This window comes from Culex quinquefasciatus, chromosome 2, assembly GCF_015732765.1.
Source record: "Culex quinquefasciatus strain JHB chromosome 2, VPISU_Cqui_1.0_pri_paternal, whole genome shotgun sequence".
Classification (NCBI taxonomy): domain Eukaryota; kingdom Metazoa; phylum Arthropoda; class Insecta; order Diptera; family Culicidae; genus Culex; species Culex quinquefasciatus.
In genome coordinates this window covers 124,487,393-124,559,481 of record NC_051862.1, presented here as the reverse complement: position 1 = coordinate 124,559,481, position 72,089 = coordinate 124,487,393, and the positions used below count along the sequence as shown (strand labels likewise).

At 37.6% G+C, this 72,089-nt stretch overlaps 5 protein-coding genes across 5 annotated transcripts; 3 read left to right on the top strand and 2 right to left on the bottom strand.

The window, feature by feature from the left end:
• Window positions 1-29,819: 29,819 nt before the first annotated feature.
• On the top strand, window positions 29,820-30,716 carry LOC6050753 (general odorant-binding protein 45). The gene has a single exon (XM_001867270.2). The coding sequence runs from the start codon at window positions 29,820-29,822 to the stop codon at window positions 30,714-30,716; it is 897 nt and encodes a 298-aa protein (XP_001867305.2).
• Window positions 30,717-34,681: 3,965 nt separating this feature from the next.
• On the bottom strand, window positions 34,682-35,572 carry LOC6050751 (general odorant-binding protein 69). The gene has a single exon (XM_038250768.1). The coding sequence runs from the start codon at window positions 35,570-35,572 to the stop codon at window positions 34,682-34,684; it is 891 nt and encodes a 296-aa protein (XP_038106696.1).
• An 8,188-nt stretch (window positions 35,573-43,760) lies between these two features.
• Window positions 43,761-44,663, top strand: LOC6050752. The gene has a single exon (XM_001867272.2). The coding sequence runs from the start codon at window positions 43,761-43,763 to the stop codon at window positions 44,661-44,663; it is 903 nt and encodes a 300-aa protein (XP_001867307.2).
• Window positions 44,664-48,768: 4,105 nt separating this feature from the next.
• LOC6050754 (general odorant-binding protein 69) lies at window positions 48,769-49,659 on the bottom strand. The gene has a single exon (XM_001867273.2). The coding sequence runs from the start codon at window positions 49,657-49,659 to the stop codon at window positions 48,769-48,771; it is 891 nt and encodes a 296-aa protein (XP_001867308.2).
• A 498-nt stretch (window positions 49,660-50,157) lies between these two features.
• Window positions 50,158-51,321, top strand: LOC6050749 (general odorant-binding protein 69). The gene is made up of 2 exons (XM_038250766.1): window positions 50,158-50,980; window positions 51,314-51,321. The coding sequence occupies exons 1-2, from the start codon at window positions 50,158-50,160 to the stop codon at window positions 51,319-51,321; spliced, it is 831 nt and encodes a 276-aa protein (XP_038106694.1).
• The last annotated feature ends 20,768 nt before the right edge of the window (window positions 51,322-72,089 follow it).

Below are 72,089 nucleotides of genomic sequence, written 5' to 3'. Positions count from 1 at the left end.
CTTATTTACCCTCCTTAATAAAAAAAATATGGAATTCAACTTTTGAGTAGCTCTCAGCTGAAATATTCCGAAAATCTTTCAATTACAGTCAAACCTCGCATAAGAGCGCCTCGCATATGCAACTTTGCATATACGAGTCATTCCACCTGATTCGGTTTTGTCGCAAGAGTTGCATATGCGAAGTACAGGGCTTATGGGATTTTGGCTATATGGGAGACATGGCCTATATTGTTATAAAAAATCATCTTAACTATGCAAATTTATAGTGTTTTGGAATCGTTATGAAGTCAGCTATACAGCTGCACCAAATTTACAAGGTTTACGATGTTCTAGGCCATCCGAAACTTTCTCAAGTTAAGGCCTATGTGTTCACCGCCGTACAAGTATGAGGTAGGCGATTATGACATTGTTTTTTGACCTCAGGTCATATCCGGATAGCCTCAGGGAGGTTCAGGGACTAGACTACCGATATGTGGTGATGTTCTGGGTCTTCTGAGGAGTCCCGGGAGTTACAACCGATGGGTCTACCACTGTAACAAAATAGAGGTCAGTGATTTTTGACCTCAGATCATATCCGGATAGCCTCAGGGAGGTTCAGGGACTAGTCTACCGATATGTGGTGATGTTCTGGGTCTTCTGTAGAGTCCCGGGAGTTACGACCGATGGGTCTACCGCCGTAACAAGATAGAGGTCAGTGGTTTTTGACCTCAGATCATATCCAGATAGCCTCAGGGAGGTTCAGGGACTAGTCTACCGATATGTGGTGATGTTCTGGGTCTTCTGTAGAGTCCCGGGAGTTACGACCGATGGGTCTACCGCCGTAACAAGATAGAGGTCAATGGTTTTTGACCTCAGATCATATCCAGATAGCCTCAGGGAGGTTCAGGGACTAGTCTACCAATATGTGGTGATGTTCTGGGTCTCCTGTAGAGTCCCGGGAGTTACGGCCGATGGGTCTACCACCGTAACAAGATAGAGGTCGGAGGTTTTTGACCTCAGATTCGATTCGGATAGCTTCAAAGAGGTTCGGAGACTAGTAAACGTATATCTGAAGATGTTCTAGGTCATCTGTAGAGTTCCTGGAGTTACGGACACTAAGGCCGTAACTCCAGGGTCTCCAAAATTCCCTGAAGGTATCCAGATGAGCCTGTTATAAAACTAACGACCTTTGTCTTGTTACGGCGGTAAACTAATGGACCGTAACTCCTGGAATTCTTTAGAAGACCCCGATCATCACCACATTCTGGAAGACTAGTCCCTGAACTACCCTGAGGCTATCCGAATATGTTGTGAAGTCAAAAACTACCGACCTCTGCCTTTTAACGACGGTAGATCTTCCGGCCGTAACTTCTAGAACTCTACAGATGACTTAGAACCTCCAACCTCTATCTTGTTACGGCGGTAGACCCATCGGCCGTAACTCCCGGGACTCTACAGAATACGCAGAACATCACCACATCGATAGACTAGTCCCCGGACCTCCCTGAGGCTATCCAGATATGATCAGAGGTCAAAAATCACCGACCTCTATCTTGTTACGGCGGTAGACCCCTCGAACGTAACTCCCGGGATCTTAAAGAAGACCCAGAACATCACCACATATCGGTAGACAAGCCCCTGAACCTCCCTGAGGCTATCCGGATATGATCTGAGCTCAAAAACCATCGACCTCTATCTTGTTACGGCGGTAGACCCATCGGTCGTAACTCCCGGGACTCTACAGGAGACCTAGAACATCACCACATATCGGTAGACTAGCCCCTGAACCTCCCTGAGGCTATCCGGATATGATCTGAGCTCAAAAACCTCCGACCTCTATCTTGTTACGGCGGTAGACCCATCGGTCGTAACTCCCGGGACTCTTTAGAAGACCCAGAACATCACCACACATCGGTAGACTAGTCCCTGAACCTCCCTGAGGCTACATGGATATGATCTGAGGTCAAAAACCACAGTCACAATCGCTACCTCATACTTGTACGGCGGTGAACACATAGGCCTTAACTTGAGGAAGTTTCGGATGACCTAGAACATCGTAAACCTTGTAAATTTGGTGCAGCTGTATAGCTGACTTCATAACGATTCCAAATTACTATAAATTTGCATAGTTAAGATGAATTTTTATAACAACATAGGCCATGTCTCCCATATAGCCAAAATCCCATAAGCCCTGTACCTCGCATATGCGTGCTTCGTATAAGAAACCCCCATATGAGTTGCATATGCGAGGTTTAACTGTACAAAGTTAATATTGTGTAATTCTTGTAAACATAAATTGAATTAAAGAATATTTCAAAACAAAACAAACATTTTTTTCATCTTAGGTTAGGCCCATGCTTATTTTATCAGAAATTTGTCTGTCCACCCCCTCCGCCTCTTCAACATTAGCATTAGCATTAGCATTAGCATTTGGAGGACGCCCCACCACCGGAAGGCTCCACAACGCTTATCCCACTGTTTGGTGTGGTTGTGTTAGACCCTCATCCGCCTCTTCAATATTTCTCAGAAAATCAGAGGGCTTAAAGAAATCAAGCAACACCATGTGATAGTGCCAATGTATGTTTGTTAACAAAGAATTTAAGAATTTGCACATATAATAACGTTTGCTCAGTAGATGCTTACATTTTTTTTTTAATTCGGGCCTGAAAGGGTTAAAACAGAAACAGAAAAACAGTAATATGATTGTTGAACATTTGAGCCATTATGTTATAGGTACAATTTTTTTAGTTTTTAAAATTATGCTTGAAATTTGATTTTTAGTATTTTTTACTCGAACTCGACCAGGGCAGAAGGACAACAATTCATAGAACATTTATAATAGCCTTAGGGACCATTTAATTCTTTGAATTTTGGTTCTGTTGAATGTCAAAATCAAAATAGACTTTGGAAATTGATTTCATAAATCAAATAATATTTAATATATTTAAGAGTGAAACAAACTGGAAAACCTGTTTTTTAAGCATCGTGATTTTTTTCAATTAACGTTTGTTTCACCTTTGATTATGCTATCAATAATTCCGATAAACCATTAAAATGGACTTATTCAAACAAATAAATTTAAGCAAAGCTTTCTAAAACTTTAAAATATTTTACTATTGTTGTATGTATTTAAATAAAGTTGCTATTTTGAATGTAAAAAAATGTAAATTTTTCACTAAATACAGTTGTTTTAAAAAACATATTTCTATAAGGCCGAAAGCATTTTGCGATAATAAACATCGACAATTTTAAAAAATTCAAGAGATTTTTGAATAAACCCAAACATGCTTAAAATGATTCTAAATGCCCGGGAATACACTTTAAATTGATTTCAGCTGATTGCACTTCAGTTTCCATTGAAACTTTGAAGTTTTCTGAAAAAAAAAATTGGCCGCCTGATTTTTCGGACCAACTTTGAAGGGAGACATAAACTTTAAATAAAATTTGTTATTCAAATTTTACCACTTAACTATTCAAACCAATACAATTGCGTAAAAATGTGACAATTCTCGATGTGCGCTCTAGTGGCTACCTCGCTCCAGTCAGTCGATACACCTTATTCAAAAGTTTTGTAAAGTTTTGGGATAAAACGCAATTTTCGAAAAAAAAAACACGCTTTAGGCCAGTTCTGGGGACGCTGTATTGGATTATTTTTAATTCAAAATAAAAATGACAAAAATCATAATACAAAAAAGTGTAATGTATAAAATGCGAAAAGTGTAGACGCGACCAATAGATTCAACATTTCAGGGGGGTTGTTATGAGGCCCTAAATCCACCGAAACAATCTTGTTCTGGTTTGATTTAATCATTTAGAAGAAAGCACCATATAACGACGAGCCAGTCTGTTACATATTTTGAACTTTAAAGTATTTCTAGTTTTTTTTTATTTTAAATAAAAAAAAATGAGTTAAACAATTGAATAACAAAGCATAAAAATCCATGGAAAACATTGTCACAATTTGCGTAATTAAACATTGTTGACCGAAAACCGCCGAATCAACCGAACTAAACAGCAAACATTCATTAGACTAATTGGATAAATTGAACCAGATAAACGTGATTACCTGCCTGCAGTGCGGAAATTAATTCCTTTTTTCGCCAACATGCTAAATATCCGGCTGCAAATTAACATCATTGTCAACAGATCGCCAAAACAGCTGCTCCCGCTATGGTCACTGCGCTGCTTTTTGACATTGTGCTGTGTTGTGGGGTGAAAATGTTCATGTTGTAGCATTTGTTTTATCACTTAATTACCTGTCTATTGCGCTTTCCCACGTGTGTCCCTTTTAATGCTTGTTCTGCGGAAGCTTAAATATAATTCCGAGGGCTTTGCGGGACGCTTTTTGTAATGGAAATTGGCTTTTGGGAAAAAGCTGGTAATAATCTGATGTCACGCAACGGTTCCTTTCAAACCGGGTACATTCAACAATGTAGCAAAACTGAAAGTCGGTTTTGAACAATTTCAATTCATTTTTCTTTACAAGGACAACGAACGACGTAGTTGCCTTTAAAACAAAAGGTTCCAAGTTGTTTTATGTTTTATTGAACGTTCAATTGTGCCAATTGAAGTGTGTGTGATACCAAAAACCGCCTTCCTTCATTCATCGAACTTCCCCCTTTTCGCTTGGAATTGAGGAATGAGGAATGAGCAGACGACAGACGACGGCGAGGTTTTCAATGAAATCGTTTGCGGTCAGCCAGCATCAATTGAACTTCAATGGGAAAGTGACGCCGCTGGCCGTCGTCGTCGTTGACGTGGTCACTTGGCTGGGCCAAAAATTAATTAAACTGATCAATGGTGGGACTGGATCGTTTGAAGTTGAGCGATACAGCTTTGTTTGTGGGACGTAGAATTGGAGAACGATTTGGATACAATTTGAAAAGTTGGAAATTAGAACGGGTGAGATATGCTGAGAAAATTGAAAACTTCTTTTTTTTTAAGTTCAGTCAACTGATTTACAAATTTCAATAAATTCACAAAAACTTTGAAAAATATGTGTGATGGCCCAATATGTATTTGATTGCTGGTTTTTCTGTTTCGAAATGTTTGTAAACATTTTTTTTTGCCAGCAGCGAAAACAAAACTCAAAGCAAACAAACCAACCCCGAAGGTTACCACATCCAGGGCAGGTTTTCTGAATGAAAAAAGGAGAGAAAAAAAAACTTCGATAAGGCTGATAATGGTTTTTTGGCGATTTGCCTTTCTCTTTGTGTAAGTCGCAATACAAGGGTGAGAGCATTATCAGCGACAGACAAACATTGCTGCGTCTGCTCACTTCTCTTCTCTCTTCTTGCCATTCATTCCAAAGTTCTTATCGCACCAAACTTGGACCCATCACACACACAAACACACTCACGCTTAAAAATCATTTGATTGCTTATCGCGAAACGGAACCAAAGTGCGCAAACGACCCCCTCCCCCCTTCATCAATGATTTGGTTGTTGAAAAGTGTGTGTTGACAATCAGTTTTTTTGTGTTGCCTTCTTCTACTACACACTTTAGGCGGATCTGGTTGTGTGAAGTGGCGACGACGACGACAGCAGCTGTAATCCCGGGGAAGGCTGTGGTTGTGCTGCGCGAACGGTTCTGTGACGCAGCTACTGTTGAGGGGTGGAATAACGGGTTGCAAAAAATTAGAAAAATAAACTTTTAGTAAATAAATTTTGCAAATCCTGCAATTTTATCAAATTAAGATAAATGTTCATTTTATTTGTTATTTATTTGAGAATTATAATGAAGCTTAGGGCGTCCAATTTTCCCGGGTTTTGAATTTCCCGGGAAACGGGAAAAATATTTTTGGAATCCCGGGAATTCCCGGGATCCCGGGAAATTTTTGAATCAGTAATAAAATCTATGTTTCATTATATTTGTTATGTTTTCAAGCTTAAAATCATTGAATTAGCTTAATAATATCAAATGGTGATAATCCTCACTTCAATCTAAACAAAGACGACAGTTTTAAAATAGCATAAAAGAATTTTTTTTGTCTTTGTGGTGTTTTGGTTTTTATATCAACTACTATTTTTAATTCCAGTATGATTATTTTTTTTTTATTTGCGAATCAAATTACATAATTCTTGATTTTTTTTGAAAACGTCCAATAAGCTTTTGTCTTCCATATGTTTATAGGACCTATTAAAAAAAACTTTGGAATTCTTTTATATTTTTTTTTCTTTTATATATATTTTTATATGACATGACTAAAACAGCTTAAAAAAATGATTGTATATGTCTAAAAAACAAAAAAAAGACAATAAATAAAATGATACCAGTCAATGTAAAATTTTATACAGGTTTTGAATTCATTGTTTTATAAAAAAACATATTTTACAAATTATCTTCAAGTTACTACCGCCAACCGAGGGAAAATCAGAATTACAGTCTAAATAGGTACAGGAGATTTTAGAGCAATACATTTGGAAGTACAAATTGTTTTGTTCTGTTCCTGTTTTAACCGAAGTCATCCAAAACGTCATGCAATTATTTTTTGCTTTGATGCCGGTGTTTGATTATAAATAATTTGATATGAGATTGTTTTTTTTTTCAAATTTAAAATCAAAAATATACGTAAATATATCCAGTCTTTAAAAAAAAAAATAATAGAGAAAAAATTAAAGCACTAGGCATTTTGCGGACCTGTTATTTAAAATTATAATATTTTTTCCAAAAAAGCCAATTTCTTGCTGAGATTTGCTGAACACAAATTTTAATTCATTTTATTGTTCTACAATTTTCACAACCAAATCTGAATTTCCAGACCAAAATATGATTTTTTTTTCAATTTCGGGAATTCCCGGGACAAATTATAGAAAATCCCGGGATTTGGGAATTCCCGGTTTAGGAAAAATCCCGGGATTTTTGTCCCGGGAATTCCCGGGATGGACGCACTAATGAAGCTATTGTTTCAGATGTTTGATAATCTTGGTTTTATAAAACTATATTTCATTTCAAAATTATCAAAAAAAAAAAAATTATTGGTATTGCATTAGAGCACCTTTTAACTTTTTTAAAATCTAAAAGTGAACGATTTGATTGCAAATAAATTTATTTCCGAAAAAATATTTGAAAAAATTAAAAAGGCGTAAGGTAATTTTATTTTTTTCCTAATCCTGAATGCAGCCCCAGGAGAATTTATACAAGATTTACTTATTTTCGTGATTTGAATATTGAGAGTTTTCGATGAATTGAGCTCATAACGTGTTAGTTGTAAAATTTATCGAGTTTATGATTGTTTCATTGTTTCATTCGCGCCAGGTGGCGCGGGTCTCGCCCAAAATTTTCCAAGAGTGAGATTCTTGTAGGAAATTTAATTTCCTACAACTTTGTTCAAGGGTGCAAAACGATCCGAGTTGATCCTGATTTTTGATGATTTTTCTAGTAAAAAGTATTTTCTTATGTACTTTGTTTATACCCCTTATATTCTTTCAAGTATAAAAGCCAATTTCTTTTCATCGCATTGCTAATAACTCATCAGGATCAACTCGGATCTTCTTGCACCCTTCGACAAAGTTGCAGGAAATTAAATTTCCTACAAGAATCTCACTATTTTGGGCGAGACCTGCGCCACCTGCTGCCAAATCCTGAAGCGATGTTTTTCCCCATACATTTTAGCGATTTTCCCCATATAAACTTCAACGATAAATTGCGACCCCTTAGCCTTATCCGATTTGACTCAAAATTGGCACAGTAACTTATTATAGCCTAAAGAATCGATCCAGGGGGTATCTCTACAGATTTCCCAAAATTTTCATTTTTTCTTGTCACCCTACTGGAGATTCGTTTTTTTTAAAGATAAGGTTAATGCAAATCAAATGGGTTTTGCTCCTCCCGTTTCAAATTTTTACTAAAATTGAAAAAAATACAATCGTATGCTTCAAAACACTTTTCAACGATTATGTTTACAATTTTATTCAAATAGGAACTTATGGGCTTTTTACAAATTCTGAATTTGTGAACAATTGATTGGAAACAGACGTAACCAAGACGTAACACGTGAATCATAATAGTAGTTTATGCAACAAGTTGCAAAAAGAACATTTTTCAGCACGAGTCGTACATCTATCCAACGAGGTTCACCGAGTTGGATAAATATGACGAGTGCTGAAAAAAATCAAGTTTTGCATCGAGTTCCATAAAACATTTTTTGTAAATCCGAAAACGCCTTTGGAATGGAATTGTAAGTCAAATGTCCATGTATTTAGTCAATCCACCATTTCAATAAAAACAAAGTTGAAAAGTATTACTTTACAAAACAAGTGCTGAAAAGTTCAACTTTTCAGCATACATTTCAGTGCTGAAAAGTAGAACTTTTCAGCATTTGTTTTGAAATGTGTTTCTATTCGATTGTATTATTTTTGGTAGAGAAAAGTAGGCTGTTTCGTCGTTCGGGAATGACAGGAAAAGTAAGTAGTTTCACGACGGAATTGCAAAAAATATTTTATAACATTTCGAAAGCAGCAAAAACTTAAGAATGTACAATTTTTTACAATTAAAAATACAATGAAACATTTTTTTTCACAGGCCAGCTTGGAATAATTAAAATTTGGTTTGCATGGCAGTTTAGAAGGAAAAATAATTATTTTCATAAATCTTATTTATTTTCACACTGTATTCGTAAGACTTTTGCAACAGTTTGTTGCGGTTGAAAATTTTGAAAGAGGATCGGCCGTGGCTGACTGGTTACGGTGTTCGCTTTGTAAGCGAATGGTTCTGGGTTCGATTCCCATCTGCTCCCAACGAGAAAGTTAAGAACACATAAATTTGAAATGATGAATATGAACGAAAAATCAAAGTCGCTCAAGGCGGGGTTCGATCCTCCGTCCTTTGGATTGGTAAGCAAAAATGCTAACCACTAGGCCATGACGACTTGGTGAGCTTGGACTGGAATTAGGAATACTGTTACAGAGAGCGAGTTGTGGCGCTATAACCACGGCAAATAGTGTCCAGGGCATTCGTGGAAATACAATGTCCCATCCCAGAGGGTCCCGGAGTACCAAACCTTCTTAGCATGGTGCTCCCAACGAATACAACCAAAATCTCGGAGCGTATGGTGGTGTGTCCCCAAGCTTCTTCCTCCCCTGTCGATTCAGAATTGTGTTGTTGTTCGAACACTCAGTGCTCAAACTCAACCCAATTACGAGTCATCTCTGCGATACGGCTTTACGCAGTAGGCCTGGCCGGTTTAACGCTTGTGATGTTTCAATGCATTCTGATGCAATGGCGCACTACAAATTTTAATAAATGACAAGAAGAGTGCTAGCCCGAGCAGGGGTAAATAACACGGGAATACCAAATGTTGGTATTACTTGGGCAAATAACAGCGACCAAAATGTGCCCTTGGTTGCCCAGTAATAGATGGTAAAATACCATGAAATCATACCAAAGTCTTGTATGTAGAAGGGCACAACAAAACCAAACCATGTTATTCCAAGGGTAAAATAATATCTCAAAATAAAACCATTTCAATACCAAGTTGAGGTCTTCTGGATTTTTGAACATTGCTTGTATACCAAAACTTGGTATTGCCATGGTTTTCATTTTAGGTATTCCCGCACCCTTGGAAAATCATTTTTGGTAATCATGTGGTCTTCTACATACATGATTTTGGTATGATTTCATGGTATTTTACCATCTATTACTGGGCAACCAAGAGCACATTTTGGTCGCTGATATTTGCACAAGTAGGTAATACCAAAATTTGGTATTTTCATACCATTTTTAGTGCAGCAGTTGCAGTGAGTGAAAAAACGGAAATGATCCATATGCAACAGCCAAATCTACTCACCTGATGATTCCATGTTGTTCTTAGTGATATTCTTCACCACACCAAATGCATTTGTCATTGATGAACGGCCTGTGCTTGAAGTTCTTGAAGCTTCTGAAAAATAACAAGATTGAAAAATAAGTGTTATTAAAATGAAACTGGATTGAAATTCACCAAAATTCAATAATCTTTCGATTGACTCGTTTTTCAAAGTATTTGGTTAGAAATTTCAACAATTTAAAAAAAATCGTAATGGGTATATAAAAAAATGTTAAAACCAGCTTTAACATTTTTTTTTTTTCAAAAAAAAAAATTATTATCTTGTCCAAATTGGTAAAAAAATCCCATAGTTTCAGAGAAAATTGATGATTGATTGATGAAACCTTTCAATACCAAAATAATACCAAAACATGCCATCCTGACTTAGAAAATTTTCCACAATTTCAAGTCATTTCTGTAGGGGGTATATCAAAAATGTTTGAAATTAAGTTTGAAATTTCCGGTTTTCAATGAAAGCATTCGCTTTGAGACATCATTTTAGCGCAAAATTAATTATTTTGTCAAAATTGGTCAAAATTTTCCCATAGTTTCAGAGGAATTTGATAAAACACTTTAATACCAAAATAATACCAAAATGTGCCATCCTGACTTAGAAATTTTTCCACAATTTCAAGTCATTTCTGTAAGGGGTATATCAAAAATGTTTAAAATCAAGTTTGAAATTTCCGGTTTTAAATTAAAGCATTCGCTTTGAGACATCATTTTAGCGCAAAATTAATTATTTTGTCAAAATTGGACAAAATTTTCCCATAGTTTCAGAGGAATTTGATAAAATACAGTAATACCAAAAGAATACCAAAATGTGGTGTTCAACCATTGACAAATTCTGCAATTTTGCAATATCAAAACAATACCTTAAATTGGTTAGATACCACATTTTGCTCTTGCATAATCCTCAAGACAAATTTTAAAGGGTCCAGGAATACCAAAATTTGGTATTGATACCAGAGAATGGTATTATTGCGCATTTCCCTTGTTATTTACCCATGCTCGGGAGGCGTCATCTAACCTAAGGCACTCTCCAGGATCCCTTCGAAAGATTGGCTGCGCTAGGGTCTGATTAGTTTAGATTAGTTGTTGCGGTTGAAAATTTTGAAATGTTTGTATGAAGCTAATTAAATGTTCCCTCACCAAAATTTAGAAAAAAAAACAGGAATGAAAAGGTTGTACAATGTATTGTAAACTATTTAGAATACATTTTAAAACGTTTATTTTTGTATTTTTAATGTGAAACGGGAAGGATTTTGGAAGCACATTTAAGGAAAATTCCGTAGATTTGCATGTTGTTTTTTTTCCCGGACGCTTAATAGGACAATAGCAAGCAATCTGACGAGTTCTAAAATTAATTTCAGTTAAACAGAAGTTAACAAGAACTGGCGTTTCGTTTCACCTTAATCAAATAAGGCACATTTAGGCTTCTTACTCGTTTAGGGAGCAACAATAAAAAAATATCCAATACATTGATGAATATTTTAAAATGTTTATGTCGTCGAAATCCCCCCCTTCCTCTTCCGTAAAATTGGTCCGGATTATGGCAAATTTTTTTCTAATGGCTTGAAAGTTTTAATGAAAATTGAGTCTAATAAAAAAAATGCATTTTTCGGCATTGATTATAATATTTTGCATGTTTGAGCACGTTTAAAAACTATATTGTCATCATTGCTCAGATGAAAGTGATGATTGCAAAACAACTAGACAGTTGTGCAATGGATTTTAAAATTATTTTTTATTAAATTTTGAAACCATGGCTCGTAATTTCAATTTTATATACATATTTTTATTTTTAGAGGACCGTTTTCAAAAGAAGTTTATCTACAAAAATTTCATATTTTACTAACTTTTGTAACTTGTTTACTTATGATGTCAGGACAGCTACTTACCTGAAATCCGTAATAATTCTTTATAAGGTCGTTACCTTGGGCTAAGACGAAAATAGGCAAAATAATTGAAAAGTTATTGCGGAAATAAAAAAAAAACTGACTTGGTTGAAAAATCTAAATTTGGCTGATATTCACCCAAAACCGAAATGGCCGAGAGAATTATTCTCATGGGGTTCAAAGCGTTGTTGTCAAGAATCGAACAACGTAATTGAAATACGCAACTTTTGGTATCCTAACATCTATAGGTCATCGCTGATATTTTTAAGTTATCACAGTTTTAGTGAAAAAAGTCGATTTTTTGCCGTTTTCGTCATTTTCCATTTTTTTCGCGCTGCGCGTCGTAAAACCCAGTTCTTATTTAAAAAAAATCATATCTCGGAATATTGAAAACATAACATAATGTAAAATTTTCCATGGAATCCGATAAAAATATTTTCTCTTTGGTCCCGAGACCTTCAAAAGAGCATTTGACCTTTTCAAATGTTCGGCTAGATATTTGAAACTTTTAACCATTTTTCCTTAAAAGCCTATCTAATACTCTTTCGTTTGCACTCAAGACAGCTTAAATCGGTTGAAATGCGGAATTATGATTTTTTGAAAAAAAAATAGTTTTTGAGAAAAATGACGAAAATTGCCATTTTTCGGACCACCCTAACACGGCGTAGGTCACCCTAATGGCCAAACAAATAAATACGGGTCTAATTATTTCGGCCAAGGAACCCCCAGAAAATTTTTGAGCCCGATCGGAGATTTTTTTTTGAATCATGCTATTTTCGTGGGGAATTACTGTTTATTAATATACAGTATCAATTGATACTTTTGATTTAGAATTATCCCTAGTAAATGCTACGTCACTTGTGGATGGAGACTTATTTACGACATACGATCATACGATTTGTAAGACTTAATACTTTTGAATGATTATTCAATTTTCCAATACTCGCACCCCCAACGGTCCCCATCGTGGCGACACACTCTCGTGAGATGTGTCAGTCACTCGCGAACCTTTCGACCGATTCGGCATATGGTCAGTTCCTAGTATACTTCGCGCGAATCGATTAGCACCGCCGACGATTTATCAGAACCCACGAGATTATTGATTTCGCTTCCCCGATACACGCACTTTGTCGCTGGTGGTGAGTGTGTGCCCGCCCATCTGACCAAGACCAAGACTAACCACACTGATCGCACATACTGCACAACTGCACTTGATGCACACACTTTAGGTTAGTCTCAGTTCCTTCGCCGTCGAGGTCCGGATCGGTTCCGTGTCTGCAGTCGTCGTCGTCGATCGCGTGCTTTTTTCGGGAAACATTGTGCAACATTTTTGCATCGATCGTGCCGAAATCATCCGCGATTTACAAGCTTTAATTGCGAGAGCTATCACTCGTTGGTGAGGAGACGATAAATTGCGATGATCGTTTCTTGGGTGAGGATCGTTCGCGCGGAACAGAAGCGGTGGTGAAGACGAGATCGCGATCGCGCTGGGTTCTTCGGGTTTTGTCTTCTTTTGTCTCGATCGTCGTCGTCGCCGAGAATTGTCACAACTCGTTCGGGGTTCTTCGCTGCTGCTGCTGCTTCGGGTGTCAATCGCTGCAGTTCTGAGCTGGAATTGTTGAAGAATTTGAGAGTTTTGGCGATCGGGAGGTACGCGATCGTGTTCCAGGAGGAATTTCTTCAGGTTTTTTTCGCTGGCCTTCAGGCAAAGTGATAGGAAAAAGCCGTGACAGAAATCGGTCCGTAAATCGGTGAAATTGCGTTGCATGTGTGCAGCGACACGACCACTTGAATAAAATCAGAGAATCCCTTTGAGTGTGTCGCGCGTTTGAGTGTTTTAGTGGATCAACCTTTTTTTTCGCTGAAGGAAAAGTACCTTTGGTGCGAAACAAAAGATTGCCGTGAAAAATTCGATTGTGCGATCAAAAAATCGTGCGTGCTCCGTTCGTGATCGTCGAATAAAGTGGGGAAATAAAAAAAAATAAAAAAAAAATCCCCCGTCATTCCTGTTGCCATCTTCGGCAACGGCACTAAAATTTGTCACATTGTCGTTTCGAAGTGGTGTAGTGTGTAAAAAAAGCCGAAGGTTTCGGCGTGTGTGGGACGGGTTGACGACGCGCACGAGTTCGCGCCCCGTCATTGTAGTGGTGGCTTAGCGTGCGCGCGCGACACAAACACAAGCGATCCGCGCGACGCACGTGCGCTGCCCGCGATTGCGTTGAAAGTGTGTGTGATCGGGTTTTTTGTTTGTTTTGTTTCACATTGCTGTGTTATTGTTTTGGGCAATGTGTGTGACGACGGTGCGACGAAGCTGAATGAAAGTGTAGGTAATAAAATTGGATAGTTTATTTCGCGAATAAATTGATGGCACACTCACAAACGAATCGGCGGATCTCTTAATTATTCTGCTTTTGTGTGGCGCTTGTCACCAAGTTTGTCTTCAAAATATTGGAACAACCAAAAAAAGATAATAAAAGTTGTTCAACAATCTGACACGCACAGTTAGGCGCATGCGCAGTTGTGTTAGTAGGCTGTACTTGTAGGCATGATTCAAAAAAATAGAAACAAACATGAATGGCTAAAGATTGACACTTAGCAGCACACCAACACCACGGTACTGTGAAAATCAAAACAAACCGTTCGCGGTTCAGTTACCGGTGTGAGAAGTGGTTTTGTAACATTATTAAATTATAATCAGTAACAACATTTCAAAAGAGCGATACCTGAATCCCTGTTGTTTTTTTGAAAAATCAACATTGAATTTTTTGCAGCTTGAAACAAATCCAATTTCAACAAAAAAATGTGAAATTCATATATTTTGTCAAACCTTAGGGACCATCCAAAAACCACGTGGACACTTGTGGAAAGATCGCAACCCGCCTCCCCTCGTTGACAATCGCCCACCACCACCCATCCTAAATTGTCCACATGGTTTATGGATGTGCCCTTAATAGAAAATAGCATTAATATCATCAAACGCAACAATTTGAAATTATTGTGAGTATTTTATTATTTTTTTACGCTCTTTTGAAAAACGTGCCTTATCTTTCGCCTTTCATAATTCGCCACCCACCCAACCAAAACAAAGGTATCGCCCGTCATGTTACGGTACAAAAAAAAATGTAAACAATGGTTTCGCCCTTTTGTTTTGGATACATATTTTAAGTATTGCATGAAAACAATGTTTGAAAACCGTTTCAAAAATGGCATGACAAATCAAACAGAAAATAATACAGTTCAATTCCATTCCCAAGATTGATAATTGATTTCGTTTCTATAAATGAAGTGTACATTTTTTTCGACAAATAGAAATTGACTTTTTTCAATTTCAACTCAAGACTTATGATTTAATTTTAAATCTTAAGCCCTTTTCAAATGATAGCCTTGAGTTTATAATTCTTATCAAATTTATATCGGAAAGAACAGAAAATTTTACGTATGTTTGATTTGAGATATCTAAACAAGAAAATTGAGTGATATTTGATTGATAACAAAAAACCCCAATTTCTCTGTTTCATTTTCTTTATGTGGTTGTTTTTTAGCCACCAGAGGTCCAATCTTCTTTGCTAGACAATTTTATTTAGAAGTTTTCTGAACTTTTCGAAAAAACTATTTTCAAGCTTGGGCAACATAAGGCACATTTAAGAAAATAGCAAAATTTTCGCCAACAACCAAACTTCAGGTGAATTAACCTTGATAACGGCGCACTTTTTCATCACTGGAGTGAATTATTTAAAAATAAAAATTTCAGAAATAATATATTTGCGTAGATCAATAAACTGTGATAAAATGTGAAATAAAAAAATTACAAATTTCTCTAACCTATAAGCAGTTCTCTACGGAATCGGTCTTTTTTCTTTAATTTTAATTTTTGTATTTTTTAATCCGGCTGAACTTTTTTTGGTTCTTTCGGTATGCCCAAAGAAGCCATTTTGCATCATTAGTTCGTTCATATAATTTTCCATACAAAGTTTGCAGCTGTCCATACAAAAATGATGTATGAAATTCAAAAATCTGTATCTTTAGAAGGAATTTTTTGATCGATTTGGTGTCTTCGGCAAAGTTGTAGGTGTGGATATGGACTACACTGAAAAAAATGATACACGGTAAAAAAATGATGATTTTTAATTTCACTTTTTGTCACTAAAACTTGATTTGCCAAAAAAACACTATTTTAAATTTTTTTTATTTTCTGATATGTTTTAGAGGACATCAAATGCAAACTTTTCAGAAATTTCCAGAATGGGCAAAAAATCTTTATAATAGTTATAATTTTTTGAATCAATGAAGATTTTTTCAAAAAATCGAAATATTGGTCGCAAAAAATTTTCAACTTCATTTTTCGATGTAAAATCGAATTTGCAATCAAAAAGTACTTCAGTGAAATTTTGATAAAAATGCACCGTTTTCAAGTTGTAGCCATTTTTAGGTAACTTTTTTCAAAATAGTCGCAGTTATTCATTTTTTAAAATTAGTGCCCATGTTTGCCCACCTTTGAAAAAAATATTTTTGAAAAGCTGAGAAAATTCTCTATATTTTGCTTTTTAGGACTTTGTTGATACGACGCTTAGTTGTTGAGATATTGCCATGCAAGTGATTTAAAACAGGAAAAATTATGTTTTCTAAGTCTCACCCAAACAACCCATAATATTCTAATGTCGATATCTCAGCAACTAATGGTCCGATTTTCAATGTCAAAATATGAAACATTCGTGAAATTTTCCGATCTTTTCGAAAACAATATTAAAAAATATTAAAATCAAGACTAACATTTCAAAAGGGCGTAATATTGAATGTTTTGCCATTTTGAAATGTTAGTCTTTATTTGATAATTTTGAAAATATTGTTTTCGAAAAGATCGAAAAATGTTTCATATTTTAACATTGTAAATCGGACCATTAGTTGCTGAGATATCGACATTAGAAAATTGTGGGTTGTTTGGGTGAGACTTAGAAAACATCAATTTTCGTGTTTCTAAACCTTTGCATGGCAATATATCAGCTACTAAGGGTCGTATCAACAATGTTCAAAAAAGGAAAATATAGAGAATTTTCACAGCTTATCAAATTTTTTTTTTGTAAATTGGGCAAACATGGACACTAATTTTAAAAAATGAATAACTTCGACTTTTTTCAAAAAAGTTACCTAAAAATGGCTATAACTAGAAAACAGTGCATTTTATCAAAATTTCACCGAAGTTCTTTTTGATTGCAAATTCGATTTTACATCGAAAAATGAAGTTGAAAATTTTTTGCGACCAATATTTCGATTTTTTGAAAAAATCTGCATGATTCAAAAAATTATAACTTGGTCAAACATTTTTGTTCATTCTGGAAATTTCTGAAAAGTTGGCATTTGATGTCCTCTAAAACATATCAGAAAATATTTTTTTTTTTTCAATTCAATTCGGTTTATTTGTGAATAATCAAGTTACAATGAGTTCATTTAGGTACTTAACAGAGTTTTGGAGTTCCTTTCAGCTGTGTGTTACATCGTAATTCAATCGAATGTGTTATTACTTATTAATATAAAATAGAAGGCAAGAGTAAGAAAAAGTTTTCAAAAAACTTACAGAAAGTGCAATGGGAAAAGGATAGATAAATAGAAAGCTTAACACTAGATCACAGAAAAAATATCAATTATAGATGTGCTTGATCATCAGCTCCCCAAGGGCCAGGAATTGTTCCGCCTTATTCCGGCAGCTCCGAAACCACGTCATCATCTCCCCCGCGAGAGCAAAGAACTCCGGCAGGTTAAAGAGATCATCCCCGGTGACTTCTTGCTGGGCCGCATTGCCGTTACCGGCAGCGACCACGCTGGCGAACGAACGCCCCCAACCAGGAGGGAACGCTGAGTTTTCCGCTGGAACCGTAAGCTGTCCAGCTGCAGGAACGGCTGCGCTCGTACTTCGCTGAGGAGAGTGGGACGCTGCAGCTTTCTTCTTCCTCTTTTCCTGCTCCTCGAGGTAGGCCTTGCGCGCGACGCATCCGCGGTAATTGCCGGTATGGTTGCCGTCACAGTTCGCGCACTTTACGCGCGGCTTGGTTTGTTCTGCCTTGTCCCCAAGTCCGCCTTTCGTGGCAGTGCGCACGCCTCCGAGAGGTGTGACTCACCGCACTTCACGCAGCGGGGCCGGAGGTTGCAGTTCCGCGAGCCGTGGCCGAATTTCTGGCAACGGTGGCATTGCGCTACGTCCGTCGGGTTCTTGGCGTAAAACCGCCAGTTTACCCAAAAACCGTCCAACGTCTTAATCCGCCGCAGGTCTTGGATCTTGACGGTGCCGCGGTCGAAGTACAACAGGTACAGTGTATGGGTACCTGTTACCGTTGTTTTGCGCGAGAGCACTTTTATCTCCCGCGGTTTTATTCCGGCGTCCGAAAGGTGCTTCTTCAGGTCGGAAACCGGACGGTCTTGGTAACCCTGCAAGACGTTCTCGGAGGTTGAATGTGTAGAAGTTGAAGTTGCTACGCTTCAATTCTTCAAGCACCAGGTCGAAATTCTTTTTGGTCAGTGTGATCACTTGCACTGACGACTTGCCGATTTTTAGACAATATCCGAGGCCTTCCAGCAACTCGTCAACATCGTCCGCCAACGTGTCCAAAACAAAAATTGGAGGTGGTCTTCGTTCCGTAGGAGAATTGTTCTTTTTTGACGTCGACACTTTTGTCCGTGCACGACCATCATCGTCTTCGTCGTCGGTAGTGCTACTACCGTCGGTGTTGTTGTTGTTTTCTTCGTCGTCGCTCAGCATCTGGAACTCGTTCCTGATGGGGATGTTGGCGGATGTTGATGTGCCACTGGTTGTGGCACCGGAGGTACCGGAACGGGTTCGCACTGGTGATCTTGGAACATATCCGGGATGTAGTAACTTTTTATCGATGCCTTCTGCGCTCACGCTCCCCTGCGCGATGGCGGTCGACACGGCGTTGTTTTGTTTACCTTTTTGCACACGGCCGGTAGACGAACTTCGCGGGTTTTTCGAGGCCGCACTCGAACTGCCACGGCCACGGCCGGCCTTTGGCATGCTGGAGAAGCAAACTCGCCGGTAATCACAAACAATAGCGGCGAAAAAATCCGAAAAAACGATAGAGCACTGAGCACTTCACTGCTGCTTGCTCTCGTGCGTACACGGAGGTGTATCAGAAAATAAAAAAAAAAAAATTAGTGTTTTTTTTTGCAAATCAAGTTTTAGTGACAAAAAGTAAAATTAAAAATCACCAATTTTTTTTTACCTTGTATCATTTTTTTCAGTGTGGTCCATATCCATACCTACAACTTTGCCGAAGACACCAAATCGATCAAAAAATTCCTTCAAAAGATACAGATTTTTGAATTTTCACATATCATTTTTGTATCGACACTTGCAAACTTTGTATGGAAATTTATATGAACATACTAATGATGCAAAATGGCTTCTTTAAGCATACCGAAGGCACCAAAAAAGTTTCAGCCGGATTAAAAAATACACAAAAAACGAATAACCGGAATCTCAGAGAATTGCTCCTATACTAACAACTTTGCCAAAAATACTAGTTTCATAAAAAAAAATCCATTCTGAAGATACAGATTCCATTTTGTAATGTCAGCTGTAAAACTCGCATGAAAACTTTTATGGAATAATAGGAAAGTCCGCGACAAAGTTAAAGGCAAATAAAAAAATACAGAAAATAGAATTCCAAATAGCCTGAGATTTTACAAGTAAGATCCAAATAAAAAATGCCAGCAAAAAACCTTTTTCGTGGTCCCAAATAATTGTGCAATTATCTATTTATAATAATTTGAAATTCTGATGATATGTCAACTACCTTTCTGCGCAAACTGATACTGTCATCATAGAGCGCGATAAAGATTCATTCGGCACCTCTCAAAGTCTCCCCATCACGCTGGCTGTATTTGTGCTTTGACAGTTGCATGCATGAGTGGAGTCTCCACCTGGCCTCCCTTTCCACCACCCCATTTTTCCCATTCACAAACCAACACAAAAACGGCAAACAAACTTACGATCACCAACACCAACCAGCGTGCCGTGTTGGGGGACTGGGCAAAGTCGAAATGAGGTACTAGATTGGTCTCTCCACCTTTTTTTTTGTTGGGTGTATTTTTATGCGCGCACGCGCACATGCACTCAACTTGTCGCGCAATCTGTCAGATTTTGGTGGACGATCCATCAGAGTAGTCGCGCTGTCACGCAGACACCGCCAATGAATCACTTTGTTTTTATTATTTTCTCCTTGTAATTGTGTGTGTTGTGGTCGTGAATGCGTTTATGTTTCAGTTTCGTTGCCGTTTCGTTCATGCAAATGGAAAATAAATAATTTTAATTGTTTTGGTTTGTCTTTGTGGTGCTGTCCGCAGTGGCTGTGGACGCTGAAATACCATTTCACATCGCAGCATAAATATGTGCGTTTTTTATGCTGCCTCAGCTGTTTCTGCTCGTTCTTTGTCGTCGACCAGCATGGGCTGTGAATGTGGCTGATTTTATACTAACCTGCACAAAGGAGTTGTTATATTTTGATGATGCCAAGAAGGTTTCTAGAGTTTTATTTATCTAATAAACATATGAAATAGGGGTAATATACCCATTTTAATCACTCTAAGCCGTTCGACAAATTCTCATCACTTTTGCCGTTTTCCGCTATTAAATCAACTTTTTCAAGTGTATCAACAATGGAGAGTTGTTTGCTCACTTTTATTTGAGCTATTTATTACTTTGCACCAGTCAAAAACACTTTATGAAAGCTCTTATTCATGAGCAAAGTGCTGATAGGCCGATAATAGAAATAGGCTGACAAAGGGTATAGTTCCCCTACAATAACTTATAGGACCTTTTTTTTTTTAAAAAAAACTCTAGATTTCACAATTTATAAAACATAGTAGCAAGACCGAAAATCAATTCAAAATTGAAATTGAAATCTATTCTACCGTCATCAGGTGTGACATTGGGTCTTGGGGTGAGATTGAGCAATGCAAAAATTTGTATGGCCCAATTTCAGCCCAAACCGTGACATTATGACGGTACTAAAAACAATTTGAAATTCATTTTTTTGCTAAACCTATGAGGGACAATTAGAAGAAATAGAAGAACTATTTGTTTTTATTTTTTTTATTTTACTGTTCTACATGATTTTTGAATACATCTAAAAAATATTTTTGTTAGCTGTAAAAATGGATTTTGAGTATCATTTTGGTCATATTTTGGGTTTAAATGATAATTTTACATGGAAACCCAAAATATGACCAAAAATCTATTTTTCGACACTTTGGCTCAATTATGAGGGCAGATTCAGATTCAGCGGGCTAAATTACATGGAAAAATATATATTTGGAAAATTTTCGAATTTCGTTAGGGTAGTTCCATATGGTTTTCCCTTGAAAATTAGACTTTTTCAAATGAAGATATCTCGAGTTTAAAAAAAAACACCCCTGAGATTTTTCAGTGTTTCTAGTCCTGGATCTCCTCTTTCAAATGAAACCTGGCGCATAAAATTTGGCTTGCGCCTTTTCGAGATATTTAAGTTTTAAACTTGCATCTCTAAAGGGCCTCGAATACCACTTTTCTCTAAAACTTAACCCTGAATTGCCACGTTCAAAAAACTGATTTTTGAAGGTTTGCTCAGATGCTTTCTATAAATTTGGTCGTAGAAGGCGTAGATTACGAGATAAAATTTCGGTGTCTTCGACAAAGTTGCTTGGATTGGCAAGCCCAACATTTTTCTAGAAGACAAAAAATTCCCAAAAATATTCCTGAAAAGTTAGATTTTCAAAACCACCCTAATAGTGAACCACCCTAATTTCCAACCAAACCAAAAGTTGCCCCTTTCCATATGCAACAACTCTTCTGAAGACAGTAAAGCTCCAAAACTTCATCATTTTACGGAAAATCCATTTTCCACCTAATTTTGCGATCTGGGCCACTGTGCACTGGATATTTTAGAGTAATTTACGTAAACTCTGAATGCTGGGCGTCATCCATAAAGTACGTACGCTCTTAGAAGGGGGGGGGGGGTGGTTCAAGAAGGTGTGACAAGATGTGTTGAAGGGGGGAGGGGGGGGTTTGCGAGATTGTGACATCATGCTAGGTTTTTTTTTATGATTGCATAATATTAATTTGAAATGTACTCAACTAAATTAAATTTTTTAAGTTCTCTTTTTTGAAAAGGTCCTCTAAGCTATTGTCTTTCATTTGTTTATACACCCAAAATTCCGAGTCGAGAGAATCATTCCCTTAAAATTTATTGAGAGCTCAGCGTCAAATTCGAGACAATAATGCTACCAACTCACACCACCATAACAAATGAGTTCATTCGTTAATTGAAACAATAAATTTCCAACAAGTTTCATACATTGACATCTGAACACTCCCATAATTAGTGCGCTGACCACGGGGACGCACTGTCTTGTTTTTGCATGCTCATTTTCATTTCTTTTGTGTCGCTGTTTGTGTGATGATCATTATATTGCATTATTATATTTAATTGATTATATAACCACACTATATTTTACACTTAACACATTATACAAAACACATATGAAACTGTAAACTGGAGCGTTTAGTACGGTATGTCCACGCATCCTTCCTCCCTTGTAGATTCTGTGAAATGTGATCCGTTCTCAGAATCCTCTCTGCGGTAAACACAACGTAGTAGGGCTGGCCGCTTTAATTTTTGCAATACATTTTCGGGTGTTCTCGGATGTACTGCAATTATTAATTATGACAAGCAAAGTGCTTGGGGCGTAATCTAATCACAAGACTTTCCAGCATGCTTTCATCGGACTGGCTGCGTTTGTGTTAGATTAGATTAGATTAGATTAGATTAGATTAGATTAGATTAGATTAGATTAGATTAGATAAGATTATATTAGATTAGATTAGATTAGATTAGATTAGATTAAATTAGATTAGATAGATTGACATCTGAACACTCCTAGTTCACCAAGCTATGGTGGCCGAGGCAATTAAGTCATTGAGTTAGTATGTCAAAAGTTTCTGGTTCGATTCCGGTAGACGACACTTTTGGTTTTTTGTTTTGACGGATGAACTTTTTTGCAAATGAACCTCGATAGAATAATTATTTCGCTAATCTCGAGCTGTGTTCTATCTGTCCGTGAATGGTGCCACTATACTCTCGACTCGAGGCCATTATTCTGTCGGACATGCGCTGCCCAGTTTAGGGTGTATTTTTTTTATTGGTTTCGGATAGAACAGATACAGATTAACAAAAAAATAATGCATCGATTTCCAAATTTTAAGCTTCAAAGTGCTCTAAAACCTGCTGTCCCTATTCAGACTGTAGTCCCGATTCTCCCCAGATGACGATAGGCAATCTAAATGTTTTCAAATAACTTTTGTGGTTACTTTCAACCCTGGCTGCATTTGCTTGCAATCAATTATTTTACTGGAAATATTTTGATACAAAATTTGCTTGAACTTGCTTAACAAATTAGTTACATTCAGCCCTCTTAAAGGTAAATCAAGAAAAGCTGTAATTAATTGCATATTTTGCGCTATTTATTGATCAATTTGGAAAAGCGTTAAATTTTCCAAAACTAATGAGTAAAATTAATCTCACTCACTCTCACTTTGACGATAAACAGATATTTCATAAACAATCTTCGTAAAAACCGTCCGGGATCTCTTGCGTGGGCCTGTTCGTTTGTGAGTGCGGTGTGCCAAAAATCGCTACAGATCAAATTTTGCGAAAATTCACACCGATTTTATCTCGCCCCCCTCTCCAAACGCAGAGAAACAAACAAACCCAGCAGAAGCAGTAGTGGATTCACGCGGTGTTCTCCTCCATCATCATCATCAAAGTGATTTCCACCAAAAACAAGCAGAGTGGGAAAAGGTGAAGAAGAGGAAGATCCACGATAAGTGCCCGTTATTTATAGCGAAAACCCGGCATTTGTGTGTCCGTGTGTGTGTGGTGTGGAAAATTATCACAAATCTCAAGGAAAATTCTGTCGGACGAAGAAAGTGTCCGTGTTTGTGTGATAAAAGTCGGAAATCTAAAGCGTCTAGTGTAAACATTAGAAGCTGGTGTTCTTTTGGAATAAGTGGAATAAATTTCTCAAATTGATAAGTTGCGATTCAGGAATTCGCCGCAGGTAACCTGTTTTGGAAGTTGGTCAAAGTCCAGAACGCAATCCACGATTACTAGTCAGGTCGTCGCCGTTGAGTCCGCCAAGTCCAGCGACCTTCTTCAAAATGTAAGTTGATCCGATGAATACGAAAAATTCCATAACTGGTGTCGTCTTGAGATTTAGATTGTGGTGGCCGCCGGCGAATGGCGAAGTTAATTTGGAGTCGCGTTGTGTCGAAATCGATTCAACCTTCGGTCAATTGACAAATTTGCCAAATTTATTTAGTTGCCGCTGAATGTTTGCCGATGGCCTTAAGTAACGTTGGTTATGTTTTTAATATTGCGATTTGACGAATCATTATATGAGGGGCACACCAAATCAATGTTTTAACTAGCCGTTTGTATTCAGGCCAACGCACCAAACGTTGGCCAGTTTATTGCCCACTTGCTGACGATATTATTTGTTTAGTCTTTGAATTTCACGGTAGTCAGCAGGACGGTGCTATAATCCAAATATTAGTGCTAGTCTTTGGTGGCAGGGATGATCAAGTTTTTCTTGAATCGGACCAAAACTTTTTTTTGCAAATTGCATAAAGACAAAACACCTTATATCACTATTTACTGATTGAAATTTAATCAACCGTTCCCAATCATATCAAACCCGGAACAAACAGCCCTGCGAATGAAGCTTGATTGACACCTTCCATGAATTGCATTTCAGAGAAATTGTAGAAGTTCTCAAGTGAACCTTAGCATCGTCACCCGGAGTTGTTCCGAGTGATACAATCGGCTGGCATTGAACTTGTTGCAATTAAATGATGGACTAGAAATATTTCCGTTTACCAAGAATTCATTATTGTCGATGTTTCACTTTGAAAGTGATTCGTATTGTGACTCTCAAGATATTTAACTGCTCGGTAATCATGAGTTGTCCTTTTCAACTATACAGTGAGATGTTCAATGCTGGAAAAACATCATTTTGAAACTTTTTGCATGAACATTTAATTTGATAATTTAAATTGAAGGAACTCTTTGCATGCTCCTCAACTATTAAAAATAGTTTTATTGGCAATCCATTCTTACCTTTAAAGCCTAAACATTTGATTTTAAAAAAAATCACTGAAATGGGTGCAGAAAAGTTGAACTTTTCAACACTAGTATCGAAAAGTAACATTTTTCATTTGTTTTGAACGGTGAATTTACTAAACACATGAATGTTTGACATAAAATTCCATTCAAGAAGGGTTTTTCGGAATTGCAAAAAAAAAACTGAAGCAACTCGTTGCAAAACTTGATTTTTTCAGCACTCTTCGTATTTATCGGTAAACCTCGTTGGATAAATGTAAACTCGTGTTGAAAAAATCTTCTTTTTGTATCTTGTTGCATAAATTACTATTTCAAAATTATATCCTTTGCAAGAATGTTTCTAAACAAGCTAACATCTGATTTTCAAAAACCCTATAATATTTTGAATATTTTCGGTTATTTTCTGAGATTTTGTTTTTGAGATTTATTTTGAAAATTACCATTTATTTAAATAATTTAATCATTTCAGACATTATAAACATTTTAAACATTTTAAACATTTTAAACATTTTAAACATTTTAAACATTATAAACATTTTAAACATTATAAACATTTTAAACATTTTAAACATTTTAAACATTTTAAACATTTTAAACATTTTAAACATTTTAAACATTTTAAACATGTTGAACAATTCTCTAGTAACTCACACGAAATCGGGAAAAGTTGCCCCGACCCCTCTTCGATTTGCGTGAAATTTTGTCCTAAGGGGTAACTTTTGTCCCTGATCACGAATCCGAGGTCCGTTTTTTGATATCTCGTGACGGAGGGGCGGTACGACCCCTTCCATTTTTGAACATGCGAAAAAAGAGGTGTTTTTCTATAATTTGCAGCCTGAAACGGTGATGAGATAGAAATTTGGTGTCAAAGGGACTTTTATGTAAAATTAACACCCGATTTGATGGCGTACTCAGAATTCCGAAAAAAACATATTTTTCATCGAAAAAAAAACTCTGCCATTTTCCGTTACTCGACTGTCAACAATTTTGGAACATGTCATACTATGGGAAATTTATCGTACTTTTCGAATCTACATTGACCCAGAAGGGTCATTTTTTCATTTAGAACACAAATTTTCATTTTAAAATTTCGTGTTTTATCTTACTTTGCAGGGTTATTTTTTAGAGTGTAACAATGTTGTACAAAGTTGTAGAACAGACAATTACAAAAAAATTACATAAGGGGTTTGCTTATAAACATCACGAGTTATCGCGATTTTACGAAAAAAAGTTTTGAAAAAGTTGGTCGTCGTTGATCATGGTCGTTCATCGTCACCCGCGACAGACACGGACGACAAAACAAAGAGAAACGCAAAAAGTAACTTTTTGCCTTCCTCACCTTACTGAGGAAAGGCTATAAAATCACTCGGAAAATGAACTTTTTAATTAGACCTCCTAGACCTACCTTCATTTGTACATATCGACTCAGAATCACCAGCTGAGCAAATGTCTGTGTGTTTGGCTGTATGTAGACATGTGTACCAAATCAATGTCACTGGAATATCTCGTCACAGGCTCAACCGATTTTGGCCGGAATGGATTTAATCGATCCGTCTTAACGTCCCCTAAGTTGCTATTTAAATTCATGCAGTTTTATCATGTACCGTCAGTGGGGGTGACTATGGGTCAAAAAACGATACACCTCTCGTAATTTCTTAATAACAAAAACAATTTAAACAACATCGAAAATCTTTCAACGTAGATTTGTTCTTAGATAGTTTACTGACATTTTCCCAAAATATGGTGGATTTTGATGAACACTACCTTGAATGCCAATAGTTTGAAAATTGACCCAATCTCACCCCTTAGAAGGGGTGACATTAGGTCAAATGAAACTAAAATGATGCTCAAATACAACGATATGGTAAAAACAAGTCATCCAACAGTGTTTCTTGTTCGAGGGAATCGTATTGACATGCTACAATGTTTGAAGTGGAGATTTTCAAACATTTGGGTAGTTTTCGAGCAATTCTAACAAAAGTATTAGAAAAATGATTTTTCGAGAGGTCATTTTTGGCCAAAAACGTACCTCAACTTTAGACAGCTGCCAAAATAACAGGATTTGTTTTAGGAACGAGATTTTTTCAGCGAAGTCATCTTAAGATGTCCCCTACACAACCCTTTTAACAGAATTCAGTTTCAATAAGAAGAACCTGAGAAATAGTAAAATCCGTAAAAAATTACTTTGACCCAATCTCACCCCCCAGACCCAATGTCACCCCCACTGACGGTATTTAAAAAGTTATGTTAAAAAAACTGTTTCATATTAAATTAAAATTATGGTAAAAAGGGTGGTTTTTTCATGAAACCCTAACATGTTATATATTTTTAGAAAGCGTATGAGAAGACCTTTTAGGTGCAGTAAGAATTTTCAAGATCTGACTTACCTATCTTAAATTACAAGCAGTTTAAAAAATGGTCTGAATTCACATAACCTCAACTGGTCGGGTATGATCGCCACGAAAAAAGCCGTGTAGAGGGATGCCATTTTCCTCAAAGGCCGTGTCTGTATAATCTTGACAAAAAGTCTGTGGGTAGTCTGTTTTTTTAATCATCACTTATTTTTATTAGGGGAGATCCATAAACATGTGGACACTTTAGGGGTGTTGGAATCACTTTAAATGAGAGGAAGGCACCAACCACCTAAAGGTGGATCAAGTAACGTTTTTTTCGTAAAATCGCGATACCTCGTGATGTTTATAAGCAAACCCCTTATGTATACATGTCAAAAAAATTGTAATTATCTGCTCTACAACTTTGTAGAACATTGTTGCACTCTTAAAAATTACCCTTGCAAAGTTAGAAAAAACACGAAATTTTAAAATGAAAATTTTTGTTCTAAAGAAAAAAAATGACCCTTCTGGGTCAATGTAGATTCGAAAAGTACGATAAAAAAAAAATTTCTTCAAGAGATACAATTTTTTGAATATTCACGTGCCATTTTTGTATCGATAACTCGTCAGCTGTGTGCTATCTTGTGACATAGACCATTTTGGTCGAAAATGAGTTAATGATGACGTTTTGCTATACTTTACAAACACTACAAGATGCTTTAACCCGATTTTGGAAACTCGCTTCCGTTTCCCGGATATCGCAATACACACTTGTGACATAGACCAATTTTTCATCAAAATGATCGTGCACACTTGTGACACGTCATACATGTTGTTGGAAAATGCGGAAAATGTTTCTTGTTTTTCACAAATTATGTACACACATACTTTCTAAAGGCAATGCAATCTTTTGTTTTTGAAAATATACTGATTAAGTCGGTTAAACTATTGATTTATGTCTATTTTAGTTAGTATGGGAATTCTGTGCACACTTGTGACACGTAGTACAATTTTACTTTCGAAACACACTTGTGACACGTGCTTTTCAGATTTTTGATTACATAATTTACTGTATCTTTTAACTGGTGTAACCAAATTAGTTGAAACTTGGAGCGTTTGTTAAGCGATAGTATGCGAACCGATTGCTTCAAAAAGATTGGCTCTTCCATTCATAGTTTTGAAAATATTTATCATCAAACTTTAAAAATCGATTTTCTCGAATAGTACTAAATGGTCGTTGTCACAAGATAGCACACAGCTGACGAAATGTTTCTTTTATGAACATGAAAAAACTTCGCTTTACTCAAAAATCCCGCAATAACGCTCGTACTGCGTTTTTTGGGGAGAGCATTTTTTCGGGGTTTGAGCGCAATTCGAAGGAGGCGCAATTGGGAGGAATGCAATTCGAAGATTGAAATCGAGATTTGGGTATCCATGAAGGCCAAAAGGTGAAGCATTGAAAGCTTCACAAAATTGTCTTCTCACTGATTTCAAAAATGGCTAATTTTTGATAAAAATTGTGATCTGCTATAAAATGTCTACGATCTTAACATTTTGATCAGCTGGATCAAAATTGATGTTTGAACAAAATCGACAAACTTTATTCCTTGAATTGGCGATCCGCTTTATTCCAAGAAAACTAATATAGCGCCACGCGCACGCAACCAAAGCAAAGAAAAACAAATCAGTTTAAAAGTCTTGTCTTTACGCGTGAACACCGCACACAAAGTCACAATGTAATTCGATGCTCGCGCGACAATCGACCGCCCAACCGAGCTTCGGGGAATACTAATTGAATTCCGCGCAATGCAGCGACTTCTACGTACTTAACGACACCACCACCAACAGTAGCGACCCGATAAACCCCCCCGTTGATGGCTTAATCTAATGGCTGGTGATCGCGACCACGATCGCGGCACCCGATTTGGCCTCCGGCCCGACGGGTGGCGCTACCTCGGTGGTCTTGGCAGCGGAATACGGAATTGGCCGGTAGGTCTATACTTGGAACAGAACTCGGCTTTCGAACTCTGCGCCCGGCACGTGGTCGATAGGCGATTGGTATTCGATGTAAGCCGGTTTGAACATTCCAGAGTAGTTGCGGTACCCCGTTGATGATGACGCGACCGGTGTGGTGTCGCGACAGATCAATCTGCACCTCGTAGATCACGGCTGCAGGTGACTACTACATGTAGTGCGGCTTGTTAATGGGTTTTGAGCAGCACAAACTGGTTTCAGCGTAGTTGACCGGTTGTAAATTCCACGATGACTAATGGCCGATGTGGGGCGCTCTTTGACAAGATGACACACGCGCGCGTTAATTGACGGAATTAAATTGTAATTAGGTGGAGAACAGATCGCTGGAATCTCGCGTTGATGAGCTACCGCATTCTGGATGTCCGAACGGTGGGCTTCCCAGAATGATTGTGTAATACCTGCTATCTGGGAGCTATGGCGAAACCTCCAAGAATGCTAGCAGGTCATAGCGAGGTTCAACCGGGCTGCCCCGAATGTGTTTACTGTAGCGACCTTCTTATTTATTACTTTCATCACGTTCAAGCCATTTCACTTGGGACGTATAAATATGTTAATTGTTGAAGCGGTCATTCACAGTTTACAGCGTACGATCAAACCACACACCATGTGGCCACTTTTCGCATTAGCCTTCTGCTACCTCACCGCCGGCGTCCGGAGTGATCTTGCCCAGTACACCGCGTACAAGGGATTCCCGGCTGCTTGGCAAGAGTGCGGCGAGTACTTTGAGGTTCCCAACTGCACCCTTGAACAGTACCGAGAAGACTCGTATCCCTGCGAGGGTGCCGTCAAGGAGCTCATCCGGTGTTCGCTGATCAACCTGAGTGCCTGGAACGATACCACCGGCGTCCGACAGCACGTGATCCGCAACTACTTCCAACCTGCTGCCGAGGACAGTTGCTACGAGAACCGCACCAAGGAGTGCCTCAAGCAGATCGACAGCAACGACGATGTGTACAACCGGGCGTACGCGTCGTTCCGCTGCTACTACCGACAGTACGGAAACCTAATCTCCAGCGCCCAGTTCAGCCCGTACGAATCCGACGAGCTGGTCCAACTCACCGCGTACAGCTTCTCCGTCCGCCACATCCCCAAATGTGTCCTCCTCCAGTACGCCAAAGGAGACATCTTGGAAGAGCCCCACTTCCCTGCAGTCCTGCTAACCTGGCTACTCCGCGGTGGTTACTACAGCCTCCAAAACGGAATCCTCCTCAACACCCTGTACACCCAGTTCGGCCACCCCGAACTCCTCACCGAGCAAACCAAACAATGCACCGACGCGGTCGTAGCTCAACTCTGTGACGAAAGTCACGCCACCAAGGCGTACCAGATCTTCAAGCGATGTCTTCAACACATCGTACCGATTGTGGAGTTGATTCAGGCCGTCGCTAAGGAGTTGGTCAAAGAGTGTGATCAACCCTGTGGGCACTGTCAGAAAGATCTGAGGCAGTTTGCACCGGTGACGGCACCTCCGGTGTACAATGTGTACTTTCGAGAACACTAGGCTGATCGATGAGTGGCCGCTGATGGTGTACGATTTCCACGAAAGACTGAGGTACGATTCGGCGAGGAGGGCGTTCTATTCGGAGGAGGATTATAGTGAACTTTGAAGTTGTTTAAAAGCAATCTAAGACTCATGTCATACTTGAAGAATCAATGATTTTTTTTATCTTAATGCTAAATTTTGCTGAATAATAAAATATAATGAGTAAAAAGTAATCCGTTAAATTTAAGATCGAGAATGGACTCTTTGATGATTTTGAGCAAATTTTGTTTCTCTCGAATTTTGCCATTTTTTCGAGAAACAGAAAATGTCTCGACCGAAGCATCAAATGCTTGCCTTGAGAATAATATTACTCCTTAAAAAACAAACTTCACTATACTCAAACTCAACCATCTCAAGAGCAGTATCCGATTGCTTACCTTAAGAATTACACAAAAAACCCTTAAAAACATTATGCCATTGGTCACAACGCTTGCTTAGAGCGTATCCGTATGCATTCTCAAGAATCTGGTTCCGGTACACAGCAAATAAAGTAGTAATCCAGCTGCGTGTAAAAGGCCTGGGTGTAAAATAAATTTTGCATTGTTTTATGAAATTATATGTAATATTACACCCTGAAATAGGTAGCCCATCACCTACTTGGCCGAAATGCCCAGCGGGCTAAGGCGCCAGTCCCTACTGTTGATGCTGGGTTTGAATCCCGTCGGTTGCAACTTTTTTGCACTCCGCTTAAATCGCCGTCTTCTAGCGTAACGAAAAAAATTTGCGTGTTTTTTTTTCGAAATTTTAGTTTTGTAGTTTTTTTTTTAAATTTGGATGACTCTATGCCAAAAGAAGTCATTTTGCATAAAAAGTTTTTCCATACAATTTACGTGTCATACAAAAAGGAAATATAATATTCAAAAATCTGTAACATGAGAAGGGATTTTTTAGAGGTAATTATTATTATTATTATAGTTTATTATTGACACTTTACCATAATTAGAGGTAATGATAAGGAGCTTTTAGAAAAAAATAGTTACTCGGAATAAAATCCGTGTCGGTGCTTTGCCTTTATAAAAAAATTTAAAATTGCAAAAACACTGAATGTTTTTGAAAAATATAAATCTTAGAATCCCTTTGATTTGAAAACATCGCATTCTATCAAAAAATAAGTAAAGTCATGTTCGACTGCAAATTTTAATTTGTATCTAAAAAATGATTTTTGAAGCATTTTCGCCCATCTGCTCCCAACGAGAATGTTAAGAAAATATAAATTCTTGAAATTCCTGAACATGAACAAAAAATCAAAACTGTTCGAGGCGGGGTTCGATCCCCCGTCCAGATTCGCGGCTTTACGGGCTATGACTGGAATTAGGAATACTGTTACTGCTTACTGCTAACAATTATATACGCGCTGGATCTTTGTCCATTTGACGAGGGTCCGGAAGTTCTGAATAACGTTTGGATCAAATTGATGCAAACGTTCTTTAGGGCGGGGCTTGTCGGTTCAGCGGAGGTACCTCGCGCTCGGCTAGCCAGCGTAGAAATGGGTCACCGAAGCTCGGCAGAGCTAACACCTTCCAAATGCCTATGCGAGTTATTTGCATGTATAGGAAGTCAAAATCTAAAATACATGGAAACAACTCAATTTGTAAGAAGCGACCGCGTGGTCCCGTTTGATTGGTTGCACACACACACACATTTTTGCCACAGCAATTATATTTCCGGTGTCAGATTTCGGCTTGAAATCCTTAAAAAAAAAAACAAAAAAAAAAATATTTTTTAGGCCTCTGAAAAAAAAAACAAAATTTTTCAAAATGCTTGTTTTGGGACTTTAGCTTTTAGTAATAAATAGTCAAGCAATAAAATCAGATAGTTTGTCCGTGTCTTTTTTTTCGTTGAGAAATCTCTTAATCATAACCTACAACTCTGCCGAAGACACCAAATCGATCAGAAAATCTCTTCTCAAGATGCAGATCTGCGAGGTACACAGTAAAAAAATATGGAAAGTTGGATGGTTGAATGTCACCTATTTTATGTTGTAATTTTACCTCAGTTTACACTGAAAGAGTGACATTACACCAGAAAAGTAGTAAAGTTACACGTTTTCAGAGGTTTAAACTTTTTTTCTGACATAAAAAATGTACACAGTAGAAAAAAATCATGGTAATATTACATCTGGAAAGGGGTACATCTTTTATGTCAGAAAAATGTGTAATTTTACCTCTGAAAGTGTGTAATTTTTCAACTTTTCTGGTGTAATGTCACTTTTTAAATCTAAATTTAGGTAAAATTACTTTATAAAAGAGTTAATATCAACAGTTTTTTTGAAGAGGTCCTTTAAACATATGAAACACAAGCTTATAGGACCAAATTTTACAAAAATTATTGTGTACAATTGAAATTACATGGATATTTATGCAAATATTTACCGTTGAAGTAATTTCGGCCAGTTTTCGATGTAAAATGTTTCATTTTTTTTTTGACACTTTTAGTTAGAATTTCCGGCGGAAATAAAATTACTTCAGAGATCAAGTAAATTTTCTTAACCCTCTACAACCGATCTAAAAATTCGCCAAAAATCCATTTTACAACCAATTTTTGATCTATTAAAGGCAGTGGAAAGAAGAACTCTTAAAATTTTAGTAAATTTTTAGGTTGGAAGTTTGACTTGTTTTTAAAAATGTTATTTCTTCAGAGGTCAACTTTGGCTGTGTTTTTTACTAACATTTCCAATATTTTAAGTAAAAAGAAGTATGCAGTAATTTTTGTTGTGTAGCACACTATGCCTCTACCTATTTTTTCAATTTAAATGATAATAGTGCCATTCTTCATCAGAAAATGTGAAAAACAAGCAAAAAAATTAAAAAATTACTATAAAAACATTAAAAAATTAGATGGGCAAAATGTAATGATAAGATGTGGTACAATAGGCCAAATACTACCAAAAACAAACATAAACTAAACAAGTTAAATTAAAATTAAAGTACTAAAAATAAAACAAGAAAAACATAAAACAAGAGAAGTTAAGGTTTTCGTAGAGCAAAAAATGCTCATAAGAACTTCCTGAACACGGGAAAAATAAAAAAAAACAAAAAAATGGGCAATAGAGGGTTAAGCAAGGTGAAAAGTCGATCTGTTACCATGTTATTTCTTTTTTTTACGCATTAGGCTAGGTGAAATTACAACAAAAAAGAGATAATAATGTTAATAATTTCTGCTGTTCACTTTATAGTAACTCAATCACAAATAATATTACAAATTGGCTTGAATAAAATCGTTTATAAAAAAAATTAAACGTTGATTCGGATTCGGTTAAAAATCGCTTTGAATAAACATATTCATTTGGCCGAGAAAAGTGTGGACTTTTGTAATTTTAGACAAATTAAATTGGTAAATTCTGATTACAAAATAAATTATTCACATTTTAGTTTGCATTTCAAATTATATAAAATATTGCCTTCGGAGAACAATTAAAAACAATTTTGGAATAAGAAAATATGCTGTGTATCCTTGAGTAATTGGTTGAAATCGACCATTATTTTGTTTAGTTAATTATGTTTATTGAACTTTTTAATAAAGTACATTTCTTTTACATGTTAATTGGTCGGCTTAACCCTTTGAGGTCTGAATAAAGAAAAAAAAATACATCCACATTTAATGATGGGAAAATTATACTTGAGACCATAAGAAACCTGTAAGCTAGTCAAATAAGTTTTAATTTTCCGGTCAATATGACCTATCAGGCCTCAAAGTAGAAAAAAGTTAACAATAAGTGGTGATCTGAGAACAATTTTATATTTTTAGGCGAAATTTTTCGTGATTTGCAACATCATGAACGCTCGTTGAGGACTGAAGTACCTAACAGATAAAAAATAAAAGAATGGTTTTTTTTTCAATTGTTGGTTTTTCATTTTATTAAATCAGTTCACTCTTGCATTATATTCCAACTTTTTTGGTGAGTACTCCCCCATGCCACCAACTCATCGCACAAATCGATTGTACACGGGCGAAACCGCCGGGTAGCTGCATTCCTTGCAGCATCCACAGCTCTTCTCCTCGCCAACCAGGGCCTTTGCGGCATCCTTCACCAGTCTCAGGATCGGCGTAATGTCCTTCAGACAGAGCTTGAAGATGGTGAACGCTTTGACGGCCTCTTTTTCGTCGCAAACGGTTCGCTCGGCGGCCCTAATGCACTGCTCCGTCTGCGGCGTGTCCAACTCGGGGTGACCGAACTGGGAGGACAGGTTGGCCAGTTGGATGCCGCCCTGTTTGGCGTCGTAGAAGCCACCTCGGATGAGCCACAGAAGTAGGAGTTCCGGGAAGTGGGGTTCGTCCAGGATGTCTCCCTTGCTGTACTGGATGAGTACACAGCGTGGGAGGTTCTGGATGATCAGGCTGAGCTGGGTCAGCTGGGCAAGCTCGAGCGCCTCTTTCGGGACGGATTGGTCGTCGTCGATGAGGTTTCCGTACTGCCGGTAGTAGCACTGGAAGATTTCGTACGCACGGCCGTGGAAGTCGTCGTCAGCGAGTGGGGCCAGGGCATTCTTGATGCATTCCCGGGTGCGGTTGAGGTAGCAGGTGTCCTCCGGGGTAGGCTTGAACGAGTTACGGATCACGTGTTCCCGCAGGCCATCCTTGTCGTCCCAGGCACCCAGGCCGGACAGGGTGCAGTGGATCAACCGCTTGACGGGTTCGTCGCATGGGTACGAGTCGGCGATGTATCGCTGCAGGGTGCAGTCCGGGATTTCATTGTACTGAGCGCATTCCCGCAGAGTTGACGGGAAGCTCTTGTAGAAGATGTAGTGGACAATGTTACCCTTAACGAGGCATAAGCTGCCAAGGGCTACGACGATGGTCACCAAAGTTTGCATGCTGCTACCTCGTGGAGTCACGTCAGCTCAACTACACTGGTTTCGTCAGAGGAGGGATTTATTTATAGAACATCGTTTCGACAGCCCTAAAGCAGCATTTTTTCCGGCTAATGACACGCGCCATATTGTTTGAAAAATTCTGCTTAAATTTACCCTCCACGCAATTCGAATGAACCTGCTTCCTTCTGCCGGCTTCCAGAACGTGCCTAGCTCAGAAACTTCACGCCACGAAATGTGTTTACGAAGCCAACCATCAACGCATCGTGACATTTTTTCAATTAGCGCGCCACGCAATTGACACAACTATTATCTAATATTTAGTTTTTCGGTTAACAAAACAACTTGCTCTGATGGTAACAATTTAAAAAAACATAAGAATGCGGTAATTGCGTACAAAATTGGAGTAATTTGCCACAAATGTCTCCCAATATTCAACACAATTTAAAATATTTGACAAAATTGTTAGCATCTTCAAAAGATGATGCTGATTCATTTTTGTTAAAAGGAAGTCACACTATGTTGATATGTCTGATTTTATTCTAAAATAAATTCAGTTATTGTCAGGACCATCTGGTACGGCCGGACACCAAAAATAAGGTATAACCAAAAATAAGATGTTTTCATTGACGTGCTAATGCGATATCACGAGCTTCAATGGCGTCATTTGGCATCGACTTGGCAAACATCGGTATTCAATAAATACTCAATAATAGTATTGAAAAATCTTGATCTTCCTTTTCCAGAAGTTTAATTAAATTTAGTTTTTCTTCAAATATATTTTTCTAATGTTCTAATAAATAAGCTTTTTAACCGCTAAAATTTAATGTTTAGATGATTTAATTTAACTTTGTATGTGTTATTCCACTTTTTTATCCTATAGATAAATGCATTCTGAACTCGATTATCCAAACATTCGATTATCCGACATTCGATTAAACGAAGGTTTCTATAGAGACTTAAGATGATCGAATCCAGAAAAAAACTAACCTAATCCACCTGAAAAAAAAACTAACTTAATTAATGGGTGATAAGATGGGTAGGGACGGGTTCGGCCACAAATTTCTTCAATTTCATTTTTAAGATCCGGAATAATAAAGTGCATAAATATCAGTTATGTGGTCATAACTCGAGACAGGGCTGCCAAATTTTCAATGTTTTGAACTCGTTGAAAAGGTCTTTAGATTTCCAACAAACGATGGGTTGGATGATGGATCCGGACATTGTTTAGATACATTTAAGTGAGATCCAGCTACAAAAAAGTACATGAATGTCACTTAAGTGATCATAACTCGAGGCAGGGTTGCCAGATCTTCAATTTTTTAAACTCGTTTGAAAGGTTTTTCGATTACCTGTCAAACGATGTATAAAATGATGATATTTGGTGCGATTTCCTGCCATTTATTCAACTTCCGAAAATATGCGAAAACACATTTTAATACATAACTTTTGAACTATTTATCGAAACTTCAAACAATTCAATAGCACCGTATAGCATAGCATAGCATAGCATTACGGGTCTGCACCATGCTGTAGGGGGTGCCACAATGGTCAATTCAATATTCTTAGACAATTTGATTGCTGCCCGGTACAACCAAAAATATCTAAGAACGTAAATTTCCACACTGTGCTCCAAGGCTACGCCCATACAGTCCCGTGGGGATTCGGGAGGGGATGTTTTTGTTGTTCACTAGTGGCAAAAATGCGGGGAACCCACGCGACTTTTAAAAGTGAATAGAATATTTTTGTGAGGTTTGGATTGGGGGTGTAGGGGTAAGCGTGGTTGCCTCTCACCCAGTCGGCTTGGGTTCGATCCCAGACGGTCCCGGTGGCATTTTTCGAGACGAGATTTGTCTGATCACGCCTTCCGTCGGACGGGAAGTAAATGTTGGCCCCGGACTAACCTAAAAAAGGTTAGGTCGTTAGCTCAGTCCAGGTGTAGGAGTCGTCTCCCTGGGTCCTGCCTCGGTGGAGTCGCTGGTAGGCAGTTGGACTAACAATCCAAAGGTCGTCAGTTCGAATCCCGGGGTGGATGGAAGCTTAGGTGTAAAAAGAGGTTTGCAATTGCCTCAACAATCAAGCCTTCGAACACCTAGTTTCGAGTAGGAATCTCACAATAGAGAACGCCAAGGCAATGCTGTAGAGCGAATAATTTGATTTTTTTTTTTTGGATTGGGGGTTAGGGGAATTTCATCGGGCCGATGAAAATGGTTGAATGCGTAATGTATTAAATGATTTGGAAGTTTGTAAGTGTAAATGTGAGTCTGTAGTGTATTATCTAATAAGCATATAGTTTTATAATGATAATAAGTAATAAATATTATATGTAATAGCCCGGGTCAAAAAAAAAATAAAGTTGCTCAAATCAAAAATTATATGAGATTGCCCGAAAGAGTACTCAAAATGGAGGCTCAGGCCAAAATTTCAGCTCATTTGGTTGAAAACTGGCTTGCCTTGAGCAGGAACAAGTTTAAATGGGAATTAACCCGTAAAACTGGAGCATTTAGGTAAATTGCTCTGTACAAGTCAGTCGTTCAAAAATTACGACTTTTGCATACCATGGGGCCCTAGGGGATGGTCTGGGGAACAATTCCTCCGAAGGGTGCAAGACGATCCGAGGCCCCTGGTCTTGCCTTGAACCGGATTCATTCCGGCGTCGCTGAAATTCTCATGGTCCCAGCTAATTGTATAGGGAAAAATCAAAGCCCACTAAGAAGGTTGCCTCGATCAGAGGACTCCACATGGCAATCAGCCACCACGTGGCAGGAGCGTATCATTAATTTTTGCTTTTAAAGCGGTTTTGTTATTTCTAGGACACTTTATTCAACCAGATATTTGATCAAAAACACCTTAACAACGCTAAATGTAATTTTGAAGCCGAATTTGAAGTTATTTTCCTGCCACGTGGTGGTTGATTGCCATGTGGCATACTCTGATCGAGGCAGCCTTCTTAGTGTACTTTGATTTTTCTCTATACATTTAGTTGGGACCATGAGAATTTCTGCGACGCTGGAATGAATCCGGTTCAAGGCAAGACCAGGGGCCTCGGATCGTCTTGCACCCTTCGGAGGAATCGTTCCCCAGACCATCCCCTAGCATCCCATGGTATGCAAAAGTCGTAATTTGTTAACGGCTGACTTGTACAGAGCAATTTACCTAAATGCTCCAGTTTTACGGGTTAATTCCCATTTAAACTTGTTCCTGCTCAAGGCAAGCCAGTTTTCAACCAAATGGGCTGAAATTTTGGCCTGAGCCTCCATTTTGAGTACTCTTTCGGGCAATCTCATATAATTTTTGATTTGAGTAACTTTAATTTTTTTGACCCGGGCTAATATGTATATACATATACAGCAATTCCATTTGAAAAGAGCCTAAATCGAAAAAAAGTTCTCCGATCGTTCTCAAAAATTTTCTGGGGGTTCCTTGGCCAAAATAATTAGACCCGTATTTTTTTGTTTGGCCATTAGGGTGACCTACATTGTGCTAGGGTGGTTCGAAATATGGCAATTTTCTCATTTTTTGCAAAAACCACTTTTTTCAAAACATCATTTCTCCGCGTCATTTCATCCGATTTTAGCTGTCTTAGACGCAAAAGAAAGGTGATGAGTTTGGCTATTTGAGAAAAATAGTAAGAAGTTTCAAAAATCGAGTTTAATATTTGAAAAAGTCGTATGAAAACTTAAAATCGCGTTTGGACCGTGTCAGGACCAAAGAGCCTATGTCTGAAAATATTTTTATCGGATTCCTCGGAAAATTTCACATAACTTATCGTAAAATTGGCGATGTTGAACCATACGTTTCCGAGATATGATTTTTTTATAATAAAAACAGAGTTTTTCGACGCGCAAAAACAGGAAAATGACGAAATCGGCAAGAAATCAACTTTTTTCACTAAAACTGCGATAACCTTAGGGTACCGTAAACCGGGGTGACTTTGATAGGATTTCAATTTGTTTTTGGAATATTTTCCCACTGTTAAGGTTTTTCTCAAGATTATTATTTTTAAAACATGTACTGGGGTAGGCCACACAAAGTCCATGCACTATTTTTGAAAAAAAGTTTTTTCAATAGTGTTTGGAAAAATAGTTACGTTAAAAATTCTTAGTTTAAATTCCGGGGTGACTTTGATAGTCATAGTCTTTCTTGTTAAAATCAGATTTAACGTGTTCAAACTTTATTTTTACGTCAAATGTACCATCACTAAGGTTGTTGATATAGTTTTAAAGAAAGAAAATCAATGTTTATATTTAGTTAACTAAGTTTATAAGCTTTTTATTAAAATACATATAAATTTCAGGTAAAATTGTTAAAATGTTGGAATTTTTGCTTAAATTCGTTAAAACTAGTTTTGTTTATAAAATTATCGATTTATATTGCATTTTATACTAAATTCAAAGCACGAATCACAAGTTTTCACATTTTACATAAAATTTGTTCAACTGAAATTGTCTTTAAATTTGGATATTTTATTGAATTGTGTTTTAAGAACACATATAATTTATTATTTACAAACATATTTTACCATCTCCTTGTGGAAAATTGTCCAAAGAATCCGAAAATGCATTCCTTTTTCCGATTAAAAATCATATTCATTGAGAAAATCATGACACTTTGAGACGTTTAAAATAATGCCTTTCATCAACATTTTCTTAGTTATAGTTAACTAACTATTTAAACTTTTCCAAATTTTATGAAAAGTTCTTCTTGAGGTACTTTGAACACTTGTCTACCCCGGTCAGTATGATTCCAAACCATTCCATATGAAATTAATTTGTACTCTTCATTTTGCGGAAAAATCTCAAACCTATCAAAGTCACCCCGGCTATCAAAGTCACCCCGTTTTACGGTACCAAAAGTTGCGTATTTTAATTACGAAAATTTTGGTTCCCTTTTATGTATAGGTCATCGCTGAAATTTTTAAGTTATCGCAGTTTTAGTGAAAAAAGTTGATTTTTTGCCTATTTCGTCATTTTCCTGTTTTTGCGCGTGGCGCGTCGAAAAACTCAGTTTTTATTTTATTTAAAAAAAAATCATATCTCGGAAACGTATGGTTCAACATCGCCAATTTTATGATAAGTTATGTGAAATTTTTCGAGGAATCCGATTAAAATATTTTCAGACATTGGTTCTTTGGTCCAGACACGGTCAAAACGCTATTTTAAGTTTTCATACGACTTTTTCAAATGTTAAACTCGATTTTTGAAACTTCTTACTATTTTTCTCAAATGTGTTCAGCGTCTGACATGTGGTGTCGTGGTTTTCACCTAGCCGTCATAGCATACTAAGGAAATGCGATGCTTTTGAAGGATAAATCGTTGGTTTGGAGACATCGGACGTCGATCCAATGCGCAGCTTGGGGACAGAATGGACATCCCTAATTACTTCTGGCCTGTCTTTATTCCGAGGGAATCCATGTTGTCCCCAGACCTGTAGGAACGATTATACGAAAAGCACAAAAATCCCATAGTAATTTCCGTGTAAACTTCAAACCGCTGGGGACAGTCCAATTCTCAACCAAATGGGCTGATATTTGGCATGAGAGTCCCTATGGGTATCCTCTACTAGGGGAACTTCGGTTTTCCGTAATCTGAGAACTTTTTTGTTTGGCTGAAACACCCTAATAGACACACATATACACATACACACACACAGACATTTGTTCAGATTTCGATTCTGAGGCGAATGTATACATGAAGGTGGGTTTTCAAGCTTTAAATAAAAGATTGTGTCACGTTCCCCAGAAAACCATTCCCCCGAATACCATTCCCCAGAAATCAATTCCCCAGAATGAACCGTTCCCCAGAAAACCATTCCCCAGAATGTATTATTCCCCAGAAAACCATTCCCCAGAATGTACCGTTCCCCAGAAATATTTATCGTGGTGATTATAATTATTTCCAAAATTAAAAAAAAAAAATCCAAGATTTTCAAAATTTCTGAATGTTTTGAAAATTTTCCAAATTTCCAAAATTTCCAAAACATCCAAAATTTCTAAAATTTTCAAAATTTCCAAAATTTCTAAAATTTCCAAAATTTCCGACATTTCCAAATTATCCAAAATTTCTAAAATTTCCAAAATTTCCGAAATTTCCAAATTTTCCAAAATTTCTAAAATTTCCAAAATTTCCAAATTTTCTAAAATTTTCAAAATTTCTAAAATTTACAAAATTTCTAAAATTTACAAAATTTTCAAAATTACCTAAATTTCCAAAATGGAGCACCCGATTCGAGTGGTAGAAATGACAGTTCTTCCATAAGGAATACATTGTAGAAAAAAGCAAAAACTGCTCGAATGGAAATGCTCCATTTCCAAAATTTCCAAAACTTCAAAAATTTCCAAAAATTCCAAAAAAAAACAAAATTTTAATTATTTCAAATTTTCAAAAAACTAAAAAAAAAAATTCATAATCTTTGATTTTTTTTAAATTTTAAAATTTCTTTTCTCTTTAATTTTGATTTTTGAATTCCAAACTTTTTGATTTTTTTTTGAGAATTTTGAAAATGTTTTTAATTTGACTTTTTGACTTACCATTGACAAATTATGATCATAATATTTAGATCGAAAAATCTCGAACGTGATGCGAGAAATAAAGATTGAAATATTACGCTCGAGTGCAATAATCACCACGTTAACTTGTGTCAGCAGTTATTACAAGGCTAGAAAGTTTTCCCTTCTTTAAAGAAAGGAAAACTTTACTGACTGATACAAGTTGAATTTTACCTTTAAAAGGAAGGAGGAGAGTTTTCCTTTCTTTAAGGAAAGGAAAAATTTATAGCCTTGTTATTATAACTGCTGACACGGGTTTAATTTTCCCTTCTTTAAGTAAGGGAAAAAAACTTGACCACTTACACAACTTTTTAAATTTGTTATCACTAGTCAAGAGAGTTTTTCCTTATGGAAACAAGAAAGAATACAAGAAAAAAAAACTTTAAAGCGAAAATTCAACTTCTGTTAGCAGATATCACAAGTCAAGACAGTTTTCCCTTCTTTAAAGAAGGTGAAATTCAACTTGTGTTAGGAGACCTTAAAAGAAGGAAAAAATTGTCAGTTATTGTAAGTCAAGAGAGTTTTCTTCTTCCAAAAATGATAAATTAAATTTTGTCACCTTAAATCAAATTTAGAAAATTTAAGTCATCATTCAAAATGAGCAATATGCCAATGGTCCAATATGTCAAATGGAATCATACCAATGACACCCATAATCATATTTTAATTTTAATAAACATTTTTCTTCTTTGCAAAATAAAAATAGCATTCACGGAAAACAAGAAATAAAAAGAAACTGCAATTTATTCGGCTTTTGTATAACAAATTTAACATGACTGAAAAAGAAGGGAAAATTTCTTAGAATAATTGAACGGGTCATAAGCCGAATTAACATTTTCTGTTATTTTCTCAAGAATTGTTGTCAAAAAAAGGAAAATTTCTTGGCATGGATAAAATAACCTTGTCTAATTTTTATATTTTCTAAGAAATTTCAAACAAACTAATATTTGAAACTACTTTGATTTTTCGAGAAAGAAACTTTTCTGGGGAATGGTTTTCTGGGAAATGGTACATTCTGGGGAATAGTTTTCTGGGAAATGGTACATTCGGGGGAATGTTTTTCTGGGGAACGGTTTTCTGGGGAATGGTTTTCGGGGGAATGGTTTTCTGGGGAACGTGACACAATCTAAATAAAAAGTTCATATTTAGTGCAGGATTATAGCCTTACCTCAGTGAGGAAGGCATAAAACTTTTTATTTTATTTTTGATGTTAAATTTGAGTTAGCGACCACAATTCAGTTGAATTGGATCTGTTGATGGCTTAATACACTACAAAATAAAATTTAATGTCTCGAAATGCCGCCATTACGAGTTGCGTAAAACAATTACAAAAATTGTGTTACAAACATTCACTTACGTAACATTCTCAAGCCCTAAGCAACTATCAGAGGTCTTCTAGAGATTTTTTTTAACCCGTTGACAAACATTTTCGTGATGCCCATCAATGAAACGTTACACTTGCTGCGCGCAAAAGTTTACGTAGCGTCATGACGTAACAACATTACCGGCACCCAGAAAATTATTGTTTTGACGCCGTAACGCGTCCAAAATCACGTCCCACCCGAGGAGTGGCGAGCCTTTAAAACGAGCTTGCAGCATGCTGAGTTTGTTCACACTCATCGACACCCAGAACGTCCACACACCATGCGTTCGTTCACTGCAGCTGCCCTTCTGGCCACCTTTGGGCTCTTCGCCGGATCTTCGGCACTGGAGCACTACATCTGCACCAAGAGTTTGCCGAACGCGCTGATCGAGTGCGCCGAGTACTTTGAGATTTCCGAGTGCCGGCTGTCGCAGTACGTCGAAGATTCGTACCCGAACTGTCCGGACGTCAAGCGGTTGATCCGGTGCGCCCTGCTGAACGTTGGGGCATGGGAGGATGCCAGCGGAGTCCGGGAGAACGTGATCAGTAACTTCTTCGAACCGGCTACGGAAGACACGTGCTACGTGAACCGCACCAGGGATTGCATCGCCGAAACTCTGAAACATCTGGACAGTAAGGACTACCTTGGCCGTGCTTACGAATCGTTCCTGTGCTATTACCGGCAGTACGGAAACGTGATCGAGTCCGAGCAGTTCTTCCCGAACGAACCACTGGAGGCGAAGCAGCTGCTGCTGTCGGCCATCAACTTTGCCCACATCCCCCGGTGCGAGCTGGTCCAGTACAGTCGGGGACACATCGTGGACGAGCCGCACTTCCCGGCGCTGTGGTTCGTTTGGGCACTCCGAGGTGGATACTACACGATCGCCGAGGGAACCGACTTGCAGGCGTTGTACAACCAGTTTGGCTGCTCGGAACTGCTGAGTCAGTGCACGAAGTCCTGCGTTGAAGGGGTTCAGCAAGAGTTGGCCCACGCGGACGATAAGACCAAGTCGTACCAGACGTTCCGCCGTTGCCTCAAGGATCTGGTTCCGTTGGATTCGATTCAGAAGATTGCACTGGAATTGGTTGGAGGAAGCCATCCGGCTCCTCCGCCCTGTGGATGTGGTCTAGTGTGCCGAGGTGCGTGTGGAGCAACCCATACAAGTTATTACAACAACAACTAATCGGGAAATGAGTTTGGGGTACTGAGGAAGTGGAAATAAACTCAACATTGTATTTAACTCGTTGCTTTTTATTTTGTGTTTTGACAAAAAAAATAACATTATTCAGTATAAAGTTTCTTGTGTAACAAACATGATATCATGAATTCATGCACAAAATTCACGACTACGGAAACCGATTTTTTTTCGTGCGGCAATGAAAGAATCTCAATCAAAAGAGTGTAGCTAAGCAATCACTAAAATATAATTTCAAAAGAGATTGATTCTCAATTCTATCATGTGAGAAATATCGGTTATATGAACATTCAATGAATGTGTTTAAATTTTTTTTAAAGGAATTTTGAACTCACTTATATTTTGTTGACAATCATTTTCGAAGATATTATTGTCAAATTAATGTTTTTTCAAACACTACGTTTTTGATAAATTTAGGCAAACCTTATAAATAATCATCATAATTTTGTGGAATTTATGTTTGTTACAAATCAAATTTTAAATTACTCAAATATGACCATTTGGAACATTTGCCAACATTTACCAAAAGTGTTGGTTTATAGTCCTCTCGCGTGTTCATTCGTTCATTGGAACAGTTCATCCTATTGAGTGGCTTATGTGGACAAATGACCGCCACTTAGTCACCGAACCATGGTGGCCCATACGGCAAAGGCACGGTTCAATATGCCGAAGGTCTTGGGTTCGAGTCTCGGTACCAGTACTATTTTTGTTTTTGTGGATGAACTTTTTTTGAAGATGAACCCATGAGTAAAGTACTCTCGGTAATTTCGGGATTTATCCTCTCCGTCCGCACACAGTACCATTTTACTACCGAATCGTGCTCTTTATCCTTTCGTATGCCGATGCCCAGTTCTGGGTGTATAGTCAAAAATATTTTGAAAGGTAAAACATTTTGCACGGCGTGTTTTCTAGGCAACCTTAGGTGAAAAAATAGTCATCGCTACTTTGAAATTTGTCTTATAAATTTCCTATAAGAAAAATTTAAAAGTAGCGATGACTATTTTTTCTCGGCTTTCCAATGCTTCTAAGAGCGAAATGTTTCATCGAGAAATTTCTGAGATATCTATATTTTAAGTTTGTTTTTTTTTAAATCCTTCATAATTTATTGGAAACATTTAAATAACAGTCTATGAAACTTGTCAAATTATGTGTTTCATGTGTCATTTACTCATCAAAATGTGCAAAATAACACAAGAAAGTACTTTGTAGAAGGTTTTAATCCGCTAAACATTTAAAAAATAAAGTTTTAACCGAATTTTTGAAGATTTATTCAAAAATTAAAATCATAAAACCGTATTAAAATATGATTTTTACAAAAACAAATAGTTTGTTATATAATTTGTGTGTGCGAATAACACCTGTCTGCTTTGATTTAGCTTTGGAATTAGCTGATACAACCGAATTTTTTGTAGGTTTGGGATTGATAGGGTATCACTAGATTTTTATCAATAAATATCATATCAAACATTAACCAGTGGCTACAAAACATGTTTACTGCCCATGATCGCATAAATGTCCCACATGCATTTTCATCACTTTTGAGTTATTGATGCAGTTTGGTTCAAAATCGTGTGCCCTTTCAAAAGAGCCTTTAACATCCAGTACTTTTTCTAAAAATCAGGAGGAAATCCAGTTTTTTGTGAAAATTTAACACGTAGCCTTATGTGTGGGACAAACTTCAAATGCGTTTTTCTCAGCTTGCTGTTTTTGCATATGGGACATTTATGCGAACATGGGCAGTTTAATACTTGAAATTAAACTGCAAACTACTGTTGCAAGCCTTAGTAGAAATACCTGTCATGCGTATGAAATGATTGTTTTAGATTTTTGTATGAAATGGTCAAGGAATTAGCAATAATATAGAAGTCTTATAAATCTCATCTTTTTTTATTTTATTTTTACATATACTTTGATCTTTCTTTAAATAGTTTGAAAATGTTTGATGTGTTTGTTAAAATAATATTTAATTTTTGTTTAGACAAAAAAAATAAAGTTTGGGACGGTGTTTACAGCATTCTGCGTTAAAACACTCGAGTTTTATTGCTACTTTTAAGTGCATTTCCAACAGTAAACATTTAAAAAATATTTATTTTATATTCATGAAAATATGACTTTTGAAGCTTGCAACAGTAATATGTAACACATTTTCGATTTTAAATCATGTTTGTATTTATGTTTCTGGTTAATTTTTGCTTAAGCAAATATCAAATTTATTCATTAAAATCCAATAATACCACTAACAATCTCAAACCTGCCAAAATTTCGGTTGTTCAAGTTAAATCAGAGCAGACACGTGATAGTTGTACACAAAAAATAAGTAATAATCTAATATTTTTTGTAAAAAAATATATTTTATCACGGTTTATGATTTTAATTTCTGAGTTATTCCAAAACTCAGTTAAAACATAATTTTCAAAATGTTTAACGGTTTGCAAACTTCTACAAAGTTGTTTCTTGTCGTATTTTGCATATTTTGATGACACATGAAACACATCATTTAATAAGTTTTCTGGACTGTTAGAATAAAGTTTCCAACAAGGGTGCTGATTTTCGGTTCAATGAACAGAAACCACTCTCTCATCGCCTATCCATTCGTCGCCTATTCTAACCCGCTAGCATTCATGAGCGAATGATACTCGCAAGCAGCCAGCGAGTGGCCCGAACTGTTCACTCAGCGAACAAATACATCGTGAAATTTTTGCCTACTCCGTCGCTCGACGACACTCACACACTACCATGCTCAGCGAAGAGCCATTCTCACAAAATGCCAGCGCGGCAGTCTTTTTGTCTTCACGCCCTCAGTTTGCCATCAATTTGATTTTTTCTTGGTGGAAGTTTCTTTGAATGGTGTCTATAATGTTATGAAATCAAAATAAATGCACAGTTTAATTGATAACATTGATTTTAGGCAACCCAAATGAATGAGTATAACGCAGCGCATCAGAGAAAAAATGTTTTCAATTCAGTGTGATCGGTGACGTTCGGCCTGCCTGAGTGAGCCGTTCGGAGACTGAGCCGATCAGAGAGAGAAGGAGAGTAAAAGAGAGAGTGTTCGGGAGCGAATGGTGTGAAAGTGACAAACAGTAGGAATTCATCAGGGCATTATTGCGTCGCCTGCTATTTGGGTTCGCGAATGGAGTGGTTGATTTTAAGCAATCAAGACCCTTGGTTTCCAATGAATAATAAAGGAATTTAAAACAAAAAACATAAATTATAGATATCTCAGATATTTCTCGATGAAACAATTCGCTCTTAGAAGCATTGGAAAGCTGAGAAAATTTCCTATAAGACGTATTTGAAAGTAGCGATGACTATTTTTTCCTTGAAAAGTTTTTTCAAGAAAACACGCCGTGTTTTGATGTAATTTTGCCTTAATAAACAGCGATTCCACGTCGAACCAGAATACAAGTTTGAATGCAAGTTGAATTTCATAACTATACAAGAGTGCATAACTAGCAGGCGCTTGTGAAATTGTATCTACATCACCACGCTAAAATATCCTGGATGACTTATTAAACATGAGAACACACGAAGAATTTGAACAACAATGCGTTCGTTACCACTCGCCTTGGACTATTCTCCTTCCCAAAACCGTCCAACTCCAAGCGAAACTTACTTTAGGATACCCTAGAGATTTTCCCATATCTTCTTAAAAAAAAAGTGGAACATCAACATTTCCAGTCTTTCAAATCCCCCAAATCCTTGTACCTGATGAGCGGTGGAGATGGGAGCGGCCGGCAATTGATGGTTATGGTGCTGAGAATCTGGTTCAGGTGGAATTGGTTCTACTCCAAAATTATCAATTCCTAGGTAACTTGATAGGACTTGGATAATCATGGCATAAATGTGACGAAATCCCAAACTCTAGCACAAAAAATGTTTTTTTAAGTCCCCTAACAAATATAAAAATCGAAAATTAAAAAAAATACGTGGGTGGGGAATCCAACTTAAAGTGATGATAAGAAAAAGTTAAGAAAAATATTGGAAACAGTTTTGCTTGAAATATATACTTTATTTGTTAAACTAACCAACAATCATAATGACAGTCATTCTTCGTAAACTCTCCCATTCCGACACGCATTCTCTTTATCGCTCAGTGATTGTACCGATGATGGCTCGGCGGCTGGTGGTGGCCACACTTGCTGCACCCGCAGGACGGGGACTTGTCGCAGACCAGCGACTTGGCCGTCTCCTGGATCAGGTGCAGAATCGGGTACAGATCCTTGAGGCACTTCTTGAAGATCTGGTACGCCTTGGTGACCTCGGAAGCATCGCAGAACTCGCGGGCGACCGCTACGGTGCACTGCTTGGTCTGCTCGGTGAGCAGTTCCGGGTTTCCGTACTGGGTGTAAAGGTTCTCGAGCGAGACTCCACCGTGGCTGCTGTAGTATCCACCCCGGACGGAACCGACGTAGAAGACGGCCGGGAAGTGCGGCTCGTCGATGATGTCTCCCTTGCTGTACTGAACGAGGACGCACTGCGGCAGATGCTGGATCTCGTTGGAGGTCAGCTGCAGCTGGGTCAACTCGCGGGCTTCGTTCGGGATGAACTGGTCACTGTCGATCAGGTTGCCGTACTGGCGGTAGTAGCACTGGAAGGTCTCGTAAGCCTGGCTGAACACGTCCTTGCAGTCCGCGCGATGCAGAACACCCTGAACGCACTCCTTGGTGCGGTTCGCATAGCAGGTATCACCGACGGCCGGCTGGAAGAAGTTCCGGATGACGTGTTCACGCACCTTCTCCGAGTCATCCCAGGCGCCGAGGTTGATCAGCGAGCAGCGAATCAGCTGCTTGACGATCTCGCAGTTTGGGTACGAATCGTCGATGTACTTTCCGAGGGTACAATCGGACACCTCAAAGTACTCGGCGCACTCCTTGAGCGCATTCGGGAAGCTCTTCAGCGTGATGTAGTGGTCAAAGTCGGCTCGAACCACCATCGAGGAGGAGCACAGGCCCAGAACTAGAAGTGCCACGAATGTCCGCATTGTTGAGCTGAGTCGTTGAGAGATCACCGTAAGAATTGAACTGAATTGACGAGGTGCCGTGGGGGCTTATTTATGGGTCGCTCGCTGGGGTGCAACGTTGTTTGTCCGTTGGACGTGACGGGTGAAATTTTGCTAGCTGGTGTGTTCTACCATAGTCTGTATGAAAGAGTGGTGAAAGCACGTGCAGCAGGTAAGGTGCAGTGTGTCAAATTTCTAACGAAATTTCTTCCGGTGGTATCGGTTTCTTTTTCACACATGTAACATGAACTACTATAATGAAACAACTATAATGAAACATAAGGTCACGTGCTGCATCAACTATTTAATTTGAAATTATCGCACTGTGTCCTTAATTACAGGCATTTGAACACTTCAAATCACAAATTCAGTAATCATGAAAGTTGTTTTCGAAAACATTTAGTTCGTCGACCCCGTTTAAATATCGCTAATTTTTCGGCATTTTCAGTCAGTCCCAGTTGCAAGCCACTCTTGTCCACAATGCAAACTCTGATTTCGGTCGTCCTTTTTGGACTTCTGTCCATTTCGTCGGTTCAGTGCCGCCTCTCGCACTACACCATCTTCAAGAGCTTCCCACAGGCCCTTCAGGAGTGCGCCGAATATCTGGAAGTGTCCAACTGCACCCTACAGCGATACGTCGAAGATTCGTACCCAAACTGCGAGATCGTCAAAAAGTTGCTCCACTGCACGCTGCTCAATCTGGTCGCGTGGAAGGAAGACAGCGGCGTGGAACATCACGTGATGGTAAGCTTCTTCGAACCGGCGCCGCAGGACACCTGCTACGAGAATCGGACGGCGGAGTGTGTACGAAATGTGCTGGCGAGCTGCCAGGATAAGCTGAGTCAGGCGTACGAGGTGTTCCAGTGCTACTACCGGCAGTATGGGAACATTCGCGAGTCCAAGCAGTGGATCCCGAACACTGCGAATGAGTTCAACGAGCTCATCTCGTTGGCGATCGAGCTGGCCAACGTGCCCCGGTGCGAGCGGATTCAGTACGCCCGGGGGAACATCCTCGACCAGCCGAGTTTCGCGCGGGCATTCATGATTGGGTGTGTCCGAGCGGGGTACTACAGCTTGCAGGATGGTGTTTATCTGAGTAGTTTCTACACGGAGTTTGGCGTGCCGGAGGTGCTGACCAAGCAGACTGAGGAGTGTGTTGCGGCGGTCAGTAGGCAGTATTGTGACTCTGATCACAAAACACGACTGTACCACATCTTCAAGAAATGCTTGGCAGATGTATTACCGACGTTGTCGTTGGTCCAACAACTTCAGGCGCAGGAAGTGGGAACGGATCTGTGCGGGTGTGAGTAGGAGTGGAGTAACTGAAAAGACTGAATTTTATTGTTATTGTTTGTTGTAAATATTGTTGAACATTTCTTAGTAAAGATTGCACATTGTTTATATCTGTCTTTAAAATCTTCAAAGAGCCTCGGTCGAAATCTTCGAAAAAATATCAATTCCGCTCCCGTATTCATACACACATTCACTAATCCTGCATCCAGAGAAGTTTTTTGGCCCATGCTAAATTGTGATACGTTTGGGTTGACTTTGTTTGCTTCAAACAAGGAGTTAATGATTTCAGCAGTCACGTAAGCCTTTGTTTAAAATTAAGCTTTCCACGAAATTTTTCTTTTAGTTGTCTGATTTTTGACTGTCGATTTTTCTCTGTCGAGTTTAAGTATGACCCCTTAACTACTTTAAAGTGATTTAGAATTTATAATTCAAAGATGGCGGCCAATATGGCGGTGACAAAATATTGAAAAAATGCATTTTATTATTTAATAGGCAAACAACTATTCAAATTTGACTAAAATGGGGTCGCAGAACTTGAATTGGATGTTTAAAGCAAGAAAAAGAAAAAAAAGAAAAAAAAAGTTCTTGATACGATTATCCGAAGTCCCACACAAACCTTAGGATAATCGAACTTTGGATAATCGAAACTTCGGATTATCGAAGCTTCGGATAATCGAGTCTGGACTGTGATTGTGAAATAAGTTGTGTTTAGTGCATTGCAAAACTTGAACTCGTTAATCCACATTGAATTCGATACAATGCAGCCTCGATTATCCGAAGTTCGATTATCCGAAGGTTTGTATGGGACTTCGGATAATCGAATCATCAGCAAAACCAATAATTTTCGTTTTTTTTATTTTCTTATTTTTATTGTCGAATTAGAGTTCTGCGACCCCATTTTAGTCAAATTTGCATGTTTGATTGCCAATTAAACTTAGAACATGCATTTTTTAAATATTTCATCATTGTCATTTTGGCCGCCATCTTGGATTTAAAAATTCTAAAAGTAGCAAGCTGAGAAAAACGCATTTGAAGTTTGTCCCACACTTAAGGTAATTATGTATTAAGTTTTCACAAAAAAAACTGGATTTCCTCCTAATTTCTAGAACAAAGTTCTGGATGTTATAGGGGTTATTCTCTACCAACTCACACGAAATCGGGAAAAGTTGCCACGACCCCTCTTCAATTTGCGTGAAACTTTGTCCTAAGGGGTAACTTTCCCAAGTAGCAAGAAAAACATCGCTCTTTATTTTGTTGTTCAACAATTGCTGCATAAGTGTTTTTATTCGTTAATTATTGAACAAGTGTCAACAAAGTTGGTCAATTGTTCACATTTTGACCAAAAAACCATTGTTCAACATGGCTGTGTAACACAAATGCCAAATCTAGCAACGGATTACGAACAGTTCATTCTGAAGTTTATTCTGACCTCAATGCAACATGCTTGTAGAACTCGAAAAGCAAAATGACATTTGCAGACATGATGTTTCATTTCAGTTTGCTAAACGTGATAACATAGTTGATTTGACCTTTGGCTTCGGCTGGGATTTCTCGTAAACTAGTTGTTTATGTGAAGTTCGCGTTCGTGTTCTAAACACCGAGCAAGGACATGTTGACGAAACAAGCAAGGATAGTTCTAAAAATAGAAACAGCTTATGTTCGAAAGAAGTTTTGGCAAACTGTTAGTGAACTTGGTAAAACCTAGATGACCGCAGACTTCTTATTGACGTTTAGGCCTGCTCATCCAACATAACCCCTCGTGGAAAGAAGCAGACGCGCGCCCGGACTTGACATTTGGAGTGATCTTGAGTTCGATACTTGCCCTGAGCATTCTTCATCAAAAAGGAAAACTGAAAATGCAGCACCGGGAACCAGCAGCAGTAGTAGAGTAGTAGTAGTAGCAAGCGATGTTAATTAGCACTCAAACATAATTGAAAAAAATAATCCCAAAGGCATAATTAAGAAATTTCATGATTTTTTATGGTTGATATTTTTTTATTATCCATCATTCATAAATGGCGTATCCCTGTCTAAACTAATAAATTACAAAAAACTGGTAATTGAATATCGTAAAGCGACATTTCTCACAAATAAAGGATTAAATGAAGAAAAAATAACTTTTGAGCGAACACCTTGAACATATTTTATGAAAAGCCTGTTAAACAATCTTGTCTGCCACGATATGTTCTTGAACTGTTATAAAAACGTTTGCCTAACTCCCTCCTGAATCTTAAAGGCAGAATGTTGCTAAACGGTTCTAACGACGTTATCCAACCCGGTTCAGAATCTTAAAGTCAAGAGTTCTTATGACATGTTCAACAAACGTTCTCTATGCAAGTAGGACGTGCGCTGGTAAAACTAAATTAAACCACGCACATTTCTAACGGGTTAAGAGATGTTCAACAACAGAAACACGTGCGCTTTTTCCAGCGTTCAAGAGTTCTCAGGGACGTTGGGAAAACATAGTAAATGAGTTCAACAACAAGTTCGGAAATCTTTTGGTGAACAAAGTGTGCTACTTGGGTTTGTCCCTGATCACGAATCCGAGGTCCGTTTTTTGATATCTCGTGACGGAGGGGCGGTATGACCCCTTTCATTTTTGAACATGCGAAAAAAGAGGTGTTTTTCAATAATTTGCAGCCTGAAACGATGATGAGATAGAAATTTCTTGTCAAAGGGACTTTTATATAAAATTAGACGCCCGATTTAATGGCAGAATTCCGAACAAAACGTATTTTTCATCGAAAAAAAAAACACTAAAAAAGTTTTAAAAACTCTCCCATTTTCCGTTACTCGACTGTAAAAAATGTTGGAACATGTCATTTTATGGGAAATTTAATGTTCCTTTCGAATCTACGAAAAATTTCAATTAAAATACTCATTGGTGCACGACGAACTCTGCCAATTGAGTGGTGTTTTTTTAGAATTTTAGGTTTACGTTTCAAATTGATTTGCTTTATGTGGCTTTGCGTTCGATTGAAGTGGTTTGACGATGACACAAAACGTCAACTCAATCGTGTTGGTTGTGAGTGCTAAAATAGGTGTGCAGTGAGGTGGGATTGTGCTGGTTTTAAGTACTGTGGAGGGATGCGGCCAACTGCCGCATGAAGAGAGGCAGCTTCCTTCTTGGTTCTTATGTTAGTGGCTGCATCTGTTTGTGCGGAAACGAGACCGGGAGCGGCGGCAGCCCTGTGATTGCTAAAAGTGTTAAGTGATAAGAGGTGGACAACGTTCAACGCTCGTCTGTTGCCCGGAGAGTAGGATACAACATTAACATAGCAAGGCGGGCAACTGCGTAGCATGCTGAGAGTGATGCTGGGCTTGGCGACACCGGACAACAATGAGCATTTTTTGGTGGACTCCGGTGAGCACGTTCTATGTTGTTTTATGTATGAAAATGTGTGTGTGTGTGTGTGTGTGTGTGTGTGTGTGTATGTGTGTGTGTGTAAAAATAAAAAAACATTATGGCGTAAAACATAACAATTGAGTCGAATGTGGTCAGCGGGGCCACGCGATTGCTCTGACGGAATGATGGTGATTTAAGCGTTTTTTTTTTGCTGGTAGTGATGAAATCAGTCTTTCCTTTATCACCGTGAATCGGAAAGCACGTCGCCGGTTGAGTTCGTCGAGGTTTTTTTGTTTTAATAATATAGTAATTACATTACAAACATGCACGGCCAAGAGGAGTTAATAAGGGTAGCAAATAGTTATTTTTTTTAATGTTATTAGGTAAATCGAATTGGAGTAACAACGCGTCGCGTCGCTAGTTGCTTTTCTTGCTTGGAGTGTATCCTAGACCTTTTACCTTCCCAAAAACCATCCAACTCCAAGCGAAACTAACTTGAGGACATCGTGGAGATTTTCCCTTATCCCCTTAGAAAAGTGAAGCAGAATCCGATTTGCGATGTCGTTCCGTCGGGTCGCAGGATTTTTCGCGTTCGTCGTCGGTGTGCAACAACAAAAAAAAACTTATCATGCCTTTTCAGCTCGATAAACATCGTAACTCGTCGTTCGCTTCGTTAATCAGTACCTCACTAACCATCAATCATTTAAAACTCGTAAAAAAATCTCAATTTAAAAAGTTACACTGTTTAATCCTTAATTCTATAATTATAAATGATTTTGGTTCTATCTTTCCACAGTCGGCTGTCTAAGATTAAACCATTTAATTTAAAATTTAACAACCGATAAACGGGAAATGTCTCATCCGAAGCATCCGATTGTTTGCCTTGAGAATAAGATATAATACCTTTCAACAAACACTATGATTTTGGGTCGCATCATCATCTTCTATGATGAATCCTGACCAAACACCCTATCCTACTAACAAGTTTTCAGGTTCCTGGCGCTCGTGGGGTGTAAGCACAGAGTAAATCAGCTGCCCTAGTAGCAACCTGCGCTAACTAACATTCCCGTCCCTTAAACTCGAGGTCTACAAACTGACATGGCGGGCGCCGTTGGTGGCCAATGACTGTTACCTATTCGCAACTGACCTAGTTTTGGCAATCATGGTGTTTTATCTTTTCAGCGCATTCATACATGCTGTTGATAAGGGAAACACCATTAGATTGTTGAAGCTTATGGTCATTAGTGCTGAAAGGATATTACGGTTCTGTTCAGCAACGGAGGGGCAACCATGGGTGATCTCTCATGCTCATGCTCATGCTCAATTTAATGTTCCTTTCGAATCTACATTGACCCAGAAGGGTAATTTTTTCATTTTGAACAAAAAATTTCATTTTAAAATTTCGTGTTTTTTCTATCTTTGCAGGGTTATTTTTTAGAGTGTAACAATGTTTTACAAAGTTGTAGAACAGACAATTACAAAAATTTATATAAACATGAGGGATATGCTTATAAACATCACGAGTTGTCGCGATTTTCCGATTTTTTTTTGAAAAAGTTACTTTTTGCGTTTCTTTTTGTTTCGTCGTCCGTGTTTGTCGTGGGTGACAATTAACGGCCATGATCGAAGACGACCAACTTTTTCAAAACTTTTTTTTTCGTAAAATCGCTATAACTCGTGTTGTTTATAAGCATATCCCTTACGTTTATAAATCAATTTTTTTGTAATTGTCTGCAAAGGGACTTTGACACAAAATTTCTATCTCATCACCGTTTCAAGCTGCAAATTATTGAAAAACACCTCTTTTTTCGCATGTTCAAAAATGAAAGGGGTTGTACCGCCCCTCCGTCACGAGATATCAAAAAACGGACCTCGGATTCGGAAGGTAGGGGAGAGTGGGGAGACTTGATCCCCTTTTTTTGTATCGCACATAACTCTGTCAATTTCTCACAAAATTATGAACTTTTTGCATGAATTGAAAGCTTAAACATTCAACTATGTTTGGCTGATAAGGGTATTTCACCAGATAAACTCTTCGAATCATGCCAAGCGTTTTTAAAAAATATTTTAAACCGGCATTTTTAAAATGTTGGGGGTAATTTGATCCTCCTTACAACATTTAGAAGAAATCTTAAGGACAATGTTTCTTATTCATCCAAACTTTTAATTTTCTATTAGTTACAGCAATTTCACGTTAAACCTGTACGTTTGTGTTCAAAATATAACAAGTTTAACAAGTTTAGCATGCAATCATAAGTGCAGCGCTTCTGGGGACGCGCAGTCCGGTTTTTTCGCGATAATTTTCGTCGTAAATGATCGTAAAATTTTATTCCAACTTTCAGTTTTAGTATTAACTCATCAAACTATCGATTTTATGAAGAGTGAAGCGTCTTTTATTTACTATTTTTGAAATTTGCTCGCGTTATCTAAATTGTAAAAACAGTAAAAATATACTGATAAGTCCAGCCCATAGCACTACTGCTCGGCTGGCACGCGTTCGATAAAAATAAACCATTTTAAATAATCAATTATCTATCTTTCCGCAGCCGGCTGCCTAAGATTTAAAAAATTTCAACCGATAAACAAAATGCTCATGGTCACATCACTGCCACTCGTGAATCCTGACCTCATACCCATCTACTAACCCCCTCAAAACTCATGTGATACTTTGTCGGAGAAGCAGTCGATTGGGCGGTCTCTATCACTCAAGTATCGGACTAACATTCCCATCCACTTCCCCGTGACTCTATCACTGGTCGTGGCCGGCGCCGGTATTGATCAGCATGATAGGGGCCTTTGAGAAGTTGCGAAGCGAGGAAAGATAGCACCCACTCATCTTCCACGGCTCGTGGATGTAACTTCTGGAGGTCCTGGTCAAAAACGGAGTAGCAACTGCGGGTGGGCACTTATGCTTATGCTTATGCTTAAAATATAATTAGCATGCAAAATATTTAAAAACTTAAAATTTTCTTTTTTTGTCCAAAATTGAGCATGTTTACAAAAGCTTGTAATTTTTGTTTACAAAGCTTTTGAAAAATGGTTCAAACTGCAGTAAGTTATGTACAACCAGGGTTGTTAAAATATCAAAATATCAGCTCTCAGCAACTACAATTATCCCGCCTGAATATTCATGCCTCAAATACACCTGCTCTTCTCTCCCTATTGAAACTCTCAGCGCCGAAAATAGCCGAACACGTTTTTGTGTTTACACACTCGCGATTGACATTTTCCTTTTCTCTCTCATTCCCGCTTTCACGATCATCCTACCGCAACAGCGCTTAACCACAAAAGCCGCCACAAAACTAATTTTGCAAACGTAGTTTAACAGGACGTCATGCGTGGTCGGCTCCTAATCGCCATCTCGCGATCTCTCATTGCAGTTTTCGGAGAGATTGAGAGACTCAGCGGTGAGAGAGCATAGTCGCGGAAAAGGGGAGGAGTGATAGAGAGAGAGAATGACATCGCTGGGAATCACGAGACACAAGAAGAGATTTCACAAGCTATAGTGACGGCCGCTATACTCTCGGATGTTTTTGGTGCAGAGATAATCTATTGATAGCTTTTCTATCACTCATTTGCAACACTGTGTACAACTATTATAAAGGAAACTATGTATGAAAACCCAGCCCAATTATTTAATCTTGAGGCTGATTCCAGTGACTGTTAAAATGCAGGGAACAAGTCTCCCTAAACGCACTTTTATTAACAATTGATTGTAAAAATAGTATGACGATAAATTTAACGTCAAATGCGTACGGGTTTTGGAGTTGATATGTTTATCAAACAATTCATGTATAAAAAATATTTTTTTGAATAATTTTTGAGTGTTTTCTATACTTATCAAAGCAAAGAAAAAAGATCTCTTGGAAGTTTTTTGCAGCACTTTTTAGAAAAATGTGTGTAACTCAATCTAAACATTTTTTTAATTTTTTTCTTTGTTTTCTACAATGAGTTTTAGTCAATTTCGCACAACTTTCTAGAACAAAGCTAATTGTTTTACCCACATGTTGACGAGATACAGGCTTGGGATCAAGTGTTCCCGGGGATCAAGTCTCCCCACTCTCCCCTGTATTTACACATTACCAGTGGAAAGATTTAACTTCTTTTCATACAATTTTTTCCCTACTCTCTGATAAATCTGTTTTTTATACTGTGGCAAACGACAATTAATATTCTATAACACTTAGTTTTTCACGTGGTCACGTATAGTTTGAATGTTTTGTGACTTAATCTCCAAAAAGGACGGTGAGTAAAGTTGTTGTCAGTAAACTTTGGTAAGGTTAAATACGCACCCACTCATAGAGGCATTCCATTACCGTAGGGTATTTCAACCGCAAATATGCGGCTCCTCGCAAGTTTCACCACCTTGGGACTGATTTCAATCTCTGCTGTATTCGCGAGTCTTGCCCACTACACCGAGTACAAAAGCTTCCCAGAAACTCTGAGTGAGTGCTCCGAGTACTTTGAAGTGTCCAACTGCACTTTGAGCCGCATCATTGAGGATCACTATCCGAGAAACGAGCTGGTCCAGCGATTGGTTTACTGCAGTCTTATCAATCTGGGAGCATGGGACATCGAGAAACACTCTGAGAGAAGTCACGTCCTTCAGGGGTTCTTCAAGCCAGCTGCTGGTGATTCCTGCTATCAAAACCGTACCCAAAATTGTTTGAAGGACATCGGCCATACCTGCAAGGATCACGCTGAACGAGCCTATGAAGCATTCCAGTGCTACTACCGCCAGTACGGAAACTTGGTGGACGGTGCGCAGTACGTGCCGCTAGAGTTGAACGAGTTGTATACCCTCGTATCAGCGGGATTTGCCATCCAAAACCTACCGCGATGCGTCTTGGTCGAGTACAGCAAGGGACACATCCTGGACGAGCCCAACTTTCCACGGACGTTGCTGACCGGATCCTTACGAGGTGGTTACTACAGTCGGCAGCGTGGGATCAACATTGAAAACATGTACGTTCAGTTTGGTGTTCCGGAGCTGGTGACGGCCGAAACGAGACAGTGCTGTGACGCCGCCCTGAAGGAGGTCTGCGACGGTAGTGACGCTGTCAAGTTGCATAGAATCTTCAAAAACTGCCTGAAGGATATCATACCGACGCTGAAGTTGGTTGAAGTTGTTGCCGGAATGATTGTGAACAAGTGTTGAAATTATGAGAGAGAATAAAAGCAGAAGTGGTGTTTACTGAGTTCAAAAACTGTCTTAACTAACTATTGAGAGCTCGAATTGCTTTGGTGTGATTGCAAATGTTGTTTGTTTTGGTATTATCAACAAGTATTCTCATCAATCAAAATCACAGATTGTTTCAGTCCCAAAATATAGAACCAGATAACTCGTAAAAAACACATGCAAATCCCTTATACATTTATTTTTGTTTTTATCTGCTTTACATCTTTATACAACATTGGTATATTGCTAAAAGTAACCCTTCAATGTTACAAAAAACACGTAATTAAATAATGATAAAAAAAAATTATAAAAAATGACCACACTGGGACCATCCATAAACCACGTGGACACTTTAGGGGGTATGGCGATTGTCCACGCTCCATACAAAAAGATTTTTTTATATGGACAATTGTCCACGAAGGGGGTTCGAGATTCCCAAAAAAGTGTCCACGTGGTTTATGGATGGTCCCACTGCGTTATTGCAGATTAGAACAGAACATTAAATATCTTATAAAATGGCATGTCTCATATATTTTACATTTTAGTAACGGGAAATGACAGTGATTATAAAACATTTTTTAAACTTCTATTGATGAAAAAATCGGGCGTCTAATTTTACATAAAAGTCTTTTTGACACAAAATTTCTATCTCTTACGAGCTCCAAATCACTGAAAAACGTGTCTTGGTAAAAATCCAACAAAATGAAGGGGGTCGTACCGCACCACCGTCACAAGATATCGAAATATGGACCTCGGATTCGTGATCATGGACCAAAATAACGCCTTAAAGCAAAGTCTCAAGGAAACCGAAGAGGAGTCGGGGGGAGGGGTCCAGACTCCAGACTCAATTATCCGAAGGCCTTGGCAAAATTTAACTTCGGGTAATCGAAACTTCGGATAATCTAAAGTGATTTAGAATTTTTAAATTCAAGATGGCGGCCAAAATAATGGTGATGAAATATAAAAAAAAATCTTTTTTAAATTTAATAGGCAATCAACTATTTAAATTTGATGAAAATAGGGTCGCAGAATTCGAATTTGATTTTAAAAGTAAGAAAATAAAAAATACTTTTTTTGTTCGTGATTCGATTATCCGAAGTCCCATGCAAACCTTCGGATAATCAAACTTTGGATAATCGAGGTTTCGGATAATCGAGTCTTGACTGTAGTTAGAATATCGGTATCTTTTTTTTTCTAGCGCTTAAAAACTTAAAAAATGTGAAAAATTCTGATATTTTAATATTATTAATTAATTAATTCAATTGAAATCGTGATGCCAATGTCTCTTTAGGCTACGGTCAATTTCACTTTGAATTTGTTTGGGTACTAGCTATCTTCAATCTTATCCTTAACCCAAATATTGCCACGAACGCAGCGCAGCGCTACGTGTTCCCAAAAGCTACAACTTTGTCGATATAAAGTAGCGTTTTCCTCTGAAAGTGTTAAATAAGTGACCATTCCAGCAATCCCATTCAGTTGTCAAAAAACAATACCAACCGGAAACATGAGACCTCTTAGTGTTCTTTCCTTTTTCGGTTTATCCTGCATTGTACTCGTTTTCGGTGATCTTTCTCATATCGCAATCTACAAAAGCTTTTCAAAAGCACTGAAAGAGTGCGCCGAGTACCTGGAAGTGTCCAACTGCACTCTGCAATGGATCGCTGAGGATTCATATCCGAACGTGGAGGAAGTCCAGCGATTGATCCACTGCACTCTGGTCAATTTGGGAGCTTGGGATCATGAAAGTGACACGGCACGAAGTCACGTTCTCCGGAGCTTCTTCCAACCTGCTGCCGGAGATTGCTGCTACCTGAATCGAACCCTGGAATGCCTGCAGTGTGTCAACTCCAAGCACGAGGACCATTACCAGCGAGTGTACGAATCTTTCCAGTGCTTCAACCATAACTACGGCAGTTTAGTGAGCAGTGATCAATACGTTCCCTTCGAGTGCAGTGGACTGTTCCGGATAATTGAAACGGGATTCACGCTGCGAACACTTCCCCGATGTACTTTGGAGCAGTACAGCGAGGGAAACATTCTGGACGATGCTCACTTTGCGGGGGTACATCTGGCTTGTGCTCTTCGTGGGGGTTATTATAGTCTGCAAAGCGGGCTCAACCTCCAGGCGGTGTACGTTCAGTTTGCCCACCCGGAACTGTTGACGACGGAAACGAAGCAGTGCTGTGATGCTGCCGCGAGGGAAGAGTGCGACTCGGATCATGCGACCAAGTTGTACCGGATATTCCGGAACTGCTTGAAGGATATCATTCCGACGTTGAGGTTGTTTCAAACTGCTGCGAAAAATGTACTCAATAAATGTTCCGAGTGAAATAAAACAAACTGTTTTTATTTAGCAGGATTTGAGTTGCATTATTAATTTGATTTTGGTTAACCGCGGTAAATTTTCTTGAATTTCGACCTGTCAAAAATCCACCATAGCATTAACCACATTGATCACATATTTTGGATGGAGGCGAAGTATCGTTGATCAACTCAACTCAAAAATATAATAAAATTTAATTTTATTTTGTATGCTCATTTTATCATACTTTCATTTTACTCGTTTTAATGTTTGACCTTGAATAAACAACAAAATAGAGCACGCAATGTAAACAATAACAAACATTCTGTGCATTGTCCCGAAGTTTGGTTGAATTTGGTGGCCAAAGTCCCGAGTTTTAATTCCAAATGTTTACTGTAGTCGGGCATGTACGTCTGTCAAACGCGTTCTGACCTGAACTCCCTTTGGCCAGTTGTCGCACTTACATCCTTTTTGAGTGTGCGTCAAGACAGCACGACAAGGTTGAAACTTTTTCCATGTGAAAAGTAACAAAAATGCACGGAGTTTTTTTTCGGTTTTATTGAATAAATCATGATTGAAATCGAATTTTGGGGATCTGTGAAGGTCTACTGCACAAAATAGCATTCTTAACTCAATTTGGCCAAAAATACATGTTCGACAAGATAGCACGACAACGACAATATGACAGTCACGATGAATTACAGACAATCTTTTCTGATATCTTTCAAACAGTTTTTGAACATCCTGTACAACTTGGTCGCATGATCAGCATCACAAACCTCCCGTACGGCAGCATCACAGCACTGCCTTGTCTCAGCAGTCAGCAGTTCCGGAGCACCAAACTGGCTGTAGGAGAAAGTGGGGCAAGTGTAACAAGCTAAGGAAATGCTCGTTAAAACCCATTAAAAACGTTAAAAAATCTGTCAGATTTTTTATAATCATCTTATTCCAGGGCTTGACTAAGACTTTGATAGAACAAGTTTTTAAAAAATCCAGTTTTTTAATGTAAAAAAATGATTTTAATTTTTTTTAATTTTCCGTACGTTCTACTCAACCAGTGGGGCAAGACGAACAACTCGTTGGGGCAAGAGGAACAATGCATGAAACAACATGTTAATTTGCTAACAATTGACCTGTTATCACTTAGACACCCCGGATAAAAAATTACCATTTGATTACCATATTGGATCATACAATGACACTTTGAGAAATGGTAACTGTTTGAGAAATCGTTTTTTCAATTTCCCAAAATTAAAATTTAACTATATTAAACTATTTGTGAACTGTTTGATTTAAGGTTACTTTTTGCCAAATAGTACTTAAACCATTTATTTACCATACAACAAACAGTTTTTGACGAAAATAGTACTGAGTTTTTAAGGTTACCATTGCTAACCACCCTTATGCCAGATGGTTAAACCATTTGTGAGATAGTAAAAATTCATGCCAACCATATAAATACCATTTTTAAAATAGTAGTCAAACATTTTTGGAAATGGTAGTAACAATATAGTTTAAAGTTCAATTACCATATGAAAAAAAGTTTTTATATGGTACTTTTTTATGCGGGACATCAGATTAAAATGTATTTGAAACGTTTCCTTCCATTTTTAGATTAAATAATAATATTTTACAAAAAATTTGATCGCTTTAACGAAAAAAAAAATTACTTAGATGATAAATAGTAAATTTTCATAGTAATGCTGTATTTTGTATGGACATTTTTTTTAAAAAATTGTTTATTAGTTTTTTAATACGTTTACGTATTTATTTCCCAATAAAATATGTTGCTGCAGCAATTCGTTATTTTTTCATACTTAAAATCCATATGGTACACTTGCCCCACCTGAACAAGATTTTTTAAAAGCTCTCAACAAAAATAAACAAAAGTTAAATCATACTTTATAATAGGTGCAAGTCATTGGTAGGGACACTACTGATCTAGGAAAAATAGCATTTTGATAAAATAAGACTTAAAACAAACCCTAAGGCTTGTTTTGTACTTTCCAATTATTATAAGAAAACAAAGGTTTTGAAAAATACTTCATAAAATCTTATGCCCCGTGGCGTTTTCAGATTTAAGGTCTAGTCAGGTGTAAAGCTGAGCAATTCTCTAACAAATCGGAATGGATTATATTTGTATTTTATGATTTGACTCAAACTTTGTGGGGGCCTTCCCTATGACCAAAGAAACTATTTTGTGTCATTGATTCACCCATAAAAGTCTCCATACAATTTTGGCAGCTGTCCTTGCAAAAATGGTACGTAAATATTTGAACAGTTGTAACTTTGGAGTGAATTTTCTCTTCGACAAAAAAAATCTCGATTTTTTAATTTACTTTTTTTTACAAAAACTCAATTTCCCAAAAAATGTATTTTTAGATTTTTGAGATTTTTTGATAAGTTTTAAGGGACCCAAACCCGTAACTTTTGAGCCACAGAGAAGTATGGTAAAAAATCTGCCGCCGAGTTATGAATTTTAGAAAAAATAGTGATTTTTGGAAAAAATCGAAACTTCATGCATACCATTTTTTTGACCTGATTTTTTAATGTAAAATTAAATTTGCAATCAACTATTACTTTACAGATTTTTTGATTAAGGGCTCCGTTTTCAAGACATAGCCACCAAAAGTTTGATTTCAGCGAACTATTTGCAGTTTCTCGATTTTTAAAAATAGTGACCCTGAGTGACCATTTCTGGAAAAAAATGTTTTTGAATAGTTCAGAAAATTTGCTATAAAACTGTCTCAGAGACATAGAAGGTTGATCCACTGGTTGCTGAGATACAGCGGCTTAAAGAAAAACAATCAAGAAAATTGAAGTTTTCCAGGTTTCACCCAAACATCCCTCCATTTTCTAATGTCGATATCTCAGAAACTAATGGTCCGATCTTTAATGTTAAAATTAAGAAACTTTTGTGAAATTTTTCGACCTTTTCGAAAACAATAAATTTATTTATTTTTTTTGAATCAAGACTAACATTTCAAAAGAGCCAAACATTCAATGTAACGCCCTTTTGAAATGTTAGTCCTGATTAAAAAAAATATATTGTTTTCGAAATGAAATTTTCGAACATACTTCTCTATGGCTCAAAAGTTTCGGGTTTTGGTCTCCTAAAACATATCAAAAAATCTCGAAAATCAAAAAATACATATTTTGAGAAATTGAGTTTTTGTAAAATGAGGAAGGCAAAAAGCTAATTAGAAAATCGGCAATTTTTTTCCGTGTACCTATTTTTTCTGGATATTTCTCAACCTACAACTTTGCCGAAGACACCAAATTGATCAAAAAAATCATTCTAAAGTTACAGCTTTTCGAATATTTACGTACCATTTTGTATGGACAGCTGCCAAAATTGTATGGAGACTTGTATTGGTGAACCAATGACACAAATAAGCTTCTTTGGTCATAGGGAAGGTCTCCACAAACTTTAAAGGGGGGAGAGAAATAATTTCACGAAAATGTATAATGTTCTATAACAGAATCAGAACATCACATGAACGATGTTGCATTGTAATGACTTTTATTTTCTTTAGGTTATCATTTTAAGAGAACTAATTTGTTATTTATGCAATGCAATACACCGCAAAACAATGCAAAAGTGAACCAAAGACCCCTTCAAATCAGCCATTCTTAAGTCACGTTCACACGTTCACCTCCCCCTACAGTGCATTGATTTCATTCGTTGCACTCCCGAAAAGCATTTTCTTCAGTTAGCCCAAATCGCAACACCCACGTTCCGAAAACTTGGCTATCTTCAGCGCTATGGATGACCACACGGAACCACGTGTCACTTTCTGGAAGTGGTTTTTAGTATTTAAAGCTGCAACTTTCATTCTGTGGTCATCAGTTGCTTTTTCACTACCGTTACATCATGCGGTCTTCGATCATCTTCTTCGTTCTGGTTCAGGTGTACCTTGGAGGTGCTGCCCTTCACCACAAGATCACCTACAAGAGCTTCCACGATGGACTGCGGGAGTGCGCCGAGTACTACGAAATCTCCAACTGCACGCTGGACAAGTACATCGCGGAGTCGTACCCGAAAATCGAACCCGTTCAGCGGTTGATCCACTGCACGCTGCACAACCTGGTCTCGTGGACGGATGGAAAGGGCGTCAAGGAGCACGTGTTCCGTAACTTCTTTGTACCGGCCGTCGGTGACACGTGCTACGCTAACAGGACTCGGGAGTGCATTCGCAGCGCTTTTCACCATTTGGATCACGGGAATCACTTTGCCAGGGCGTACGTGACCTTCCAGTGCTACTACCATCAGTGGGGAAACATTTCGCCGAAAAAGCAGTTCATCCCGCGGACCGAGTACGATTTTGACACGCTGCTTCTGGAAGTGATCCAGTTCCGACACGTTCCGGAGTGCGAGCTCATCGAGTACAGCAAGGGCAACGTGCTGGATCAACCCAACTTTGCGCCTGGTTACTTGCTGGGATCCGTCCGCGGAGGATACTACTCCCTGAAGCACGGAATCAGCCTGGAGAATCTCTACACCCAGTTCGGATGTCCGGAACTGCTGACCAAGGAGCTGAAACAGTGCGTTGAAGGTGTCGTGAAGCAGTACTGCGACGATAGTCACGAGGTGAAACAGTTTGTGACCTTCAAGAACTGTCTCAACTCGGTGATCCCGTGGTACTCTCGGTTGGTAGCGGTGTCCAAGGAGAAGCTGTACGGGAAGGCACCCTGCAAGAGCTGTGTCGCAGCCAAAGAGGTTCCGTACGTGGTGCACCATGTCCCCGCATCCGTCGGTGCCGCTCCAAAACCGTACTATAACGTAGATCACTAAAGTCGGAAGCAAACGTTGAACTGATTGAGGCTAATAAATAGTTGTTGCAATATAATCTCTGATTCTTTTTTCTTACTCCAACCCAAAACTCAAATTCACCACTCTAATCTCGTAAATCCTTTGCTTGTCTCCATTTCAGGACTACCCCCGCTTGTCACCCTGGCCTCCCCGGGTAACACGGTTCCGCCCGTTTTGTGGCGTGCACGCCGAAAAGCCGGTAAGTGTGTTGTCAATTGCTTAAATTACTCAATTAGCATGACGTCATATTTCTGTGTTGAGTACATCGTTCGTTACAACGAGCAGATGGCACTTGAAGTGTTATGAGCGTGAGTTGTGTGTAATAAAACCAGAGAAAGTAATCAATATATTTGCACCACTGTTTTGTTACACCAGTAACTCACAGGGTTGACGTATTCTCCCGGGGTTTAATGACGGCAACGAATGTCGATGGACGTTGTAATCAACCGTGAACCGAGCCTAGAAATGCAGTCCCCTTGATAATATAATATTATCTAGTTAATGGATACTGGTGATAGGGTTATTAAAGCCATAAGAGATTACCCATGGTGACAACTTATTGTTTTTAAATTGAACTGCCAAAAAACTCAACTACTTACTAACCAAACCAACAAGAGGTAAAATGTCAAAGAAGTGAAAATTACTAATTCTAATATTTTTTTTTATAAAAAAACAGCGATTCCACGTCAAACTAACAGGTTCCAGAACAAAACTGCTCCGATTTGGCCCAAATTTGGCATGCGAGTTCCTTAGCTAAAATAATCAGAAATAATTTCGGTATTTATATTAATCAAACTTAAAGTTCTTCTTCGAAATTCCCAGTTTATTTAGCTGGAGACGCACGGTACTTTTTTTATTTATATTTTTCAGAAAATAATGCCTCTGAATCCTGTTAATGGATATTCATTATTTTTGGATATGTTATTTAAAACATATTTTTCAAGCCCGTATTTTTTTAAATTAAAGGCCCAACCATTCTTTTGAAACATGTCGAACTAAAATCTAGAGTCTATCAAGAGATTAAAAACGCAATTTATTTGAGCACCCTAATCACCAAACAAAACAAATCGGAGTACTTTTGATCTGGATTTAGTTTGACACGGAAATGCTGAAAAAAAATCATTTCTAATTAATACTAAATTCAGTGCTTCTCAAGCTTCTGAAAAATCAATATTATGTTAACTACTTTTATCAGCAGAAAATTGATAAAATATTAAACAAAAATGCACATTCTCAATTCGTGAAGAATGATTCACCTCTTTTTAAAAGTGATTCCTCTTCTTCGGACTAATTATTTATGTTTTGTATTCTATGTGTTGTCTTGAATAAAACGTCAAGTTATGGTTAGAAACCACTTTTGAAAGAGGTAAATTTACCCATTGTTTCTATTGGTGAATTAACAAAATTTGTCCTTTTCTATAATTAAAATCCACAATTCAAAGATAACATAACAAAAAGACGATACCTTGCTTGAAATCGTCTGAAACATATTTTTTTATTATTAGAGAGCAGATTTTTTTTCTAGTGGTGGGCAAAAAAAGAGCGAGCCGCTCAAAGAGCCGGTTCACTAAAAGACCGAACGAACCATGGCTCACAAAAAAAGAACCGCGGTTCTTTTCTGAGCTCCAGTCTTTTGAAAAAACCGTTCCAAAACGGAATAATTTTTAAACTTGTTATAAATGTAATTTATTGTTTTTCGAACAAATTGCAGCATGAAATTTGTTTTTGAGAATGGAAAATGCAATTCCAAATTGAAATTTGCTTATAAAAATTGATCTTAAAATAGCATTGCTGCCAAACACCAATTAAAAATTTCAAACTCATTTTCAGGTTCCTGCCTTTCTTTGTAATTCCAAAAGTAAATGATTTTCTAAACAAAATGAAAAAAACATTATTATAAATTTGAGCATTTAAAATGGTTTAACTAAATATTACCAAAAACCTACTTAATAGAACATAGAGATTATGGACAAAAATTCTCTTGCCCGATTAAACTTTAGCGTCTATAGACTTTATCGATTAAATCAGAATGTAGAATAGAGTTTGCAGAATATTTTCTCCAAATAAAATGTCTGCATTCAATTTTGACAAAATAACGCAATTTTAAAATTGCTAGCAATTTCTCCAAAATCCCAGATTTAAGTTCGGATGCCATTCAATTATTTGAACGTTTAGGTTCGAGTAGAAATCTCGACTTAGAGACCGCCAATACAAATAGTTTTCAAGGATATCTTCTTGGTTTTAGATTTTTTTTTCAAATAATTTATAAAAGTCCAATGTGAAAAAGCTTAAAAAGGCACACCATTCTTAAAGTAACCTTTTTATATTTTTAAGCATCACTCACTGAACCAGTCTGGGTAAGATCCGTTGTCAAAAATTGAAGTTTCAACTTGTTTCCTTGGTAAGCCTGTTGCACAACATTTCCGGATGTTTCGGATGGACTAGAACATCCCTAGTATTTCAAAACCATGCTAAAATGTTTTGATAACATAACCAAACAAAATACAACTGACGCATTTAAAAAAAAATCTGACAAATTACGAAATCCTAAAGATTCTTAATTCAAGTCATATTCTCATTTTAAGTCATGACTTAAAAAAAGTTGCGTAAATCGAGATTCGTTTAAAAAAAGGTGACTTAAAAAAAGAATATGGAAATAAATCTCTGTTTTCAAATATTGATTTTTTTATAAATGTATTGGTTTGAAAACCACATTTCTTAAGCAAAATTTCTTTAAATATTCCCTTAGTTCTAGTATTGAACCAATTAAAAATAAAAACAAATTGGGTTATGCAAACCCTGATCAGAATTTTCTCATAGTTCTAGTAAAATTCTAAAATGTATAACAAACGTGACGGCGGTGACGGCTTTTGTGGTTAAACGTTGGGGCAGGCCCGTAGCCAGGGGGGGGGGCTACCGGGCTGCAGCCCCCCCCCCCCCGAAATTTTTCCCAATTTTTTAAAATTTTACTACCTTAAAAAAATCTCAAAACAATGATTGTGTGTACTACCTTAAAAATAATCCTAATACAATGATTGTGTGTTCTCTCCACAGAAATAATTTGTAAGATAGTGAATCAAGAATAGATTGATCAAACTAAGTAATTTGCCTGTCCATTGCCGAGCTCAGTTTTCGTAGATTATGGATCCAATATTTAAAAATTGAGCTGCAGATTTGAACATAGTTCCATTCAGTAACGTTTCATTTATCTCGTAGTTTTAGCATTACATTGGTTAGAGTGGTCCAAATCTGGGCTTACTTGAGGCTACCCCCTAAAATCAAAGATTGACCCATCACTAGCCTAAGTTCCAAATTTGAGCTTTTTCTGACCACTGACCACCAAGTTTGAGAAAAATCGTCAAAATGTATGGAGAAAAGCAACTGTTTCAGTTTTTGACCTGTGGAAGGCGCAAAAACTACCCAGTTCTTACCAAATTTCATAACTAATATCTTCTTTAAAATTGGAAAAACTTTCCCGAAGACACCTTATTTTTTGGGTTTTTTGATGAAAAGTTATTAGCCTTCGAAAATAACAATATCCGGGGCTACATAGAAATAATTAATTTTTAAACTCATGTCTGTGCTAGCTTGCCAGGCTATGCACTTGTTATGTTGCGCAAAAATGGTCATTTTCGGAAGCTAATAACTTTTGAGCAAAAATCCTTAAATCTCGTTGTCTTATTTTTGATTGTCGAACTTAAGTTTGACTCCTGAAGAACCATAAAATAATTTAGCATTTTTAGATTCAAAGTGGCGGCCAAAATGGTTGCCAAGAAATATTGTTCAAATTTAACTCAAATGTGGTTGCAGATGCCGAATTGGATGTTAAAAGCAAGCAAATAAAAAAACGATTTCATTTGTTCATGATTCGATTATCCGAAGTCCTTCGAACTTTTGGATAATCGGCTAGTCGATTTTGGACTGCAAAATTAATAACCCTTCTTTATTTGCATTAAAACCCCTTATCTTTTTGAGGACCTTCATACTCTTAACAAATGATTTTTTCTACATTTTTCAAAAAATGCCATAATTTCTACAAAATATTCAGATTTTGTTTTCAAAATCGAAATCATTTAGAATGAAGAACATTTGAGTGAATTTCGACTATTATCAGAAATACACTTCTAATTTTATCGTTTTGGTTTTTAAAATATGGTTAGTAACATATCTGAGACCTTAGAGAAAAATGCTTGAAAAATATCTGTGTGTATTTTTTATTACTTTTTCTTAATCCTTTTTCCCGAATCCACTCGTCCAAAATGCTTACTTTTGGTCACATTTATTTGTTTCCACCGTAGCCACTCTCCATTTTTTATTTAATATATCAAAAATCGAAAGTTCAACTAAGTGAATCCTTATTATCAACTAATTTTCGCTTTGTGCATGAGCTTGCGATTTTTGAAGCAAGAAATAAAATGATAAAAATGTTCAAAATGTAAAAAAAAAGAAGAAAATTATAGCTTCACGCAGAAAAATGTTTTGTAGAATCAGCCTGTACGAGGTTTGAATCAACATTTTCTTTGTTGAATATAATCAACGACGATTTTGCGTTGAAACAAACCTTGATTTTCTCAATTCCACAAAAGTCTTTTGTTGTTTCGAAAAAGCTGCTTTGACGTTTAGCGTTGATTCAACAAAAATAAAGATTTTCAAATCAACAAAACGTTTTGTTGATTCAAATATGCCTTATTTTTCTGCGTGTTGGATTCAAAAACTTAGAAATTAAATTAATTAAACATCATTTTCAAATTTTTAAATTTCTGATAAATAATTCATTTTTAAACTTTTTCGTTACAAATTTTTGGATTTTATGGAACTTTTTCATTTCATATTTTTGGATTTTATGGATTAGAATTTCCATTTTGAAGATTGTGAGATATCTTTATTATTTTTTTTAAATTGTATTTCATTGTAAATATTTTCCAAAGTTTATGTTGCCACCCTTTTAAAATTGGCCAAACAGCAGAGAGCAAATATAATATTTTTTTTGAAAATAGCTTCACAGCTTCAATAGAAATGGAAGTCTCATCAACTGAAAACAGTTATTTTTTTATTCATAACTTATTTCGATAAAGTCCTTTTAGGAGCAGCGACAACAAATTTGAAATGTTTTTTCCTGCGTTGATAATCATGAACGACATGTTTGGGCTCGTTTAAAAATATTTGAAATTATTGTAACATTTCGTTGAACCGCGGCATTTTTTTTTTCACGAAAAAAGCTTTTCGCCAGTAACTAGATATTTTAAAAACTAATGAAGCAAAACAACTGTACTGATTTAAAGTGAGGTTTTGAAACACTTTTAAAATGATAAACCAATGGCTTGTAATTTTTTTTTTTTTATTTTTCATTGTTTGCTCTACCCTGTCGACTTTGGTCAGAGTTTAGTAAAATAAAGTTTAGAATAATATTTGCAACGGTCTAATGGAGTACCCGACGCGATTGGTAGTAAGCAATGTATTTCTAATGGAGCGAACTGTC

Coding starts and splice junctions, on each gene's coding strand:
- LOC6050753 (XM_001867270.2), top strand. CDS start 29,820: ATGTGGCCACTTTTCGCATTAGCCTTCTGCTACCTCACCGCCGGCGTC.
- LOC6050751 (XM_038250768.1), bottom strand. CDS start 35,572: ATGCAAACTTTGGTGACCATCGTCGTAGCCCTTGGCAGCTTATGCCTC.
- LOC6050752 (XM_001867272.2), top strand. CDS start 43,761: ATGCGTTCGTTCACTGCAGCTGCCCTTCTGGCCACCTTTGGGCTCTTC.
- LOC6050754 (XM_001867273.2), bottom strand. CDS start 49,659: ATGCGGACATTCGTGGCACTTCTAGTTCTGGGCCTGTGCTCCTCCTCG.
- LOC6050749 (XM_038250766.1), top strand. CDS start 50,158: ATGCAAACTCTGATTTCGGTCGTCCTTTTTGGACTTCTGTCCATTTCG.